This window comes from Amblyomma maculatum, chromosome 3 (genome assembly GCF_055883805.1).
Source record: "Amblyomma maculatum isolate TAMU_Amacu chromosome 3, ASM5588380v1, whole genome shotgun sequence".
In the NCBI taxonomy this organism is placed as follows: domain Eukaryota; kingdom Metazoa; phylum Arthropoda; class Arachnida; order Ixodida; family Ixodidae; genus Amblyomma; species Amblyomma maculatum.
Genome location: NC_139346.1, coordinates 100,126,671 through 100,198,759, shown reverse-complemented (window position 1 = coordinate 100,198,759; position 72,089 = coordinate 100,126,671). Strand labels below are relative to the sequence as shown.

Below are 72,089 nucleotides of genomic sequence, written 5' to 3'. Positions count from 1 at the left end.
GGAGACTTTCCTGGTTTAGGAATTGGGACTACGGCAGCTGATTGACAGCTTTCGTGTACGAAACCATGCAGGCATACTTTGTTTATGGTGTCTAGTAGTTGAGGGGGTGCAACGCTAGTCAGGTACTTGAAACCTTATACTGATTTTTTTCGGGTCAGACGCTGTTTGTCGTTTCGCAACCTCAATTGTAGCCCCTAGCTGGGACATAGAAAAAGGAAAAACAATTTCATCTGTGCCGATAGCAGATGGTAGCTGATATATACCCGCAGGGATATTTTCCAAATTAAAATTAGCAGCTGAAGGAGGCAACGCATCGTACTTTGGGAAACATTTGCGTGCTGCTGCTTTGGCTAAAACACTCGGCAACAAATTAACTGCCAAGCGTGCTGATGCTGCAGCGTCAGTAGAACTGCGACCACGTTTCATTGCACGGAACGTTTGCCAGTGTTAAGCATGAGAAGATTTAGCTGAAAATCTTTCACGCCATGCATTCCACTGGCGTCGCGAGAGATCTCGTTCGAAATGCAACCCTTAGCAGTAAACCAATGCAGTAGCTTACGTGACTGCGCCGAAGTAGAGTCTCGCGTAGCAGCCAGCTGGGCTTGATGGCGGCCAGCGCACAAGTTAAGCAGGCCTTAGATCTGTTGCCGCTCGATGAGCATCAACCCAGGTAGTAGTCGCAGCAGAATTTAGTGCTCTTTGCATGCGAAGTAAGGTCGGACGACGAATCTGAAGAGAGAGTGTCGAGGCTGCCCCGGTTGGTAGCAGAACATTTGCGGCGTAAAGGCCGGAGATGTGAGAGACACCCTTGAGAGTAGATACTCTTCAAGCAGACCATAAGGTTTCAAGACATTTTTATTCATCTCTGAGCAAGGCTCTGTAGCCGATAGCCTTGCACCTGCCTGCCATATGCAATCTTACCTCGATATCAATAAATAACACCCTACAAAACTAGCGCAACAGTCCACATTATTGTTGTTGCCGCGAAGCCATTGAAATAGCTAAGTACCGTTTCAAATAAGGTGGTCTCCGTCCCCGTGTAAATATATATTTGATATATATTTGACTTCTGTACAATGCCTGCAGTCCGGGATTATGCGCAATGACACTTATACGTAAACTGTCCAATTTTTGCTTTATATGCTTGTCTGTTTACACATTCACCCTGATTTCTACTCGGTACAGTAAGGCCCGTGTTTTGATATAGCTTATGTTTTTTTTTTTTTACAGGTGCCATGAGTGAAAGCAGAAATGGCAGCTTTTATTACCAAATTTCATGCGCAAAAGGTTGCCGGGATCGATACAGTGAGAGGGCGGTAGAAACAAGTGGTCTCCTCAATTTGGCTGCACTTTTGGTACGCAGTTTACAAAATTATCGTGGCAGGTGCCAGTAGTGCGAGTGCAGCTCGACACCAGCGCCTTGTGTGGCGCGACTAAAACGAATTCAGAAGTGCCCAAAGTGCAAACCTTTTCGTCTGCTATGGGTGCGCTGGACGCATGGAGGAATGAGTGTTTCCTTCCTCCATGGCCTGACTTGTGTCTTGGCTGCCTGCGCCACGATCGGCGTTTTTGACATTGTTTGCGACCCTTCTACTGTTCGAAGTGGGACTGCGATTACTGTTTTGTGTACGGTGAATCAGACGAACATGGCTGACATTCTGCAGATAGCTCCAAAGTGAGAGTTGATCAGTTCAGTCAACCTGATCCACAATGTTTTCTTCGTTGTGTACGAGTTAGAGCAACATATTGTTTATTTTTTTGTGGGCGCGCAAGGAAACTGCACATTCGGTGGTGATGATAGCAAGCGTGCTCAGCGGTCAGCGAGAACAGTATCCTCGCCGCTTTTCGCCGGGCTGAATTGTAACTCGACCTGGAAACTTCACGAAAGGGCTTAAAACAACTACAGCTACAACAACAGTGAAGCAGTTGTGAGTGGCATCGAAGACTTGAGATAAATCTGGGCGCGTCTCGCGTCGCAAAAACAGTGCATGCCGCTGGTTGTATGCATGAAGAAACAAGCAAAATAAAGTTTCGAAACACACTATTCAAAAAAATATCTCTGGGGGAGGCTACTTGATTCGCAGTCAAAAAGCCCTGCCCATAACTTAGCTCTTGTGCTTTGCCTAATCGCTGCGCACGACTCACCTGAAGCCGCTTCTTGAGTGTGCCAGCTCTTTATATTTTTCAATTGAAAACAGTAGGTTGTGTCTACGTCACGTCTCTCTCTCTCTCTCATTTTCGGGCAGCAGCTGCACTTCAGCGCTTGTGCCCGTCTCATCGGCGGCCGCACAAGCTCCCAGAGATGCCGGTGGGCGGGGTGCTGCATGAGCCGCCGCAGCTGCCGCAGCCGCATTTCGGCCCCCTTCGCGGCTGCCTGCACGATCCTCGAAAACAATGCTTACGCGGAGCCATTTGTAGTTTCAAAAAGGAATCCTCAGCTGGCTAACAAAGAAAGCATTGCAATGCAATACTCAATGGCGGTATCGTACAGTAGCCCTTCTCCGTCTCCCAGTGCGTGGCAGGCACTGCCATCCAACACGGGAAAATTTTCCCCCTCCACGACGTTCAAACAAATGCGCATGTCGTATCCTGCTGTCGCGCGTGCATCGCTTGCGCTAGCTTGGGTGAGAGTGCCAATGTGCAGAGAAAGTTTGCACTTTTAGACCTGCACGTTGCCAGATCGAGGACGCGAGTACAGGTGGCGTTCACTACACTTTTCAAATCTAGCGCCACAGTGCAGCACTTTTTAACTGGTGCAAAAAGTTCAGCCAAATTGAAGAGACCTAAGCTGGTCGTGGATCAAGTGCACCTTCTCCAACAAGCTGAACGCAGTTTCTCATATGGTGAGCTTTGCCATCTATCGACATGTATATTATACTATTGAACAATGCCTGAAGTACGGGATTATGCGCAATGACACTCATACGAATGCTGTCCACTTTTTGCTGTCTATGCCCGTCTTTTTAAAACAATCAACCTGATTTCTAATTAGTGTAGTAAGGCAGGTGTTTTGATTTCACTTTTATGTTTTTTTTTCTCTTTACAGGTGTCATTCGTGAAAGAAGAAATGTCAGTTTTTTTATTCCTATATTTCATACGCAAATGGTTGCCTGGAATGGTACAGTGAGAGAGCGGTAAAAAGAAGCCGTTTGCGGAGACAGTGCACCCTGTCAAGCCAAGCTGAACGCATATTCTCTTAAGGTAATCTTTGTCGTCCATGAAAATTTATATTTGACTACTGTATGATGTCTGCAGTACTGGATTATGCGCAATGACACGTATACACATGCTGTTCTTTTTTTCTTATTTCTATTCGTTTCTATTTAAACAAACTTCTTTATTTCTACTTAGTGCAGAAGGCCTGCGCTTTGATTTTGGTTTCGCGTTTTGTTTTTTACATTTTTACAGATGCGTACGTGAAAGCAGAAATGGCAGTTTGTGACACTCAGCATATCATCCGCAAATTGTTGACAGGTTCGTTACACTGAGAGGGCGGCAGGAACAAGCTGTTCGCTGAGCCAATGCACCGTCTCCAGCCAGGCACTGTTCACATCCCAGCGCTACTTCTGAACACCTCGATACCTCATAGCAGCATAAGCTCCAACTACCAACCTAAAGCCACTTCCCAAGAACCGTTCTTCTGTTTTTCTATACATATTCAAGCGTCTCATATCAGTATTACGCTATTTAAAAACACAGACAGCTGAATAAGGGGTACAAGATGAATATATGTGTTCAATGATTATACATGGAATATTGAGAAACTGCTTCCTTCGGATGGAATAAGCAGTCGTTGAATGCTCCGTTCCCCTGATTATGCAGAAATTAGGCACTGAAGGAATATATCCAAGAGTCAAATAAGTATTTATCTCTGAATTCTTTTGCGGTTTCATTTTATGAATTCTATTTCTTCACAATTAAAAAGGTTCCTTCAACCGTTTGGCACCGATATTTATTGTGCATGACTTCTTAAAGTTTAAAATAAGAAACATGAAATTGCATAACAATGCAGGATAATCTGCTGCAAGGCTCAGCAGTGCCTAACCAATGCGCAGGCTTATAATGAGACATTAATGAAAAAGCCTGTGATAGAACCATGTAAGAAAGCCACTGGTTCGGCAACCTTGGAAATGACATTGCACTAGGGGCGCTTTCCTACATGGGCTATTGATGGAGAAACCAATAATAAGGTAATACTGGTAGTGCTAAAATGGTTATACGATGTACCAATATTGGCCTAAACGTTGGTCCAACAGCGCGCAATGTAACAAACTTCACGAAGAGCCCATGTGGGTCTGATATTGATGCTACTATTTTCCAATATCAACCCATCGTCGGTCCAATGATAGTGTGCTGCTTGCATATGAGCACGCCCGGACCCAGACGGAATTCCCCGAGGCACAGGGCTTCATAGTGGCCGCAGCCCCGCCCGTGGGCCTGGCAGGGTGTGGGCATTCGGACCGGCCGAGCTCGTGCACTTCTTCAGATGTGACTCCTCCGCAGGTGTGTCAGTGGCGACTTTATACTTGCCGTAAACATTATAGTGAGCTATCGTTGCATGTCGCAGTAGATGTAAATAAAACATTTCTGTGTAAAGAGAAATTTGGGTACTTAATCAGACATTAAATGTAGTTCAGTGTATAATCGAAAGAAAGATGAAAAATTTTTTGGAGCAGACTACCATTTGCTTTGTATATCTCAGCGCCTTGAAACATGTGGGCTTTACTGAAGCGAAACCCCTTTCTTTTTTCCGTACTGAATGCTTCTGTGGACCGCTTCGTCCACTTTCTTTTTTTTTTCGCCAGTTTACCACAGTGCGATTGTATGAGTTTAAATGTTAGAGGGTGAAGAACCCAACTATTGTTTTCTTGTGAGCAAATGCCTTAGGCTTGCTTGTAATGTCGTATGTTTCCCAGCTGTTTACCTCCCGCCGTTTCGTCGCCTTTTTCTTTTTTTTTTACCAGGAGGCCATGGTGAATTGGCATTCTGAGGCTACTAATCCGAGACAAAATTTTGCTTTGCTGGCTGACCACGGTCGCGCGTGAGTCTTGTCATGCACTAGAAAAAATTTCATTGCAACGCTATAACCGTTACGCAAGCATAGCTATGACACTGGATCATTACAGGAGAACAATTACAAAGGTCAATGTTCGGAGAAGCTTTTATATAGGCGACGCTCTTAAAGCTCAACCCTCGCAGAGTGAAATCAAGTCTGGTTCTAGTGTCCACATTGAAGCAACAGCAATCCACGAAGCATTAGGCTGCGTTTGCACAGCCATTCAACAAAAGCCTGGATTTAATTGTTGACAAATAGTTGTCTGCGGGAAATCAATTCTAACCTATCAGCAGGCATTTTTACATTACGAAACACCTATTTGATAAACGACCTTTGAAGCTCGCACAAATATTTCCCCATCTGATTGAGTGGGTATGAAATTGAAGCCTCGACTCTTGGAATATCAGCTTTAAAGGAGATTGGGTATTCCTATATAAAATTGTATATTGCTAATGCTACATAGCGAATACACTAAACAGCGTTTGGTCTCAACAGGAAGCCCGCGTAAGAAATTCTGCACCGTCTACATATGGCACTGTTTTCTACCAGCATTATTATTGTTTTCCCCTGTCTTCTAGTGTCAGACACACATTTTAAAGAAAGATAGGTTGCATGAAGCCTTGCAAGTTGGAGTAGTTAGTGTCAAATATACCTTACTTTCACACTTTTAGCCGTAAGCAAACAAATATACGGCACGCTGGTTGTTAAATAGGTAAAAGGACGCCAATAGCGAACCACTGAAACCTAAGAGAGCGCAGGGGACACTTTTTTGTTGTTAATTGATACGAAAAATATTTAATATGGAAACAATTGAAGAAAAAGTTAAAACAAATGACAGTTTCGTAGCTCTACTATGCCTGGATATAAGTAGTATAGGGGTACGGTTATGCATGGTGCTGAGTTTGCACGTTCACTGAGTTTTATCGTGTGTTCAGTGCACCGACGAGTTTTGCAATAACTTTCTTCTTCTTCCTCGTCATTTTCCTCACTTTGCTCCGGCTGCTGTTGCTGTTCAGCGGCGGCCATAGTACGGCGCTGAGCTTCTGGCAACGTCTCTTCGCAAGGCATTCTTCTCGTTCTGGGAAGATTCAGTTTTCCGGGCCTCTTTCGCGGCCGCTATGGGAAAGCGTATTTCTTGACGGTACACCGCGCCCCTTTTCGAACACAACGAGCATTTGTTTGAATACTATAAAGGTCATCGATGTTCTATAATTCATCTACAGGAGAGGAAAGGCGCAATATTTGTCCCTCGCGGAATCCCGCTATCATTCTCACTGTAGACAAGGGGAATCATGAACAGTGGCGCAGTGGCAAAGCGCTGGGCAGATGATCCAAGGGATGGAGGTTCGATCCCTCGGTGGATGACACGATTTATTATTTATATTTTAAGTATCGATGCAATGATGATTAGATATCCCACTTCTGGTTGATCTCTCCTAATTTGCCGTCTCTCGCGCAGGCGCCTAAAGGGCGGCCAAGACTCCCGCGAAACTCGGCTGTGACCCGCGTAATGTAGCTTTACGCTACAAATACAGCCACAAGCTCCTTGTGACCTCACAACACGCGACAATCTCATTTCGCGTCAGTTGCTCTGCCAAATGAGCTGCGGCAAGGGCTGTTCAGTATTATCCTTTTTTGGGTATTTAGAAACTGCGTAACTATTTCTTAACAGTGCTCTTCAAAATCACCTCCGCTTATAGCAGCAGTGTTCTCTCCGTGTTGCCTTGAATGTCACGTGCAACGTTATCAAGCGGGGAATATGAAAGCTGTCGGACAATCCTCTTCCGCTACATGTGACATCAGGCCCTTTTTAAGCTAATGATAAAAAAATGAGAATAGAGTATTTGTTATCAAAAACATACAGATGGACCCAATAGCCGCTGACGCCAAAGAATATCTTGAGATTTTTTATATTGACAAATGGGAATTAATACTGCAGATAACGCTGTAATTGACAACATAGTACAAAGAAGTAGAAGAACGAGTTCAAGAATAAGATGAGTGAAGGTTTAACTGTGGTATCGGAAGCGAATCAATAAAAGCTTAAATTAATAGTTGACAAATATTTGTCTAAAGGGCGTCGTTTCAAATCTCCCAGGAGGCGTTTTTAGTTTATCAAAACCTGCATATATGGATGACTTGTAAAGACCACAGAAATATTATTGATCTTATTGTGCGTCTATCAAATTTCTGCCTCGGGTCTACATATTGAGTTTTCAACTTTTGTTTTTGTACAACAGTTTTTGTAGTAATCACACACCTTCTAATACAACTTTGTTATGCCCCTCTTTTTCTAGCGTCAACTGAGACAATTCACTATATTGCATATATTGAGTTTGGTATTTGTTGTGACCTTGATAACACGTAAAACACATTTCTAAACAGGGATCCGTCAAAGAAATTTACGTTGTGTTTGGTCTGTCTGGCGGAGTAAGCAAAGAATAATATTGTTGCATATATAGCAAGTTAGAATTAAATTTATCAATAAAGAAATTTGGAGATCTCTAGATCACATAATATGGGAATGTGCAGTCACCAGGCAGGGCTAAAAACATAACTAAAGACGCCTGGCAGACCCTTCTGCAAAGCTCAGACCCAAGAGCCCAAAGAGAAATTGTTCGACTGGCCGAAGATGCCGCCGGAGTGTAAGAACTACCGGCCTGCACTTAAGGCGACTGTCCCACCTTCCGCTAACCCCCGAAGAGCGGGATAGTCACTCTGTTGGACGAATAAAAGTTCTCTCTCTCTCTCTCTCTTGCAGAAGATGACAAGGATGACACACGTATGACGTGCATTAACCCAAGCATAAAGAAGATGAAGAAGGACTCTTGATAAGAAACGAGATATGATTCGTGGAGTAGAAAAGCCGATCACGACGACGACAAGGATGACGTGTACCAACGCCGAGATTAAAAAAGCGCGAGGGAGAGGGCGGCATGGGGAAGAAGAACAGAGAAGCATAGGTTCCGGCGTGTCAGGGACACTTCGCCTGGAAGAGTGCAATGCCAGCTACAACTCCGGTGATATCGATTTCTACGGCACCACACCGCAGACTTCTGCCGTTCCTGAGCCCATTCCGGGGAGTCAACGGCGGCTGCAACCCACTGCTTCGGCGAAGGATGCCTCCAGCGCTGTTACTACCATACGGGTGGTGCCCACAATGGTCGCATAACCAGTATTGCCTCCACGGACTCTTGCACCGTGAACTCGGACGACGTCGCCAGCGACTCCCGCCTGCTCACTTCGAACGCCACCTCTAAGCCTGCCACCTGGATGCCACTGGCTAGACGCATGCAACACTTCATCGGCACCGAACTGTGAGAGCGAACACTGAACGCTAGTTGACTGTGTTCCCGGGTCGTGTGTGTTGGTAGTCGTTCTGCCTTGTGTTAGTTTTGTTTGTTTAGTGTGCTACTGTTTGTGTCGTGTAGGAAGTATAAATGTGTGTCTGTATGGGTACACCTGTAGCTGTACCTGTAACCTAGCCCATTCTTCTGGCTGAGCGTTCGGTGGGAATCCGTGCGAAAGTTACGTGGCTAGCCTGTCATGATTATTTTCCTTGTTTCTTTTGTTTTGTCTCGGATCTTTCCTATCCCTCGAGGTCAAAAGGTTCGAATTGCTCGAAGGCAAAAATTATGAATTTGGAAAAACTTGCAACTGTCTCTCAATCTAGATCTAAGCAAGGAAGATGCGATACGTCTCTATGATGAGGAGCCAAAGAGGCAAAGAGAAGAAGCAAATATGCAGGAAGGAAAAGGCGCTAGCGTGCGCAGACGCGCACCAGGAAGAAGAAGGAGAGGGCAAAAGAGCTCGCGAGGCAGGAGAGCTGGAAGGTAAAAGTTCTCACGACGCCGAAGAATGGAAGAAAAGATGGATAGAACGAGAGAATGAGTTTTTTTTTTTTTGTGGAAACACGCGCATGTCGTGGGAGGATATGAGGGAATCACGGATGATGATAATCGTTCCTCAGCCGGTACAGAATTTCTCAATGAAATCTCATATGGTTCCCTTCAATGACAAAAGAGATTATTTGGACGCATATGTGCAACATTTCAAGCGGATAGCATTGGGACAAGGCTGGGAGCGCAGTGAATGGGCCACGTTGTTAAGCATGTGTTTAGTCGCGGAGGCGTTTAATGTTTTTGGGAGGATAGCTGCTGCGGACTCCATGGACTACGTGAAAGTCTAGAATGCAGGCATTATGGACTCAGGCTCACGGCAGTGGGTTCGGTTAGAGATTTCGAACCGCGAAACCTGATTATTCTGAATCCCCTAAGCAGTTTGCCTGTAGGCTGAGCAATTATTTCTATAGCTAGCTTGATATGTCGAACACGGGAAAGTGTTTCGTAGGGGTACGTGACAAGCTGGTGATAGAGCTGTTTTTAGCATGTTGAAGTCCAAAGATAGCGCAATTACTGAAAAAGAAAGAAAGTTGTGTTCAACGGAAGAGTTCTCCGTCACTGAAGACCAATTCCTCGATGTTCAATGGCTGAAAAATATGAGTAGGGCAAATGACGAAACTCAAAATGTCCTAGAGACAGATGCGACCAAATCAAGAGATAAGGCGGTGCCTCCAAGGCGCCAGTAAGGTGTTTCCTCTGTGGCAAGGTGTGACACCTTGCAATTGACGGTCGGACAGGTAGCGGTGTCCAAAAACACAGGTTGTGTGTCAAGGTTGTAAGAGGAGAGGACATAGTGTGAATGAATGTCGATATAGAACACAGGACAGAGCTGCATGCGTGATCGACTCTCAGTTAGAGCTTGTCACACCTCATGATGTCGCCCAGTTAAAAGGAGAGTAGGGAATAGGTGAAAATATTGTCACATTAGGCGGTGCATGCGCATAAGGAAAGAAGAAGAAGACTCTCGTAAGTTTTTAGAGAAGACGACGTTGAACAGAGTCGACTGGTGCCTGCAGAAAACGTCTGTTTGAAAGCCTTGTCTTCCGTGTCCTCCCTCTGCTCCAAGCTGAACTACCCCGTAACACCTTGGTGGCGGTACGGGGTAGTTCAGCCAAAAGCCCGTGGAGATCGCCGCCCAGCTCTGCCCCAACCCTTTTTGCTCAGACCCGACCAGCCGCTCTTCCCAGCCTCGCCTCCGCTCCAATACATTTACTCACCTACCTCGCGAGGTGGCAGTATACGTGCCCATGTCACCTTTTCCCTCCCTCCCTGACGGCGACTACGTTGTCAATCCCATTACCGACGTCACTCTGCAGCGCAACATCGTCCTACCTCATAACATTGTACACGTCGAGAATAACCTCACCTATATTCCCGTACTCAACTTCAGCATGTCTTCGCAAGTTCTCCCGGAGGGCATTTTCCTTGCCGAGCTGTCGCCTTTGTCCAGCTTTACTATTTCTGCAGTGCTGTCCGACAGTCACGCCGAGGTACCTACACAACCTGTCCCGTCACATAGTCCGGAGGACCGCACCTCAGCCATGGTTGCCTCTGACCTGCGTCCCGAATATGCCAGTGCCCTTGCTGGCCTTTTGCGGTCATACAGCGGCATTTTTGATTTCAGTCACGGATCCCTGGGCCAAACTTTTGTCGTCACACATCGCATTGATACTGGAGATGCCCGACCTATTCATCGACGGCTAATACAGAGTTGCTCTTTCCGAACGCAGTATCATTCACGAAGTAGAGAAAATGTTCGCAAGCAACATTATTGAGCCATCGAGCAGCCCCTGGGCATCTCCGGTAGTACTCGTCAAAAAGAAAGACAACACCTGGAGGTTTTGCGTAGATTATCGACATCTAAACAAGATAACAAAGAAAGACGTGTACCCTCTTCCAAGGATCGATGATGCTCTCGACTGCCTGCATGGTGACAACTACTTTTCCTCCATCGATCTCCGTTCAGGATATTGGCATATCTCTGTTGACGAAAGAGATCGTGAAAAGACGGCTTTTGTTACCCGGGATGGCCTCTACCAATTCGAGGTGATGCCTTTCGGCTTATGTAATGCCCCTGCGACATTCGAGCGTATGATGGACTCCCTATTACGCGGGCTCAAATGGACCACATGTCTTTGCTACCTCGATGACGTCATCGATTTTCATCAACCTTTGAGGACCACCTTCATCGTGTTTCGGCTATTCTTGGCGTCTTCCGACGAGCTGGCCTTCAGTTGAACTCCAAGAAGTCTACCTTTGGCCGCTGGGAACTCAAGGTCCTAGGACATTTAGTCAACACCCATGGCATACAGACGGACCCCGACAAAATTCGAGCTGTAAGGTATTTCCCTATACCGAAATCCAGCAGCGAAGTGCGTAGCTTCCTCGGACTTTGCTCATATTTCCGGCGATTTGTACCAAACTTCGCAGAAATAGCCCGTCCGCTCCCGCAGCGACCACGAACAATCGGCCGCCTTCGTCGTTCTTAATGCCCACCTCGCCGGTCCGCCAGTGGTGGCTCACTTCAATCCGTCAGCGCCCACAGAAGTACGCACCGACGCAAGTGGTCATGGAATTGGTGCCGTTCTCGCACAACGTCGGCTCGGTTTACTTCGCGTCATCGCCTATGCCAGCCGACTCCTCTCTGCGGCCGTACAGAATTCTTATTCCATCACTGAACGTGAGTGCTTAGGCCTAATTTGGGCCATTACAAAGTTCTGCACTTACTTGTATGGGCGGCCATTCACAGAAGTCACTGACCACCACGCGCTGTGCTGGCTTTCGACACTCAAAGACCCTACTGGCCGCCTTGGACGTTGGGCCTTGCACCTTCAGGAGTACAATTTTTCAGTAGTTTATAAGTCTGGCCAGTTGATCGAGACGCCGGTTGCCTATCCCGTCATCCAGTCGACCCGCCAAGTCAACCTGAATGTGACAATGTCGCTCGCGTGCTCTCTAGTTCTGATTTTTCTAACATTCGCCGTGAGCAACGCCAGGACCCTCAGCTTCGGGAAATTATCAATCGCCTCAGCACCGATCGCCACGACCCTTCCCTTCGTTTGTTTGTGCTCCATGATGGCACCTTATACCGACACAATATGCGACCTGATGGCCCCGACCTTCTACTAGTAGTCCCTCAGCATCTACGCTCAGCCGTCCTTCAACAGCTTGACGACGTTCCTATAACGGGTCATCTAGGCGTCTCTCGCACATACGACAGTGTGCGCCGTCGGTTCTTTTGGTCAGGCCTATATCGCGCAGTCCGCCGCTACGTAGCTGCTTGTGACCGCTGTCAACGCCGGAAAAAGCCATCAGTTTTACCAGCTGGACTTCTGCAGCCAATCGACATCCCCATAGACCCGTTTTCTCGAGTGGGTCTGGATCGTCTAGGGCCTTTTCTACTGTCCGCATCAAGGAACAAATGGATTGCGGTGGCCACTGATTACACCACACGCTACGCGGTCACACGAGCAATACCAACCAGTTGTGCAACTGATGTCGCTGCTTTCCTCCTCAACGACGTTATACTCGTCCATGGAGCTCCCCGCCAATTGCTCACTGACCGTGGCCGTTGCTTTCTGGCTCGTATAGTCGACGAGATCCTACGGTTGTGCAATGTTCGTCATTCTTTCACGACTGCTTACCATCTACAGCCAAACGGGGTTACCGAACGCCTTAACCGGACACTAACTGACATGTTGTCTATGTACGTTTCTGAGACCACCGCGACTGGGACATAACACTGCCATTTGTGACATTCGCATACAATTCTTCGCGTGACGACACTACCTGCTACTCCCCCTTCTATCTTCTATACGGCCGTGAACCTCTGATTCCTTTTGACAGCCTGCTCCCGTCTGTCACCACTGCCAGCTCATATGCTCGTGACGCCATAGCCCGAGGTGATGCTGCCCGCGTTGTTGCTCGCAACCGACTCGCAGCCTCCCAGCACTCCCAGAAACGTCGCTATGATTCCTGTCATCGCAACACCCAGTATTCTTGCGGCTCTCTCGTGCTGCTTTGGACCCCAGCTCGCCGCGTTGGCCTCTCGGAAAACCTTTTGCCCCGTTATACAGGACCTTACCGTATTTTGTGACAAGTGACGCCAGTGACATACGAAACTGCGCCCTTGCATCCCGCACGCCATACCTCTACACCACGCACCGAGACGGTCCATGTTGCACGCCTGAAGCCGTACTACACGGACCTCTGGTTTGGACGCTAGTACGCACCGGGACGATGCTTTTCAGCAGGCGGGGTAGTATCACATTAGGCGGTGCATGTGCAAAAGGAAAGAAGAAGAAGACTCTCGTGAGTTTTTAGAGAAGACGACGTTCAACAGAGTCGACTGGTGCCTGCAGAAAACGTCTGTTTGAAAGCCTTGTCTTCCGTGTCCGCCCTCTGCTCCAAGCTGAACTACCCCGTAATCATATTTTAAATTTTTCTCCAGCACTTGTAGTGCCAGATAAACTTTAAAAAGCGCGACTAGTTGCATAATATCGTTGACATGTGAACCAAATTAGAAAAATATGCTCGCTTAAGTTCTTTTCATTTCAGTTTCTTCTGTGTTATGATTACCAAATGGCTTCTGTCCAATATTAAAGAAGAAATGTACAGGCGTTTTTAAATATACTGTAATTTTGACAAAGATAACTGGAATTATCCCCTGATGCCAAGCATCAAATGCCTTTAACTATATACAGGCAAATAAAAATCTCCAGGTTTGGTTAAAAAGGCGTTTTTTGATGTAATGTTTGGACCAAAAATGTAGAGTCACAATTTATAGAGAATTTCTCGTCTTTATTGTCGAGGTATTCAGTTTTTTAACATACACAAGAATATTTGTGCCATAAATAAGGGGTTTAGTTTATTTATTCTGTTATTTACTCATCTATAGAATCCGTCGATTGCTATGTAAAGTACATCGCTTCACAACGCCTTTACGTCACCGCTATATGACACATATCTTCGCATTTGAGCACATGAAACCTTATCGTTTGCCCTTAAGAATACTTCAGTTTTGAATGCAAAAACAGTCGCCTCATTGTGAGTGTTGCGGCGATGTTCATAAAATGAATGGCACCCTTAAAACCTAGCTTGTTCCACATTGGTAAAAGCCTGGGTTTCTTGGTTTTGACTGCAGCATGTAATAATAGTAACATGAATGGTTTGGGTTTCAATCCTTCCTATAACAAAAAATATTAAGTAAGGTATTTTTTATGTATTGCCTTCAGAGAAAAAGTGTCTTTCAAACGCTGTAGATCTCATCGAAAAACGGGTAGCTACGTTGTTTCCATCACTGCACGACTTCGCAGACCTATTTATAGCCCGCCAAAAAACGCTGTCATGTGACCAGATGGTATTTTAAAACATTCGCCAAAAGTACAACGACCTTCATCCTAGAGAGCAGGGCCCAGAAAAGCGGAGTTGGTTATTTCGGATACGTTCGGGGCTTTAAAGAGACACCGCATATACGAGAAATGTCTTTTGCGAATCATGTCATTTTTAGCTGATAAAAACATCAGTTTACGTAAACATTAGTTTGGTGGCGACTGCGTACCCGGCACAATATTGCGATATACAACTTTTGCTTTCACGCGTTCTCTGTCAAGCGAATAATTACAAAATAGCTAATTAGTTTTTACTAAATAGCTACCTGTAGTGAATATAACTAAACTGTAGATTATTATAGATAAACATGATCAGCTCAGCTGATTAGACTCCGCTAAGGGTCACCGAATGTTTTAAATTACATGCCACTGTATATATATAGGTATGTATTGTTACGGGAAATATTCACAGTACGACAGTTGTCCACACCACTGAGGATGATCACAGCACAGCACTCGCACAGCAAAGCACTCGTCTGCGTCTTCTTCTTCTGGGAGTCTGTCGCACTTCGTTTTCGTGAGCACGGCCAGCCAATACCGCTCAGTAACACTACCCCCCCCCCCCTCGGGAAAAGCACAGTCCCGGTACGTTCTACATTTGTGAAACAGAACGTGCATAATAGGGCTTCATGCGGGACACATGCACTATTTCAGATGATGGCGCTCTGGACGAGGATTTAGGAGGCACAGATTCAACTTAGTATGTGACGTCAGTCACGGGGCGCAAAACTCGGTAAGGGCCTGTGTAGCGGGGAAAAGTTTTTCACACAAGCCCACGCGACGGCACAGGAGCCACAGCAAGACGAGTGACCCAGGAGTGTAGTGGACATCACAGTGGCGACTGTCGTACCGGAACTTTTGAGAGTATTGGGATGCAGAGAGCCTGGCATGAGCTATCCGGCGGTCATCATGGGCGCGGGCTACGGCATCACTGGCGTACGTACTGGTGGCGTCTGCTACGGGTAGTGAGGTGTCGAAGGGCAGTAACGGGTGTCGGCCAAATAACAGATAAAATTGGGAGTATCCAGTGGTAGAATGGACTGATGAATTGTAGGCGAATGTCACAAAGGGTAGATGAAAGTCCCAATCCCGGTGGTCGTCAGACACATATATGGACAGCATGTCTGTGAGGGTAGGGTTTAGGCGTTCCGTGAGGCCGTTGGTCAGGGGGTGATAGGCTGTGGTGACTTTGTGCCGGACGCAGCACGAACGGAGAATTTCGTCAACCACTCGCGACAGAAAGCAGCGGCCACGGTCAGTTAGTAGTTCACGAGGGGCACCATGATTAGAATCACGTTTTCTAGGAGGAAGTCAGCGACGTCTGTGGCGCAGCTGGTCGGGATGGCTCTGGTAATAGCATACCGCGTAGCATAATCGATGGCGACGGCGATCCATTTGTTCCCTGAGGCGGAAACTGGAAAGGGCCCAAGAAGGTCAACACCTACTCGAGAGAACGGGTTAGTGGGTATGGGGATCGGCTGCAAATGGCCTGAAGGCAAAATTGTGGGCTTCTTTCTACGCTGACACAATTCACATGCGGCAATGTAATGCTGGACGGAGCGGTAGAGCCCCGGCCCCTAGAAGCGTCGGCGCAGGCTGTTGTATGTGCGAGAGACACCCTGGTGGCCAGCCGTTGGAGCATCATGAAACTGGTGAAGGATGGCGGAACGCAGATGTTGAGGAACGACGAGCATAAGGTCTGCGCCGTCTGGTAGCATATTGCGTCGGTATAGGGTGTTCTCGTGGAGTACATATAAGGCAATAGATGGATCAGGTCGGTCGCAGGTCAGACGGAGGATAATGGAATGGAGCAAAGGGTCTAAGTGTTGTTCGTCGGCAATGTTAGAAAAGGCCGATACAGGCAAGACACATGCGTCATCGTCAGAGTCGGTAGGACTAGGGGAGTCGATGGGATGACGGGACAAGCAGTCTGCATCTTGGTGAAGCCGGCCACACTTGCACACGACGGAAAATGTATAGTCTTGTAATCGAAGCGCCCAGCGCCCCAAACGGCCTGTAGGATCTTTGAGGGAGGAAAGCAAACACAAGGCATGATGGTTTGTTATAACAATAGAATGCCGGCCATAAAAATAAGGGCGGAATTTTGTAATAGCCCAAACGACTGCCAGGCGCTCTCGCTCTGTGATAGAGTAATTTTGTTCGGACGTAGATAAGAGGCGGCTGGCATACGCAATCACTCTTGTGTGGCTGTGTTGTCGCTGGGCAAGTATAGCTCCAATGCCATGACCACTTGCGTCTGTGCGGAGTTCAGTATTGGCAGATGGGTTGAAATGGGCCAAGACGGGTGGAGTTGTGAGAGCAGCAATAAGTTCCGAGAAAGCTGTAACTTGTTCAGGCCCCCCGGAGAATGAAACGTCTTTCTTTAGGAGTTTGGTGAGAGGACGAGCTAGCTCTGCGAAAGTCGGGACGAATTGTCGTAAATAAGAACATAGGCCAATAAAGCTTCGAACATCGCTGGATGAACGTGGGGTGGGAAAATCTCTGACGGCATGAATCTTGTCGGGGTCAGGCGTAACGCCGACAGCATTAACCAAGTGACCAAGGGCTTTGATTTGTCGGTGACCAAAGCTGCACTTTTTGGAGTTGAGTTGCAGTCCAGCGCGGCGAAAAAGCGCTAGGATTGTAGAAAGGCGACGGAGATGGCTTTCAAATGTAGACGAGAAAACTATTACATCGTCAAGATAACACAAGCAAGTGGTCCACTTGAAGCCTCGGAGCAAAGAGTCCATCACACGTTCGAAGGTTGCTTGGGCATTGCAAAGGCCAAAGGGCATGACTTTGAATTGATAAAGGCCGTCAGGGGTGATTAACGCTGTTTTTTCACGGTCTCTCTCATCGACAGAGATCTGCCAGTAGCCGGAACGAAGGTCGATGGACGAAAAGTAGCTGGCTCCGAGCAAAGTATCAAGCGCGTCGTCTATACGCGGAAGAGGATACACATCTTTTCTGGTTATCTTATCTAAATGACGATAGTCGACGCAGAATCTCCAACTGTTATCTTTCTTTTTGATCAACACAACAGGGGATGCCCAGGGGCTACTGGAAGGCTCAATTATGTCATTCGCCAACATTTTGTCGACCTCTGTTTGGATGACGCGTCGCTCGGCAAGCGAAAGACGATAGGGCCGCCTGTGAATAGCACTGGCGTCACCGGTGTTAATGCGGTGACTGACAACTGTGGTTTGAGCCAATGGGCGGGTACCTAAGTCAAAAAGGTCACTGTAGATGAGCAAAAGCTGTTTAAACTCTGCGGCGAATTCAGGCTGGAGATCAGCTGCAATCATGCTTTTAACAGGATCAGGGCGCGATGTAGAGGACGAAGGAGGTATTGTAGGGACGGCATTTGGATTATCGGTAGTCAGAGCTGAAATGGCACAATCGGTCATCGGCGACAGCTCTGCTAGTGAAATTCCCTCGGGCAGAACTTGAGTTGATAAGCTGAAGTTAAGGACCGGGAGAGTGGCACGGTTCTGTGAGATATGCACAATCAGATCAGGAAGGGTGACGCGCCGCTGCAAGATGACATCAGTAATAGGACACGCGAGATAGTCGCCGTCTGGGACGGGTGGGAATGGTGACATAGGGATGTAGACGGCAGCTTCAGGAGGAAGGCGGCAGAACTGTGCTGATCGAAGGCGGGGTGAGCAGGAGGGGTCTTCAGAGCAGAGCGGAAGGTGCAAGCGAAGTAGGCCGGCAGAGCAGCCAATGAGGGCAGAGTGGGCTGTTAAAAAGTCACTGCCAAGGATAACGTCGTGGGGGCATTCTTGGAGGACGGTGAACAACACTGGAGCATGACGACCACCAATGATAACTTGCTCTGTGCACATGCCAACCACGGCAGCAGGGCTTCCATTGGCGACGCGAACTGTGGGCGAGACGGCTGGAGTAAGGACTTTTTTGAGGCGACGGCGAAATGAGGAGCTCAGAACGGACAGTTGTGCGCCGGTATCAATGAGAGCAGAAACGGGAACACCATCCACAAGGACGTCGATGCGTATATTTTGTAGGGCAGGGGTCAGCAGAGGTTTTTCAGTCCGGGTCACAAATGCAGCGTCACCTCCCGGAGCTGCATTGGGTAGTTTTCCGGTATGTGGCTGGAATAGGACGGGGACAAACGGCGGCGAGGAAGAGGAGAACGCGAGCGTCGGGTCTGCGGGGATGGTGAACGGTTGGCAGCATGAGCAGGGACATCGGGATCAACAGTGGTCTGGTCGGGGCGAGGTGGGGTATAGTGAGGGGCATAGTCTCCGCGGCGGTCGACGTAGGTGAATTGACGAGATGGCGTGTACCAACGGCTACGGCAGTGACGGGAAATGTGGCCAACGAGGAAACAAGTAAAGCAGATGGACGATTGTCATGGGTATGCCACTCATTCGGATTGTGGTACCGATATCGGGACGAGAAACCGGCGGTGGTTGGGGCAGCTGCAATTACCGGAGGGGCAGGTCCTGAATCCACGGTGTCGGTGCGGCAGGTAGAAAGAGGAATCATATTGGCAACCTCTTGGCGAACAACAGCCTGAATGAGTGATATTGTAGCCAAGGTATTTTCGGTGTATGCGAGAGTGAAGCTGCAGGAGTCATTGCCTCGAGCTCTTGGCGGACGATGCGGGTCAAAGTAGTGTCATTAGTTGGCGGTAGAGGAGGCGGAAGATCGACACAGGAAGAGCTTGCAGCCGTGTTCGGTAGACGGTCGAAACGATGAGATATGCGCCTCTGTTTCGCTTGTTCGAAACGTCGGCACACTTGTAGTACAGAGTCCACGGTGGAACAATTCCTGCATAAAAGGAGGTTTAAAGCATTGTCGGCAATGCCTTTTACTATGTGGCCGACTTTATCCTCCTCAGGCATGGCGTGGTCGACTTTGCGGCACAGGGATAGGACGTCCTGTATATAAGTGATGTAAGACTCTGTAGACGCTTGCGCGCGAGAAGCGAGCGCCTTTTTGGCGGCAAGGTGACGGCCAATGGGCTTTCCGAAGAGGTCGTGGAGCTTTTGCTTACAGATATCCGAAGATGTGAGGTCCTCTTCATGGGTCTCAAACCACACCCGCACTGTCCCAGTCAAGTAAAAGATGATATTACCAAGCATATCTGTGGGATCCCACCTGTTGTGCTTGCTGACTCGTTCGTATAGGGCCAGCCAGTCGTCGACATCAACGTCGTCGGTCCCACAGAAGGTTCCGGGGTCACGGGGATGGGCCATGACGACAGCAGGTGCGGTGGCAGTAGATGTAGCGGCGTCAGTAGTCATAGTGGTGGTAATGATGCGTCGGCCACAGCGGAGATCCAGCTTGGGACGGGGATCGAAAGATTCACCTCCACCAAGAGATGTTACGGGAAATATTCACAGTACGGCAGTTGTCCACACCACTGAGGATGCTCACAGCACAGCACTCGCACAGCAAAGCACTCGTCTGCGTCTTCTTCTTCTGGGAGTCTGTCGCACTTCTTTTTCATCAGCACGGCCAGCGAATACCGCTCATAAACAATATATATATATAGTTAACAAGGTTTATTAGACACCTGAAGCGAGGCTCCACACCGAATCGAAGCGCACTGAGCGATGACGAAGATATCTCCAAGAGAGACGGATGAAGATAAAGTTGCGCGTGCATCCGTAGGAAATACGATGCGTCATACAGCGCTCTTACTATTTCCCTCGCGGTAGTTGAAGATGAAATCATCATAATCAGCCTGACTATACCCACTTCAGGGCGAAGGCCTTTCTTATATTTCTCCAATTAACCAGGTTCAGTGCTAGCTCCATCCACATGACCCCTGCGAACTTCTTCCCCTAACTTTCCACCCCCCACTACGCTTTCCTTCTCTTGGAATCCATTTTGTTACCCTAAGCTACCATCTGTTACCCACTTACGTGCCCCGTCCATGTCCATTTCTTCTTGATTTCCACTAGAATTTCAGATTTCTCTGACTCACTCTGCACGCTTTCTAACTCTTAATGTTATCCCCACCACGTTTCGTTCAATAGCCCTCTGCGTCGTCCTCAACTTACGTAGAACCCTCTTGTTAGTTCCACGTTTCAGCCCCATGGGTGAGTACAGGTAAGATATGCAACTGTTGTATACTTTCCTCTTGAGCGATACCAGTAAGCTGCTAGTTATAATCGGCGAGTGCTTGCCAAATGCGCTCCATCTCAATCTTATTCTTCTCGTTGTTTCCTGTTCATGGTCCGGATCTGCTGTTACCACCTATCCTAAGTAGACATATTCGCTGACTACTTCCAGTGCTTCACAACTTAACGTGAACTGCTGTTTCTTCCCGAGGCTGCTGAACATTACCTTAGTTTTCTACATATTGATTTTGAATCCTATATTTCTACTGTTCCTGTCTAGGTCAGCAATTATTCTTTGCAGTTCATCTCCTGAGTTACTTAGCAAGGCAATGTCATCAGCAGATCACCGATTACTGAGGTATTCTCCATCTACCCTTATCCCTAACTGCTCCCATTCTAAGTCTCTGGATACTTCCTCAAAGCAAAGTGTGAATAGTACTGGGGAGATCGTGTCTCCTTGCCTAACACCTTCTGTTATAGGGAATTTTGTTACTTTCTCTATGCAGAACTGTAATTGCTGTGCACCCACTTTATATATCTTCCAGCACTTTTACGTACGGCTCGTCTACCCCTGATTTCGCAATGCCTGCATCACGGCCGAGGTTCCTACTAGTCAAATGCTTTTTCGTAATCAATGAATGGTATGCATAAGGGCTGGTTATATTCCGAGCATTTTTCTATCACCTGGTTGATGGTATGAATATGATCGATAGTAGAGTACTGTTTCCGAAAACCTGCTTGATCCTTTGCTTGGTTGCAGTCTAAGGTGAAGATGGCAGCCTGGCCACACTTAGTCCACAGCATTGCGCCGAATAAAAGGTTCCAGCCTCAAACGTGTACAAGTTCAGTTCCACGGTAACGGCTGTCCAGAGGATGATAAACCGGGGAGATGCGATAGTTGGGGGGAAGGTTGGTCCAGGAACTGAGTACAGACCAATGAAACGGCACTGGAACTTATCACAAAGGCCAGGAGTGTGTCGCCGTGGCAGAACAAAACTTGGCAGCGAGTCACATCGTAGGGACGCTTGCAGTTTTCCTGATTGCCTTCAGTGCTGAGGGAAGCAGGCCGGCGACATCGAACAATCGGGGACTCAACTGATCAGGAAGAGACGATGTGGAGCTGGCAGGTACAAAAAGCAAATAGACATCAATAACGGTAGCGGGAGAACGGCCTTAAACGAGGAAAAACGTGGCGTAACCTGTGGTCCACTGTACTGCCGTGTTGTAGGCGAACGTAATAAAAGGAAGTACGTCCCAATTTCGGTGATCCTGGTCGACGTACATGGACAGCATGTCAGAAAACGTGCAGTTGAATCGCAAAATCAACACATTAGTTTGCGGTTGATAGCTGGAGGTCATACTGTGAATTGTGCTAGTGGCTTCAAGAACTTCAGTTATAATTGCCGAAAGAAACATCCAACCGCGGTCACTAAGGATGAATTGAAGAAGGACGTCGAAAGGGCTGAATTTCATCCAGTCAGTGACGGCGTCGATGATGTTAGGATTCTGCACGACCAGGGCGTTGAAGACGAGTGATCCAATTCCCTTAAGGACGTGCGGGACCCGCTTCGGCCTCTGGCATGGTCTCATCTAAACTAAAAGTGCGAGGACGGCTTCTATATAAGATGTGCATGTCGAACGGATCGCTGAACTCGAGTATCCAGCTTCTTCTTGGCGGATTCCGTTCAAGGAGGAGAGTTCAGCTTATCTCTCGTAACCCATTCCAAAATTGTCGACTCGTAGATAAAACATTTATGGCCGATTTGCATAGTAATGAAATGGGAAGTAGGTGCGTAGCACTGCTTAACATTTGTACTTCAGCACGTCAAGCACAGCGAACATGCGCCACAGTGCATGACGACCCCGCTTCATTCATTGCGACGCGTAGCAAACGCGAGTCGCCGCCGCGTCCTCAGCTTTTCATAGACCATCTTCAGAAATGAACGAAAACAGGCACAATGTACCACTTTACAATGCACTGCTCGGCGGCCGAAAAGCTTGGGGTGGGGAGAGAAAGAGAGGGAAACGCGCTTGAAGGCGAACGCCAGTTAAGGCGCGGAGTTAAGCACAAGTAGCTTCACGAAGCGGCGAGCGGCTCGGAGCCGAGGTCCAGGAAGCACCATGTGTGCACATCTACTATCCGGAAAGGCTGAGGAGTGACTGATACGAGAAGAGAGATGCCGAAGTTGAGGACACGCGAGCGGCACACGACTGCTCAGTCCGGAGTAACGCACGCTTCTGAAACGCTCAGTGACGGCCGCCACGTCTGCAACTGACAAGCCTCTCTGGTACTGTCTACTATCTCATTAGGTGCATCTATGCGGCCACTCCGCCTTAAGTATTAAGTCGCGTGATGCGCGCGTCGCCACCTTCCCTTCCTCCTCTTCAAGTTCACAGCGAGACGGATGGACAGAGAGAGAGAGAGGCTACTGCTGCAGCTTTACGGCCGCTCCGACTCCTCAACGCTGAGCCGAGCGACACGCGCGTCGCCACCTTCGCTTTCTCCGCTTCAAGTTCATGAAAAGAAAGAGCTTCGGACAGATATCGGCAAAATCCATGATTGGGGCTAGTAGTGCTACACTCTAAAAGCAGGTTTTGGCCACATCGGACAAGTAAATTGACACGTTTATAAGCTTAAGGGAGTCGTCCCACCTTTTGAGGGCACTGACGCGGTTGCAGTGCTCAAGCCAGTCATCGGCATCGTCATCTCGGAAACCATCAAAAATTTAGTGGTTGCGCTAGTGGCTGCTCACAGTCCAAGTAGTAAGGGGAAATAGGGTGGAGTGAAAAGAACCTAAAACAGCGGCGGTCCCCTCTTGGGTCATAAAGATGGTATTGGTCAGGCAGCGACCGAGGCGATGGTGGTAGCGGTCAAGCCGCGACCGGTATGGAGCTTTAGGTAACGGAATGTGACGAGGCAGCCGGGAAATCAAGACGCACCTGCATCATGTGTAAGATCGGGCTTAAGGAACCAGTTGGAGGCCTGAATCCCGGGCCGCGCACCGAAGCGAATCACACTGAGTAATGACGATAGATTTCCAAAAGAGGAGGATGAAGCTACAGCGGCACGTGCCCCATGTGCAAGTTGAAGCACAATACAGTGCTCACAATATATATTGTGACCTCGACCAGCTACAGTCTTCCCGATTGCAGCCCGGCTTCACTACTGCCCCGACCTCTACTGACCTCGATCTACGAGCCATGATTCGAGCGATAATCCGCGAGGAGCTCCAAACCCTCAACCCTTTCTGCCGGCACGGGTGCGATCATTCGTCTCCTCCTTCTAACGACGCCGGCCTCCGCCACATCCTTAAAGAAGAGTTGGCCACTATCAACCACCCTGTCACACCTGATCCTCCTGCACCTCGCCCAGCACCGACTTACGCTCACGTCGCTGCATCCCCTCCTCCTTTTGTTCCCCCACCCCAAGCACAACCCTACAACCACATCAACGCCATGACGACGGCTCAACCGACGCCACCCTATTACGCACCTTGGCGCCCCTCTCGTCCAGTGTGCTATTATTGTGGGATTCGAGGACATATATCTCGCTTTTGTCGCTGACGCATTCAGAACGAGCGACGTGGTTATGACGCCTTCGAAAGTGACATACCTGCATATTATCAGCGACGACCAATTCCCAACCAACCTCGTCGATTCTCTCCACCGCCGGTATCCTCGTCTGAACCAAGTGGGGCTCATGTATCCCGACGGCGGTCCCCTTCCCCATACCGCCGCTCTATTTCGCCACTTCGACCAGCAAAAACTGTTCCTGTCCGTAATTCGGAAAACTAAGCAATGCAGTTTCCGGAGGAGAAAGTGCACTTTGCGAACTTACAAAGAGTCCTCCTCATCGCCCGTACAATATGATTTCCGTTTTAGCTGAAGGATTCCCGGTCGAAGCTTTGATTGACACAGGTGCTGCACTTTCTGTTATTCATGCTGATTTGTGCTACCGTTTGCGGAAAGTAACGACACCATATGATGGACCTGAACTTCATGGAGCAAATGGCGTCCCTCTGCACCCTTCAGCAAAATGTACAGTTCGAGTTGTTATAGACGGCGTCCGCCACCATGTGCAGTTTGCTGTGCTTTCACCGTGTGCGCATTTGATGATTTTAGGATGGGATTTTTTGTCAACCACTTCAGCGTTAATTTCTTGTGGCGACCGTGTCATCCATATGACAGACAGTGATCTTTCATCTGACATATCTGCACGACATCATTTCCTCATTGCCGCAGGTGATACTGTATTGCCTCCACAGTGCGAAACACTTATTACCGTTGTTTCCGAACACATCAGTGACGGGGATGTACTCATCGCACCATCTCATCGTCATCTTGCACGTAGAATCGCCTTCCCATCAATCCTTGTACGATTCCGCAGCAGCTCTGCAATAGTAGCTGCCACGAACACTTCCCGTGAATCCCTCGTGCTGACTAAAGGAACTTCCCTGCCATGCATAGTGGATGCTCACCCTATATCCATGATGATGCTCACTGCCCCGCTACCTCCGCAACGCGATTCATTGCAAGTCTCTCTTTCCATGCTGTCGAAGACAATCAATCCGAACCTCAAGCCAAACCAACATCAAGAATTGCTGCAATTGCTTCAAGCCCACCAAGCCATTTTTGATGCCACTTCCCCACCACTGGGACGGACTAGTGTTGCACATCACCGAATCCTTACCGAAGGTAACTCAATTTCACGCCGACGACCTTATCGAGTTTCTCTCTCGGAAAGAAAAGTAATTGAAGAAAATGTCAATGACATGCTCCGTCGCAATATTATTCGTCCATCAACAGGCCCATGGTCCTCCCCAGTAGTATTAGTTAAAAAAAAGGACGGATCGGTGCGATTTTGTGTTGATTATCGCGCACTCAACAAAATTACCCGCAAAGACGTCTACCCGATGCCGCGTATTGATGAAGCCCTTGACTCTCTCCAAGGTGCCGAATATTTCTCGACATTGGACATCCGCTCAGGTTATTGGCAAATACCTATGCATGAGGACGACAAAGAAAAAACCGCTTTCGCAACTACCGACGAACTTTACGAGTTTAATGTTATGCCCTTCTGTCTTTGTAACGCACCCGCAACATTTGAAAGAATGATCGATACTGTACTTCGTGGTCTCAAATGGAGAACCTGTTTATGTTACTTGGATGACACTGTTATCTTTTCGTCAACTTTTACTGACCATCTCACGCGCCTGAATGAAGTCCTCACGTGTCTTGCTTCAGCGGGCCTTCAGCTCAACACCAAGAAGTGCCACTTTGCAGAGAAGGAAATTAAAATATTAGGACATCTGGTTAGCCACGACGGCATTCGCCCAGACCCTGAAAAAATAACCGCGGTCTTGAACTTTCATCGTCCGCAACGGACTACAGATTTGCGCAGTTTCCTCGGCCGGGCGTCCTATTTCCGGCGATTTATAAGACATTTTGCAACTATTGCTGCGCCACTTCATGAACTACTTAAAGCGCGCAGCCCTTTCGTGTGGACTTAACAGTGCAACAGTGCTTTTAACGACCTAAAGCACGCCCTCACATCAGATCCAGTTCTTGGCCACTTCAGCGACAGCGCTCCTACCATCCTGCACACTGATGCCAGTGGTCACGGTCTTGGCGCTGTACTTCTGAAGCGCGATGCAACTTCACGTGAGAAAGTGATTGCATTCGCCATTCGGACCATGACTGCAGCTGAGAAAAAGTACACCATTACCGAGCAGGAATGTCTCGCCGTCGTCTCGACTGTTCAAAAGTTTCGCCCTTACCTATATGGTCGGCATTTCACAGTTGTGACCGATCACCATGCCCTTTGCTGGTTATCTTCGCTGAAAAATTTGACAGGCAGACTTGGCCGCTGGATTCTACGCCTGCAAGAATACCATTTCGACGTCGTTTATAAATCGGGCCGCCAACACCAAGACGCCGACGCTCTTTCTCGCTGCCCGGTTTCGGAATCAGCCTGCTGTTTTTCTTCACAATGCATTTCCACCTCTGACCACAGCCGATCATCGCTTCCACCGACGCATATTACGGCAGTTTCTTTTGACGACTCTGAGAACAAGCACGCTCTCCGCTCACAGCAATTAGCTGATGCCTACTGTTGGCCCATCATCGACCGCCTTATCGGCGCTTCGAGCCCACCCAACGCTAGGCTTCGCCGACAGCTTCGCAATTTCAAGCTTGAAGATGGCATACTACGCCGCTACGTGTATTATCCTGATGGAACTCGCTGGCTCCCAGTCGTACCGCGTGTGCTTCGCCCACGTATACTAGCGGCTTTCACGATGACGCTACTGCAGGTCACCTTGGTTTTAACAAAACATACAACCGCGTAAAAAGACGATTCTATTGGCCTGGCCTGTCTACCACCGTAGCTAAATACGTTGCTTCCTGCCACCTGTGCCAACGTCGCAAGCGGCCGACTTCTTCCCCCGCTGGTCTTCTACAGCCCCTTCCCTGTCCCGCCACACCATTCGACATAGTCGGCATCGACTTATATGGTCCCCTACCTCTCTCCAAAGGTGGTAACCATTGGATTATAACAGCTGTCGACCACCTTACACGCTATGCTGAGACGGCCCCTGTACCGACTGGTTCCGCTGAAGAGGTAGCTAATTTCTTTTTGCGGTCAATTGTATTGCGTCATGGCGCTCCTCGGGTGCTTCTAAGTGACCGCGGGACGGCCTTCTTATCGACAGTCGTATCCGAAGTTCTTCGTGCGTCATCGACCCTCCATAAGACAACCTCAAGCTACCATCCCCAGACTAATGGTCTGACTGAGCGATTTCACCGCACCCTATCAGATATGCTATCCATGTACATCACACCGGATCATCGAAACTGGGATACTGTTCTACCATTCGTCACATTTGCCTATAATACTGCAGTACAGCGGACTACCGGTTACTCCCCATTTTTTTCTCGTTTTCGGCCGTCCCCCCACTACAATCCTCGACACTTCCTTCTTCTCTACGCCCGACTACTCCTCATCATTATCAGCCCAGTTCTTATCCCGTGTGGCCAGATGCCGTCATCTGGCCCGCCTCAACACAGAAGCGTGCCAGCAAGACCGCAAGAGTCGCTACGATTCGAAGCATCGCGTCGTCTCTTTTCGTTCTGGTGACGAAGTACTGCTCTATACACCACTGCGCACCCCTGGCCTTAGTGATAAATTTCAGCACCGCTATCTTGGTCCCTACAAGGTAATCAACCAAACTTCCCCAGTAAACTACCAAGTCACACCTGTTGATCCATCAGCTGACCGACGCCACCGTGGAACTGAAGTTGTTCATATATCTCGCTTGAAGCCGTTTTTGCGCCGCGGTACATCGGTTGGTTAAGAGCAGCCAGGCTGGCCGCTTCCGACCCCCCGGGCAGATTGTGTGAGCTCTCCACGGATCTTCTTTCATTTGTACATACCATGATCTTCTCCTTCCTCTTGTACATACCATCATCATCGTCCCGCGGCGCCGGCTCTGGCGCGCGCTTGGGTTTTCTCCATCAGATTAAACGCTGACACGGCATACCTTGCCTTGCCTTCACGACCTTGCCGTTTGGACCTGGCCTTCTTTCACAATATATATATATATATATATAGACCGTGCGCAGTTCTGACTGTGGCCTGTCGCCCTTCATACAGGTTCCTGAGGAGACAGATGAGGTTAATTGGAACTCCCATTTCTTGAAGAGCTTGCCACAATCTGCTATGATTCATGTAATCATTTATTCATCCTTCATCTCATACCCTACTGATGCCCTGAGGAAATAAATAATGACTTAAACAAATCTACGCAGTCAAACGCTTTCGCATAATCAATAAAGTAGAAGTAGATTTGATTCTGGAACTCTCGCTTTTCCATGATCCAGCGAAGGTTGACAATCTGGTCTCTAGTTCCACTGCCCTTGCGAAACCCAGCTTGCACGTCTGGAAGCTCCCGATCCACATACTGCTGCAGCCTACCTTGGAGGATTTTCAACATCACCTCGCTAACATGCGAAATAAGCGCGATCGTGCGGTTAGTTGGAACAATCTTTGCCACTGCCTTTCTTTGGTCATCTGATGAGGAGAGAGGAGTCGCCGGTTAAAGATTTGATGTTGGGAAAGGTTGAGGGTCACCGGAGAAGGGGTAGACAGCAAACGCGGTGGTTAGATTGCGTCTTAGAGGCGCTGCAGATGAAGTTATGTGATGTTAGGAAGATAGTGAGAGACCGGAAAGCGCAGCGAGATATGGTCCATAGGGTCACGAAGAGTCGGAAATGATTGAACAACTGAACGGAGCTGAACTAAACTATGTATATATATATATATATATATATATATATATATATATATATATATATTGGAAGAGCGCCGGACGCGTTATTCGGAGGTCGTGGATTCGGTTCCCACCATCGGCAAGTTGTTTTTTCTTTTACTTTGCGTTTAAATATCTTTAATCTGACCAGATTACATTAGAAAGTTATGTGATTGCAGAAAAACAGAATTAAAAAAGAAGACATAAATTACAATCCCCAATGCTTTCCTTGGTCTCGGCGACTGTTGGCTTATTTCCTTCATGTGTTATAAAGAGCACCCTCATTTCCCATTCATTTATCTGCTTGTAGCTTACGGGGGTCTCGGTTCTGGTAGTCTTGAAGCCATAGGTAGCGTAAGAGGGTTCTAGCACAGCTTTCGCGCTCGCTGTTGATCACGTTCTATGTGACGCTGGCGGTAACACACGACGTTCCGCGTCCGCCGTTATGGTTCAGGGTGGGGCTGGTGAACACTCTCAAGTTTCGTATACAGACAACATTAATACCCAAGAAAGTAGCAGGGGGGACAGCGGCCGATGTAACTCAGTTGGAAGAGCACCGGACGCGATATTCGAAGGTCTTGGGTTCGGCTCCCACCATCGGCACGTTGTTTTTTTCTTCAACTTTGCGTTTAAACATCTTTAATCTGACCAGATTACATTAGAAATTTATGTGATTGCGGAAAGAAAAATTAAAAAAAAGACATAAATTATAATCCTCAATGCTTTCCTTGGCCTCGCCGACTGTTGGCTTCTTTCGTTCACACACACACACACATATATATATATATATATATATATGTATATATATATATATATATATATATATATATATATATATATATATATATATATATATATATATATATATATATATATATATATATATATATACTTAAGCGGGTAAATCGAATAGCATATCGTTACGGACGAGGAAGAAGTGGTCAGTGCCGCGGGCAGAGTCGCTTGCGCCCGTCGCGAGTAATTAAGTTCATCTCGCAGCCATCGGACGTCATCTCTCTGTTTTCTGTTCTTTCTGCTCACTGGCGTGCCGCACTGCAACATTTAGTTGGAAGAGCTGGTATGTCATAATCCCTCTTCATCCTAGCCCGGAGATTCGGAGCCTTGCGTCTTTTTGCGCCGTCTCAGAAGGTCTATGCTGCTGATAACAATGCTGCAGATAACCAGCGCATGCGTAGATAGTCCCTCTTTCCTTCTTTCCCTGGTTTCTTTCCTTCTCTATATATTTCTGAGCCGGAAATATAGCGTCGTCTTTTCGCTCTGCAAATCTGCCTGGTTTTCATCGCGTAGCTGCCGGCCTTTGGCCGGTAGATCGCAACAGTGGCGACGACGATGGGTCGCCACTGATGGGAGAGATGGTAAGCATGGTCATAATACAAAGGCTTGTCGACTAATCAAGCGCAAATGTTTTAAGTGTGCACGGCCAGGGCATTTAGCGCGAATGTGTGCGGCAAATGAGACAAGCAGGACGCTAACACTAACAGCACAGACGCCAGAAACCGAAGAGAGTGATAGTAGCGCGTCCCAAATCTGGTCCTTGACCACCACGCGCTCTCTTATACCCCCCATCAGAAAATCGTTTGCATGGAATGGCATCGAAATAATGATGGATATTGATACCGGCTCCCCTGTTTGCGTCATTACCAAAAGCATTTACCAAGTGCACTCCCATCAATGGCCACGGCTGCAAAAGTCGGAAGTACAGCTTTCATGCTATCTCAGAAAGTTGCCACTCCTCGGTACACTGTCCATGCCAGTTTCCTATGAAGGTACCACAGTACAATGTAGTCTGACGGTTTTAGACTGCAATGGCCCCAGTCTTTGCGGTCGGGACCTGCTAAATTGACAGACGAACGCATTCAGGTGCTGACCATGTATTCGAAGCCTTCCGTATCAAAGCAAGCCAGGGAGGACGTGCCAATGCTGCTCCAGCAAAACTGCGACCTGTTCACTGAAGGCGCTGGTCTCATGAAAGGTCTGCCAGCCCGACTGCACATCAAGGCCGGAGCAAACCCCAAGTTCTTTAAGGCAAGGAAAATTCCTTTTGCACTTCGTGATAAAGTGTCTAAAGAGGTTGACAGGTTAGTCTCCACTGGCATAATATCACCAGTTCCTCATTCTGAATGGGCAACGCCCATCGTTGCCAGTCTTGAAGAAGTACGGAACAGTGCGCATTTGCGGGGACTTTAAGATTACACTAAACCCTGTGTGCGAGGATGAGCAGTACCCCTTGCCTGTCATAGACGACATTTTTGCAAATCTATGTGGAGGAACAAAATTCAGTACTTTAGACCTTCGCAATGTTTACAATCAGGTTGAGCTAGAGGAAGACTCGCGGAAATTAGCAGTGATAAACACACATAAGGGGCTCTTTTGCTACAACAGGTTACCGTTTGGCATCGCATCAGCGCCAGCGATATTCCAGCGAAAGATTGAATCGGTGCTGCAAGGACTAAAAGGGACTCAGGCTTATCTAGACGATGTCCTGGTAGCCGAGAGCAGCGATGCTGATAACGCAAATCTGCAAGCGGTGCTACAGCGTTTCCGCGAGAACGGTATCAAACTTCGTTATGACAAGTGCAAGTTTGGCGAACAATCGGTTGGTCATCGTATTGATGTTGAAGGGCTACACCCCCTCGAGAAGCACGTGGATGCAATCAGGCTAGCCCCTTTACCGCGAAATGTTGCCGAGTTGCGATCCTTTGTTGGAATGGTTACATTTTACAAAACGTTTTTGCCAAACCTTTCCACTATGCTTGCACCCCTGTACAGCCTTCTTGAAAAAGGTGCAAAATGGGTTTGGCACGAAAAAGAAGACGCGGCATTTAAGAAGGCCAAGGATGCTTTGTGCTCAGCCCCAGTGCTAACGCACTTTAATCCGCAGCTGGAGTTGATGTTGGAATGCGATGCTTCACCTTACGGTGTCGGTGCTGTCCTTTTCCACCGAATAATTGGTGAAGACAGGCCAATTGACTTCCGATCACGGACGCTCACCTCAGCTGAGAGAAACTACTCCCAAATTGAGCGAGAGGCTTTAGCCCTGGTGTTTGGCGTGACACGGTTTCGCGATTACCTGTTGGGCCGGGAGTTCACACTTGTAGCGGACCACCGCCCCTTATTAGACCTACTCCGACAGGATCGTCAAGCTTCTGTCATGGCTGCCGCCCGAATTCAGCGCTGGGCGCTTTTGCTAGGGGCATACAAGTACAAGCTCATTTGTAAACCTGGAAAACAGATGCTAATTTCTGACGCTCTAGGCCGTTTGCCTCAATCGCTGCAGTCTATGAGGTACTCCAGCCTACCAGATCAGACGCTACCTCTCTGTTCCACTGCCGCGTCGCCTCGCCCTAAGGACAAGACCCGACGAAGGAGACTAATCCGAGAAGCCGCCCACAGGACCACGAGAAGAAACAAGAGAGCACAATAAACACGTGACCCCACTGACCTGATGTGCCGAGCAAGAGAGTGAGCCAGTGAAACATATATTGGGTAGGTTTAAGGGCAAGGGATATGTAGGTGGGGTCCGAGTAGATTTAAGGGAGGGGGATGCGTAGGTGGGGCCCTAGTCTGGGATTCCAGCGACTGCCTCTGCTATCCGCGCGCGTGCCCGAGCTCTCATCCCCTGGGACCGGACTCCTCCATCCTCCACACCCCCCTATCCCGGCCCTCTGGTGACGTATGCGGAGAGGTTACAGCACTTCAGACTCTCTCGATGAAAATATCCACCCCTAGCCAAGGGGCTCTCCAAAGCGGCGGAAGTTAGATGGCGATGCCTACAGACAGGTACATACAACACACAAGCCCGTTTAGACACAATACATCCCTGGTTCTGCGACCCCAAACGCAAATATTGTGGAGATAGGGGCAGGCCTTCGCCACATGGTGTGGACCTCTCCACACAATCCTCCAGTTGTGGCTACCAAAGACCCCACCGACCAAAGACGCCGCGACACATGAAACGGTCATCCAGCTCATGCCACGCCGTACGTGCCTGGATTTCCGTCATTCGATCTTGGCGGCCTTTGGCCCGAAGGCGTCCTGGGCCAGGCTTTATGCGAGAATAATCGTCGCGGCAAGCCATTGTGTTCTTGCTATTCTTCATCCATCTAGTAACGCCCATCACCATGTCATGAATTTCATCGACATGGACAAACCTCCTCGTCTACGTTAACCACGATCGCTCCGTGGTGCCGGGTCATGTTACGGCAGAAGAAGAAGCGGGCAGTGCAGTGAACAGGAGAGCTTGCGGTAGGACCGCTACGATTCATTCAATTTATTTCACATTAATCAGGCGTCTTCTCTCTGTTCTCCGTTATATGTGTTCATTGGCTTGCAACCCGTTAACAATATTATGGTTCCTTAAATTTGAATGCAGATGCAGCGGTGCTTATACCATGAGCTCTATGGTGTGTGAAATTCTCAATCAGAGAGATGTGGCTGTGACTCGTTGAGAGATTTGCTGAGTTTCCTGAACGCTGACGTTAGTGGACGATGGGGCAACTTGCTTTTAGAAAAGGACGTATTAAGGCGAGAGCAACATATAACAAACGCAGCTACCAATGCCCGTTTATTCCGCCTCGTGCATGGCGCCCTTAGGTATTGACGCAGCTACGTTAGACCACAATCCTGCCTCGGAAGGTCGTATAGTCTGAATGATTTGGTGCCTATTTTTTGTTCTCTGTTTATCGAGAGTTACACTGAGAAAATAGTGTTCAACAAAACTTCTACTACAAGATTGAAGGTGAATGACACTAACAATCCCTATGGTCATGCCTGGTAATGTAAGAAATACGTCTCGAGGATATCTTTCAGGTGGAACAAATTTCTGCATTAAAAAAACTTGCAGAATGAATCTCTAGATAACGGCTTCCTTTAGATATTTGCGGCAAGTTGGTCTTTCGCGGCGATAGCGATTGTACGCCAAACTATGATGTTGATTATTAAGCCTTATAACTTCCCCTTGATAAAACGTCCGAATTCCTTCTCAGTCTGCGTTAACCTTTATTACTGTGCACATGCCGCAACCATATATATCAGTTATCCAAAGATTATGTATGGCTATTTGTGGAGCGAAAAGAATACGGCGTCGTGTAAAAAAACTTAGATGCTTGTTATGTTTTGAAGCATTAAAAATCTATACCGAACTCCACATCGCTTCTAAAACTACGAAATATCTAATTCATAGTTTTAGGCTGGAAATCGCATAGTGCACAGAAATTGGCTATACGCACACAACGTATATTGCTTTGCGCGCAAGCAAACATTGCGCATACTGGCTGATGGGCTAAAACCAATACATGTGACTGTGTATAAGATATAACATCGTACTAACGTAATTTTATCACTAGGCGTGGGAAGACAGCATAAGCCATGAAGACAGCCATGCGAATCCATCAGGTTTGATGTTGCTTTTGGCTCTAAGGGTGATTAACGTGACTATTCGGTTTTACCATATGCGCAAGACAGTACTCAAGACAATGCTGATGGCTATCAGCATATTAATGGACATGATATAGACGCAGTCAGTAAGGATGTATAGTAGCTGATATATATCTGATCTATATGGTCCTCGAAATCTTTATTGTTACTAGCTTAAGTAGCTGAAGCTTTCAAGCGTACATGGCACGATACCGTTATTGGAGTTGTAACCCGGAATTTACCATTGGCGGCAAATTGCAGTGGCGGTTCGTCGATCTGCATGGTGAGTGCGGAAGGCTAAGCCGATGTTGGGAGCCGCCACTATGTAGCTTCCTTTGGTGAACCCCGCCTTGCTTTCGTACGATGCTTCTGCTACGCAGAGGTCACTTCAAATAAAATTGATATATATAGTTGTTTAATATTTTCAATACAGCAATACGACCTCTTAATGAAATTAAAAATAACACGTAACCGCTTAATCCAGGAAACTCTCATGCAAAGAGTTCATCTTGAGTAAAAACAACCAACCTTGTACTGAGTAGCCACGAGGCTGAAAAAATTATTGTGGATATTGAAATTTCATTTTTAATGACATGACACTTTATCGGTAATACTCCCATCTGCAGCCACTCTCGATGTTCCTCGTTCTCTAGCCTGATGTCATCATCGTCATCAGCTTGACTATACCCACTGCAGTGTGAAAACCTATCTCATATTTCTCCAATTAACCCGGTTCTGTGCTAGGTGCACCCACTTGACCCCTGCGAACTTCTGAACCTCACCCGCCCACCTAACTTTCTGCCGCCCCCTGCTACACTTCCCTTCCCTTGGAATCCAGTTTCCTACCCTAAGCGACCAGCGGTTATCCTCTCTTCGCACTACATGTCCTGCCCCATGCCCATTTCTTCTTCTTAATTTCCGCTAGAATTTTCCGCTTAATTCCGCTATTTCTCTGGCCCAGTCTGCACGGTTCCTATCTCTTAATGTTACCTCTACCATGTTTCGTTTCATAGCCCTCTGCGTTGTCCTGAACTTAAGTAGCACTCTCTTGTTTAGCCTCCACGTTTCAGCCCCATCATGACATTTATGCGTTAATAGCTCCCATCTGCGTCCACTCTTGCGCTTCCATGTTCACTTGCAAACAGTATCTGTTAGCCTAGTTAGCAATCACTCAACTTTTACCACTCTCTCAAATATATTTTAAAGTCAATGACTTAAGCAACCACAATATTAAGCTACCTGTCGGAAGCGACCTTCCGACAGATTCGCCTCCATGGCCTCAGAGTAGCGTGCATAATCGACTTCCAAGGGCCCCAAAGTGTGATTCCTAACAAACCTCCACCCTAGAGAAGAAATACAGAGATTGCAGCTGTTTCCAACTTTCTGCCACGATATAGTATTTTTACATCACACTCCGCATCTGCGAGTCCATGCTCGGCCACGTCACGTGCTGTCTACCACCCGCTGAACAATTCTCGCGATTTTTAGCTCACAACACCGATGCCGTCAATGTTGACGATTTTCCTGTAGACCGAGCCCTTTAACGTTAACGTAAAAAAAAAGATTGCAATAGAATATATATCTAAGCAAAGGGATCAGATTTTTTCAAAGGCGCTTCAAGCTGTGATTCCCATCTGTCAAACGTACAAAATGTCTACACGTCGCTTTTGTGTTAACATTTTTTCTTTTCGGCTGATCGTGTTGCCAGTCCAATATAAAAATCTCATTTAAAGACGCTTACTCGAGACAGCTTGCATCCAAAGAAGAGGTCGCATTGCCCAGAGCCAGATCATTTACGTACAGGCATCAGACACGCAAGTATTTATTTCAAGGTAAATTGGAACGGCTTGCTATTGCTTGGAATGTTAGAACAGATAGAACTAAAGATCCCTATGCATCATTTCGTATATAAAAGATGATAACGTGCATTTTTCATTCAGACGTGTTAATCGAATTCTTTGATTTATCGTTCTGATCATGATAGTTCTGTCTGAATACGTTTTGTCGCCATCGTTAGTACACCACTTCGCAGCGTATGGTGCGTGTTCTAAAGTTTGGCTGGTTTATGAGGGCTTACGTCACAAGACGTCTTAGGTTATGGGAGACGATGTAGGGAAGAGGTCCGAAAATTTCGACCACTTCGGGTTCATTAACGTGCACTGACATCGCACACCACACGGGCGCCTTGCTTTTTGCCTCGATAGAAAAGCTGGCCCCTCAGCCAGGGATCATTACCGCATCCTCGGGTTCAGTTGTTGAGTGCCCTAGCGACTGACGATTTTATTGGTATCATATATTAGCTTCTTTGAAATCTGGATACAGTATTGCCAGTATGTTTATCGCTTTTTACTATTAGTTTTACTCGTAACCTGCTACAATATTAAAAAAACCTAGCAACATCACGTTCTTAACTTTTGCAAGCATCACCCTGTCACGTTCATTACAACTCTGTGCACTGCCGATAAAACAGAAAATACAACAGACATATTAGAAACAGATACACTGAAAACCGATTTAGCAATTATTGCCAGAAATAGGATTAGTGTGACACTGCTAAACAGCCGTTCCAAGATTGTCATTACTAGCTGTAAGGTAGGGCATGCAGCAAATTGAAAATTTAGTTTGCTCCTCATAATGGTTAAAACAGCAGTGAATTCGAGTCTCTAAATACTTGATAAATAAGGTGCCATACATCGAACGATGCATTTAATGTTCTTGCAGTTGCAGCTCTTACTCAAATGTGGCTTATCTGCCACTGTTTATTTGTTTCAAGCGAACTGCATATGCAGTTCATATTAATTGCCGCCGTTCAATTTGTAATACAGAGTACACACACATTGTGTATCATCACGATATCAGCAGATATACTTATATTGTGAAAATTATGCCACTGGTTGCGGTGCTAATGATTAAAATGTGAAATACCTGAAGGCTTTCGTCTAAACGTTTTCAAACCATTATTTTGATGAATAGTTTTAAATCGATTTGCTCGCATAATCCTTGCAAAACTGTGTCGTTTTCGACGTTGCCGGTCTTTGAGCTTACATGTTATTTATTTTACCTAGCACTATAAAATGTGACATCTTTTGCGCGACTAACTTTCAACACAGAATGCCACTGACATAAAACGAGGTTAACGATACGGGTTCTACTTACGTTGAGGACAACGCAGCGCAGAGTGCTATGGAACAAAAACATGGTACGTGCAACTTTAACAGATACGAAGCGCGCAGTGTGTATCAGGGAAATAACGCGAGTTAATGACCTACTAGTGAAAATATAGAAGCAGAAATTGACATGGGGAGGGCATGTAGTGCGTAGAGAGGACAGCCGAGTTTCGCGTAGGGTAACAAATTAGGTTCTAAGTGAAGGAAAGCGTAGCAGGGGGCGGAAGAAAGTCGGGTGGGCGGATAATGTTAAGAAGTTCGCAGTGGTCGTGTGGACGCAGCCAGCACAGGACGGGGTTAATAGGAGGAATATGGAAAAGGCCTTCGCACTACAGTTAGTATAGTCTGGCTAATGATGATGATGAACATATGAAAGACCAGCACATGGCTAGATATGTTACATAATACGAACACATTCCTAGGTAATGTCCGTTCAGACACCTTCGTTCGTATTAATATTGTTTAAATCTGGGATGTTGAAAATCGAGTTTACCTGACAAGATGTTAATTAAATGCAGTATCTGAAAATTTAAAGTCTGTCAGCCGTAATTGATTCTAGTTACTGGAATTCGTTTTTGCTCTTTCCGTGTCGCCAAAGCTGAATATACACTTTGTATTGTGCGTTCACCTTTGCGTTATGTGGTATGTGCGGAGCACTCATTTATTCTTGGGTAATGGGGTCATCATCATCATCATCATCAACCTGATTATACCCACTGCAGGGCGAAGGCCTCTCCCATATTTCTCCACTTAACCCGTTTCTGTGCTAGCTGTAGTGGTAATGGGGTAGAACACGTTGACTGCCAGCGCGGTGTTCGAAAAAATGCAGGTTAGTGTATATAGTGAACCTCGTGTTTAGAATGACTTTGTTTACAGTTCTGCGCATCAGTGCAAGGACCGTCATCATTCACCTCGGGATGGCACTCAACTGGAGCTTCCGGGTGAGATGTTTAGCTAAATATTTTCTGGCTTGCTCTAAAGAAGTCTAAATCATATCATGCAGTTAGTCCTCCTAATTCATGTCAGCAGCTTACAAACAATAAATGAATGTATATGAAAGTAAAGATTGTTTGACATTGGCAATATCAGCTCGCAGTTTTGTTGAATAATATGTTTACCAACCTCGGCGCGTTTTAGTTGAGGGGCTAGAAGAGAAAAGCCATGCCACGTGTATTATAATTCTTCTTTTTTGGTTCCACGAGCTGCACTAGAGAATATCCGGTTCTGTGTACAAAAATAAACATGAGCCCAGGATGTGAGACCAACTTTCGCTTAAAATAGCTGCGGAAGCGGGTTTTTGCCCTTATTTTCTCTGCAGGTACAAGCTAAAATATGGGAAATGGTCTTTATTAAGCAGGTTTGAGAAAATATTCTAGTCGGCATTCTAAGTGGATACAATAATGATATCTAGTTTAGTTCCCATATACACTTTGTTGCATTGGTCACTACGATTCGACGAAAGTGAAACGACTTTCAAGCATTATTGGACAGCTATGTGCCATCGGTTCGGTCATGATTGAATCTCCCCATCGGCTGTTCTCCCAGCCAGTATTAAACAGGTGTTTACGGCGAGTTCCGAAATTTATCTACGACGTTGGGACCCACTGCTACTGCCATGACATTGCAGTGACTAGCCTATTGCCGCAGTCGAAGATGACTGTAATCCAGAAGAGAAAATTACAAATAAAAAGATATATGGAACCCACAAACTTTTGCCACTTATTTAGATACCTGGGGAAAAAACTGCGAACTTTGTGATTTTCCTTACACAAGCATGAAGACACGTACATCAAAGAAGGAGAGTTATATGCAATGTGCAGAGCAACATTGATAAACCTTGTTTCAAGCTCACATGGTGGTGTGTGCGAAGGGAAAAGTATTTATTCTATATTGCAATTTTAATGTCTTAAGTCTCAGAAAAATAAATAAATCATTTGAATAGCCTATTGAATAGAGATCATCAAAACCTCAAAATAGCTGGCACAGAACAGCGCGAATTTCGAAGAGTGCTTGAGGAATGTAGCTTTTGCTGAAAAATAATTTGAAATGTTTTCTTGATGTATTTCCAGAAATCAGTTCACCACTCGGCTTTTCAACATAAAGCCATTTATGTTAGCATTGCATGCGTTGGTCACTTCAGTAACAAATTCAATAAAACATGACATTTAGGTTAACTGTTTCATGACCTTCAAAAATTTGCGTAATGCATTGCTTATGGATATTAATTGCACTCTGCTGCATAGTTTGCTTACAGTGAGTTCCGTTATCTATGTGTGGTTGCTTTCGTGTAATGCTAGTGTTGGTAAAATAGCAGCACGGGCATATTCTATCTTAATTTTCCACCGTCAACTGAGGGCAGGCAAACCCAGATATCATGGGGCTACTTACATGTAAGCGACATCGCCGCACTTTTTTTCATAACTTGACCTGATGCAGATAATAAACAAATTAAAGCAGAACCAAACGCAACCGCAGTGATAATATCTATGCAACTTTGACGATGGTGAGTGTGTTCAACATTTCTCTGGAGGAATTTTCTGACCGAAAACAGCTCTTGAAAAAAGCGGATCAAATAAGAATACACAGCCCACTACGCATTCATTACGATTATTAGGAATTGTAGCTTCCTCTTTCGGAAGACTGAATGATGAAGGCGCTATGTATCCAAAATAGTGTACAATCATCCGACAGCGGTTGCTTAAGCTTTAGTACACCCTGATTTATTATTTTATGATGGGCGAATTTAACATTCTGTGCATTTCGAATAGAGTTTTTTGCTTAAGCGATAAAAAAGTGCTGTTTATGAGTTTCCCCAAAGGGATGAGCAACATAGCATGTGTCATAGTTCTTTTTGAGACCGTTTTCTGTAAGAATATTTTTGGTACTTTACCACTAGACCTTTTCTGGAGTTTTGATTTTAGTCGGGTGATCTTTAACCTACGTGCTATCTCGAAAACTTTATTATACTTAATTCGAGAAATTTGAGGTAGCATTTTGCATCGATGGTTGTGTTTTACTATTTCGTATATACCAATTCTTTACTGCCCAAGTAGCATAAAGTGGCCTATGAAGTGGGAGGCCCGTGCTGGTTCCATGGGGCAGCCAATATGGGCCCCATACGGGATTTGCAACTAGCGCCCAGAGGGGCCCCGCGTAGGCTGCCCAACTTCACCTAAATTCGTTTCAATTCGTACTCGAGTGGGCAGACAGATTTGGGCTGCTCGAATTCAGCTCAGAGAGAGATAGTAAACTTTATTTGTTAAACGGAATAGCGTGCGTGGGTTCCTCAGTCCAGGATACCATTGGCCTCGGCTGTCTCCCGGGCCCTGGTGAACTGGCTGCGATAGTCGAATGTGGGCCGCATACCAAAATCAATAATGGGCCCTATTTTTTATACAGGTGTGTGGCGCCGATTGATCGACGTTTTAATGATCATGTCGGTGAATCCCTACAATACACGAAACATGAGGTTAAGGAATGAAGGGCTGTACGGAGGCCAACTCGTTTTGGGCTGGCCCACGTGTTGCCCTCATGGGTTTGATGTTGGCATTTTAGGGGTTGCCCAAGACCCATTATTTATCAAGCGTAAAATATGAGCACAATTGCCTTACCTGGTATGCTATACTCAAGTACATAAGAGAAATTTATTCCCAATACTACAATAATATGCGCTGACCCACATTGCCCTCTAAATTTTGGTCTGATAGTTTATCTTGGTGCTCTGTGTCAAATAGGAATGTTGTTGTCGTTGCGACTGTATAAAGAAGGGAAAGGAAATGCATAGGCCTTGTAATGGCTCAGTCGCTGAGCCACCGAGGGGAAATAGAGAAGAAAGAAAGAAAGAAAGAAAAAAGAGAGAGAGAAAGACGCGGGTCGCAACAGCCATCATACGCCACCGAAGCGGTAGAGGGTGCAATGACGGCCTACAACAGACACAAATCCTGTTGCAGTCTAGCCCCCGACGCAATCAGGTGGTGGTGACCGACTAGTCTCAGCCCGTAGGGCCAGGATTAGCCACCCCCCATCTCCACCTCCGAAAAAATAATGGCACAGGAAAGATACGGAGCTAGTTCAGCACATACTCGCAAAGCGGAAAAGATACTGCAGCACATTTCCTGTCATAATGCCCCAATCACATAGTTACTAAAGTAAAACAGATATATATTTACGGCATAAATATGCTTGGAACAGGTATGTGGAACCTTGAGAAGAGGCAATGAATGATGCGTTTAACATAAATTATATAAAAAATGCCACCCTTAGAGATAAAATGTAGACGTTTTGAAGAGCAGAGCACGGTTACGATCAATTGGGGAACAATGCGGGGTTCCATAGGCAGCGCAAATTAGGTAAATCTTATTTTTACCGCATAGAATCCGAACGTGTGTCGCGTTTGCCCGGAAGCACCCAAAAATGCCTGTGTTGGCAGCGTGGTACAAGCCCGCACTCCGCCCAGCCGCGACCTATGGGGGACTTACTTGGCTTTTGAGCGAGAAAGCCTAATTGAGCTAGCCCATCTTCTATCTGCTTGAGGCCTACAATCGCGTCGCATCTGCTCTAAAGTGCCCCGCAACAGACAGATATGGGAGACACGGGTATGACGAATTTCAAGTCCCACCGCTGCCTACGAAAAGCGTATGGAGTTTTCGCTGGGCAGCCCTATTTGGGGTATCCCGGGTGTTTACTGCATGAAGCCCACGTTTCTGTGACACCTTCCCTCGAGTATCACTCAAGGACCCACATAGCCATCGTGCGGGCATGCCTGTTTTTATTCCCGCCGCGGCCCATACGGGATGTATTGAGCTCTTGAGTGGGCAGCCCCATTTATGTTAGCCTTGGGGTTTTCTACATGAAGCCTATTTTTGATTCCTAAAATTCCCCACGAGGGACTCTTGTAGGCCAATTATGGGAATCTGTGTTCAGAAGACCCTTGCAAATCCTCTATGATACCCAAATGCAAAACACAGGAGCAAGCCCAATTTGTGCATGCCCGCGTGAGCCCTAAAGGGGGCCCTAATTGGTATTATTTTGGTTTCTTCAACCCAACTAGCCCATTAGGGCACCATGGGGCTCTGTATTGCGGGCTAATCGGGTAAAACCAGAGTTGGCCGTCTGATTCATCCCACGCCTCGTAAGTTCCACTGCAGGAATGTCTCCGTGCTGACCCATTGCCATAAAGAACATGTTTTTGATTAAACTACTTTCAGTAAAGCGTATGCGCTCTTCTATTACGCAGCAAAGCGAGCGACGCACGTGGTACCTCAAGGCACAACTATCATTTCAGTAAAGCGTATGCGCTCTTCTATTACGCAGCAAAGCGAGCGACGCACGTGGTACCTCAAGGCACAACTATCATGGTGGTTACATCGCGATGTCGTGCAAAGGTATGATCTGGCAGTGGCTTGAAGTGGGTCGGTAGTTCGACCCCGAGTATTTCTCACACGAACATTCATTATTTGATTTTAAATCATTACTACATGAAGCACCTTACTACGTATTTAATGGCCGTGTTTTATCTCCCCCTTTAATTCTAATATTTCCCTCACTATTCTTTTTTCAATCGGTCCCTCTGAACGGCCGTTTTTATGTTCGATAGTAGGTGTCTGGTAAGTGCAGTAACCAGGAATTTTACAAGGACGCGCGTTTCTTGGAGTATGAAAAGGGGACGGCGCTGAAGCACAAATGCACGAAGGGTAGGACCGTTCAGATTGAAGCTTCTACAGTTCCATTGAATCCCATGAGCCTTAGTACTCATGAAAGGGGCCCAGATTTGCGGCGCTTACTATCGTCTGTGGGCGTGGTACGTTGGAACTCCTCAAACATAGTCTGCAGATGGCTCTGCATGGAAGTGAGGGCAGCAGTAAGAGTTGCATTAACTTCCTTTCGCAGAGTACAAAAGCTCTCGAATATATCCCCTGCGACGATTCCACAGTTGGCATGGATGCTCACCTGGCTAACATTTGGGGCCGCGCAGATCACCTCACGCAACATTTTCGGACACGCGGAAAACGTCACAAAGATCTCGAGCTTCTTCGACGAGAATTCAAGCTTATCTGGGCATAGCAGCTTCACCTGCAAAGTGAGGCTTGGCAGTCTACATCACAACTATGGCGCATCTTTCGTGGCCTAAATGGCAAGACACGCGGGGCCCCACCTCTCGCCGTTCTCCTTCTCAATGGCAACCCGGCGGATGTTGAAGATGAAATTATACCCACCTTTTTCCCATACGCCAGCCTAACGCCTCCATCAGCAGTTTCCATTTTTCCAGTCAGAAACCCTGATCCTGACCTGGATCGCCCATTATCAAAGGGAGAACTGCAAGCAGCCCTCGGAAGAGGCCGAGCTCGCGCCACACCCGGGCATGACCGAGTCAGTTGGCAGGAGCTTCGCAATCTCGACTCGGCAGCACAGGATGCCCTTCTCGACATCATTAATTCTTACTGGCAGACCGGAACGGTACCGGATAATCGCAAGCTTTCTCTTATTCTTCCTATCCCTAAACCTAGCAAAAACCCTCGACATCCTAGTAATTTGCGTCCAATACCCCTGAATTCACATCTCTGTAAACACATTGAGCGCCTGTTGCATACCCGAATTAGTCACTACATTGAATACGTCAGTCCAGGATTTCATTCAGCTCAAGCCGGCTTCTGCCCTATCCTCAGAACGCATGACTGCCTTTGGCTTTTGCGAAGGGTTCCGAATTGAACTCATCGTAAAGCGCTACCTGACTATCTTCTGGCTGTCGATATACACAAAGCCGTTGACAATGTTCGCCATGAAGTTATCCTGGAGGAACTCGCCAAACGCTTTCCTAGTACTCGTGCCCAAAATCTGGATCCGCAGTTTTTTGACATCTAGACCCATTCAGTTACATGGCAAAGCTTCGGGATGGGTGCCCAAGACCTATTACATGGATAGGGGTGTAGCTTAGGGCTCCACTCTCGGACACATATCGTTCAACTTGGCCATGACACGCGTCTCCGAGAAGATGGAAATCAGCACAAGCGCAAGATTCGCTATATATGCCGATGATACGATAGGCGGAAATGCGTTATGCGGATGACGGATTTTGGTTAAAACGATGGGGGCAGCTGGAGTTTCCGTAGCGGGTGATGCGTCCTGGGATGCCATGCTTACTGTGGTAATCGGTGGGGTGAGCTCGGGGAGATGGCGTCCACTGTGCAAATCCAGCTTTTTCTGTGCTATTTCGCTCTTATATTCTGTTCTGAGTGCACGGGGATCTTTAGTCACCTCCACCAAGATGATACGTGGCAAGGTAATGCCAAGATGACACCGCACACGGCAAGAAGCAGCATCTGTCATCGAAGAATATCTAAAGCAGAGGGGCTTGGAGTGCTCATCACGGAAATCAGAACTGATCAGATTCTGGCGAGGGAAGGGCAACCGCTCTGCTCCCACAGATCAAGGCCACAAGCTTGAAATCCGGCTACAAGGGGAGACAGTGCCCGAAAAGACAACCGTGAGGATCCTGGGGATGTGGCTCCAATCGAATCAAAGGTGTCAACACACGCTTAATCTGCTCAAGACCTCGACCCAGCAGGTCGCCCGAATGATAGCACGGGTGACCAGCAAAAAGATGGGGATGAAGGAGCCCGACACACTCAAACTTGTCCGGAGCCTCGTTATTAGCAGAGTAGCGTATGCTCTACCTTACTTCAATATGACCAAAGGAGAGGAAGACAGAGCGGACGCCATCATCAAAATGGCTATCAAGACCGCACTCAGGCTCCCCAAGAACACACCGAACCACAAACTAGCAGCTCTGGGTCTGCACAATACAATACAAGAATTAGCAGAAGCCCAAATCAAGTCACAGCTAAACAGACTTCTACAAACGAGGACGGGAAGACGGGTGTTGGAAAGACTGGGATATAGCACACACCTACAGGTTTATAACAAGACAAGAGAGGTATCGCGGGAAGTCAGAAATTGGTACCGAGTTCGGCCCATACCTAGAAACATGGACCCCCGCCTACACCCGGGAAGAAGGCAGGCAAGGGCAGAGTATTATGAAAAAACATTTGGCCAACAAGACACGTCAAGGTTCACCGACGCAGCCTTATACGAAACCAACGCAAAGAGGGCGATAGCCACGGTCACAGACTGCGAAGGCCGGGAGGTAGTTAGCGCCTCGATCCAAAACTGTACAGTCACGGAGGCAGAAGAAGTGGCTATCGCACTGGCCATTAGGCAAGGAAGAGAAACGGGAGAGAGTCTGACGATACTGTCTGACTCTCAATCCGCATGCAGAAATTTTCAACGGGGTAAATTATCTAAGGTAGCGCACCAAATCCTTTCTTCCACAAGCGAGCCAACAAAACAATGCACTCAAACACTAGTGTGGATTCCGGGGCATGCAGGGGTCACGGGGAATTTGTACGCAGACAGGGTAGCACGAGGACATGCAACCTACCGTGCGCCCAACAGTCTCGGGACAGAGGACCTGATTCCGCTTGACCCTGACTACACCACAATACTACAACACTATAGAGGCTTGCGGAAAGTATATCCGGAGCCGCATAAAAAGCTCAGCAACGAGGAGGCCATAGATCTGAGGCGGCTACAGACGGGCACCTTCATTAATTTACACATATTACACATGATGCATCCCACGACATTCAGAGACGAGTGCCCGTGGTGCGGGAAGACCCCTACCCTGTACCACATAACATGGGAATGCAGCTCACATCAACTACAAAAAATTGAAAACCCAAATGAAAGACAGTGGGAGGCTTTGCTGGCCAGCTCTGACCCGGAGGCTCAGCTCTACCTGGTCACAAGAGCTCGCAAACTGGCGAAAGCCAGTGGTGCCCTGGACTGGGGGCGCCAACCGCTCGTCAGCCTCGGTTGAAGGCGAAGAAAAAGATCCCCGAGCAGTTAATAAAGTTCACTCACTCACTCACAGCGTCCACCGGGCACCAACTGACGCTGTTGAACGTCGTCCTCCCTAAACCTCACAAAAGTCTTCTTCTTTTCTTATGCGCATGCACCGCCTAATGTGAGAATATTACCGTCTGGACTGAGGGAGCAGATTACGTAGACAAATATTCTATGAAGACTTAACTTCAGGCGACCCTTCTTTTATCTTTAAGAAGCACTAACCAAAATTGGTCTCGAACTCACACCACATAAAACAGAATTGGTTAGTGTCGACGGAAAACATAAAACCAAACCCCAGTATGCAGACCCATCTTCACATCAGAGGCAACACGATCATCTCCTCAGATGGGCAAATCCGCATGCTTGGCCTGCCCATCTCAAGCTGCAACAGTCCCCAGAAATGGGTTCATCAGCTACAACGCCTTTGGCCAGCACTGCTACACACTATTCGTCGCCTGTCCAACCGGCACGACGGTGCGCGGCAACATGCCTGCCGTGCAATGGCCCGAGCCGTGGCGGTCGGAAAAATCTTCTATGGCACACTCGTCCTCCAACTGTCGAAGACTGACTTCGCTAAGGTCGAACTCCTTCATCGCGCAACACTACGCACTATTACCGGTCTACCTAAGCACACTCCTATAGCCGAACTTGTGCGTTTGGCCGCTCTTCCACCGCTCACTACCACCATTACCGAGTCACAGACGCGTCATCGAATACGTCTAGAGAACACTGTCCAAGGGCGTCGCCTGCTGGCCTGGGATGAACAGCGTAACGACAAAACACATGTCCTATATGCCTCTCTTCCCCCTTGGGAGATGCTAGTAGTCACACGCCTCCATCGCCGACCTATAAACCGCGAGTTTGTCATTCCCCGAGAGCTCCTGCTGCCCCTCACCGACAAGAGCGAATCCCTGATACGACCGACATATACACCGACGCATCGATTACAAGCGAATTTGCATCTGTTGGCTGGGTATGCGATGACAACCCTTCCCGTTCAGGCGCTTGTGCCTGCCACCTACCTCAAGGTACCTCTTCATGCTGAACTCCTCGCTATTTGGGGAGCCTTGTCAGGAGTGCCTTGCACCGAAACTAGTTCAATACGTATTCTTACTGATTCCTGTGAAGCTTACAAGGAAATCGCTACTCTGGGTTCACAAGATGCAACAGCTACGGCAATACATCTCCTTAAAACGTCACCAACTCGCGACTAGAGCTGTCGCTATTCACTGGACCCCAGGTCACTCGGACGAATCAGAGGGCGATGCGGCGGCACACGCCGCGGCTGCCTTGGCAGGTGGGATGTCCACATTTACATCCCCACCCCCCTTGATTAATCCTTCTCGACCTTGGGCGGTACTCACCCCTTGTCTTTCACTTATGCACTATACTCGGACCAGTCTTCGTAGCCTCAGTCAGCATCGCATGCAGGCGGCCACACCAGACCCGCCTTTAACGAGAAAAACTCACCTCACCCGAAGTCGAGAAGCTTTTTTGAATAAGCTCATTGCCCGTGCGGTTTACACGCAACGTATTATGGCCCGCTGGCGCCAGTATAGAGAGAAAATGATTACGTGCCCCCCCCCCCCCCCCCCGGTACGACTCTAACTCGCGGAGGCATATCTCATCTACTCTGGGATTGCCCTTTTTCTACTGGACACTCCGAGATCAAACCCAAATGTCAGAACTACCGTTCACTTTTAGAAACTGATGCTAACGCACAGATGATATTTGTCAAGTATGGCTCGCTTAGTGGCCTGGTTAGAGCAATGTGATTTGAGTGACGACCTAAACAATTAAGATTCTGTCTACTCCCCTTTATCCCCGTCCATGGCCATGAGCCTTCCCATTCAATAAAGGACATTCAATCAATCAATCAATCTTTTTTCAATATTTCCATCCCGAATTCCTCTACCCACACAGAGTAGCATGCCAGCGAAATCTAAACGCCGGCAAAATTTTTTGTTTTCCCATTTGAGTCTCTCTCTCTCTCTCTAACAACAATCGTGTTTACCGTTGACGATAAAATCACCGCAGATATGAGTGGAGTGCCCAGTACCAGCGCAATGCAGCGGGAGCGTTTCTGTCGAAGGAAAAACAGATGTGTTAGTCTGCTGCGCTATATCTGTGCAGGATAAACATCCCTAGAGAGTCCTCCACTACATCACTATTTTGTTATTTCAATGCCACCTCACCGTTTTGCTTGTAGTGCGTTTTAGGTGTCCATGGGTATGTGTCAAACACTGCGCTTTTCCTTTTCTTTCAACCGATTTATATTTAGTGTTTCAGAGCATAGGCGCTAGAAACACTACCAGACTATCTTCTGCCTTCGAATCGAAATTAAAAAAACCCGCTTGCAGTTTGCGCTTCTTCACTTGAAAATACTTTTTAATGTACACTTTTAACAACACAAGAGAATGCTTTATACTGTTCTGAGCCCAACTATGACACCTACGGTTGTCCTGTAGCATTGTGTGGACGGAACCATGACAAGTGTCGTTCATTCTCCCACTTCCTTTTCATCGTTCTCTATTTTCTGTTCCGCCGTACAAAGCAGCGGAGGTGGCTCAGCTTTAGAGCCAATAGCAGGCTGTGCATTTTCTGTTCCTTCTTCCTACAGTCGCAACAAGAACAACGCACAATGCATCTGCCACCACCTCGGTGGTGCACGATGGCTGTTGCCGCTCGCATACTACTCTCTCCCTCTTTTTGTTTTACTTTTTTTGCATATCCTCCTCTGTCCGCACGAGGCCGCGGAGGTGGCTCAACTGCACAGCCAGTGGCAGACCCGAGCATTTTACACTGACGCTGCAATTAGAAATGAAAGGGTGAGTGTGGCATGGGTGTGTGTGCCAGCGCCTCAGCACAACGGACAGCACACGTGCCACCTACCTGGAGGAACAATTTTACACTCCGAGTTGCTTGCCACATGGGGAGCCATAAATACCATTACGACCGCTGCAGCCAGAAAAGATAACTTCAATGGATATCGAATTTTAACCAAATCATATGCAGCGATTGCAGAGCTGACGGCACCAACTACAGACGACGCAGTGGCCAAGGACATCAGAAAGAGGCTGAAGGGAATGCGGGAAGTTGGAATAGAAATTCAAATTATATGGACACCGGGACATACTGGCACGGACGGGGGAAACGCAGCCGCGCAAGCGGCCGCCGCGCAAGCGGGTGGGCTTGCTGAAACGTACAATGCCCCACACCCCAACTCCATGCCTACACCGACAGACTTAAATCCTTACCAAACAATGCTCACTAAAGGCTCCTCTGGCAGATCGATGATGCACTATGTACGCACAAAAATAAAACACGACAGTAAGCTTAGATTACATGAAGCGACACCAACGCCGGTGTTTGAGGACACGAAAGGGCTCACTCGACCACAAGAAATATTTCTCAACAAAGTAATAACAAACGCTGCTTACACACCGCACATACTTGACAAGTGGTTTCTCCGAAGACACGAAACACTCAAACACAACATATGCACGCACTGTCAGGAACAGTGTACAGCAGACCTAGAACATCTTATATGGCAATGTCCATCGTTTTCACAAGGAAGAAACAAAATTACGCATATTCCACACGACGACATGCCCATATTAGCAGGTCAGGTTATATCAAGCACCGAAATACAACACTCCATTGCTACATACGGCAGTGAGAGCGGCCTGCTTCGAGTAGTGTGAGAGAGGTCGACTCACAGCGCGAAGATCGGCCGCATGGCAAGCAACAAGCAACAGCTTGAAGAACCGTTAAGACGAAGAAGTTACACTCCCATCCCTCCCAACTCCCCAAGAACCCAAACAGCGGCCGAGAGCCATCCCTTCCTTTCAATAAAGGCTTCATTCATTCATTTTCTTTCTTCCTAGAGTCGCAACAACAACAACGGACGATGTGGGGACGGGGATTGGGGTGAAGAGGGTGGCTCCTCCTGGCCCTACGGGGCTGGGAATAGTACGCCTGCCACTGGCGGTTCTACCTGTTGTAGGCCGTTATTGCACCCACCCCCGCTCTGGTGGACAACGACGGCCGGTGCGACGCGCGTCTTTCTTTCTCTCCTTCTATTCTTTTTCTTTCTTCGTCATTCTCTCCTCTGTCCGTTCGAGGCAGCAGAGGTAGTTAAGCTAGAGCCAGTAGCAGGCCCGTGAATTTTATTTTCCCTTTTCCTACACTGCAAACAACAACGTAGAATTCGAGTTGAAAATGTAGAAGTTAAATGCATTCCTGCATTATTACTGTTACGGCATGCAGTATCAAGATGAAGAAGACGCGCTGGTGTGTTACGGCGAGAAAATGACGCCGAATCCAGGCTGGGTTAGTTCTTGTGATCTGTACTGTTTCAGTTACACTGCTGAGAGGAACCTCCCATTGAAAGAACAGAATCACGCGCCAGAGCGCCGTCTGCTCGAGTACTCCTACGGGGACTGGTTTGGTATTAGGCCACCCTGGCATTTGCGGGTGCCTCCGTGCACTTCCCCTAACATTTGTTAGAGGATTCCTGGGAATACTTGAACAGCCAAACCTGAATATCCGCAGCCATCGCATTACTGATAGCATTATGCCGTCGGACACGACCCCTAGTGACTCGCTGTGTACGAGCGTGCCAGCAAGCACACCCATTGGGACGTGACCCCTATGCTTACGAACGCCATTTTCTATCTGGTGGGTGCGCCACGCGTCTGGTTTGAGACGTACGAAGACGAACTCATATTCTGGGATAGGTGCAGAAAAGCTCCTAGATCTATTTGCAAGCCGATCGGACGCAAACTCGGCGCTAAAAATGATGCCCCGCCGGGGTGGTGCAGTGGTAAGACGCCCGACTACTGTGCCGGAGTTCCCGGGTTCGAACCCGACCGCGGCGGCTGCGTTTCGATGGAGGCGAAACGAAGAGGCGTCGTGTGCTGTGCGATGTCAGCGCACGTTAAAGATCCCCAGGTGGTCGAAATTACTCCGTAGCCCTCCACTACGGCTCCTCTTTCTCTCTTTCCACTTTCATTCCCACCCTCCTCCCTTCCCTTACGGCTCGGTTCGGGTGTCCACAGAGCAAGTGTGACAGTTACTGCGCCTTTCCCTTCCTGTGAACCAATTTAACTTAACTTAACTTAACTTAAAAATGACCTAGCATTCAGAGCCCACTGTTCGACTAAATTATATTTGTCTTATATTCAGGACGTCCTGGCCTATCGAACAAAGTAAAAAGCACCATTTCCTCCTTAGCGTCCTCCTTGGCACTGGTGCTCAGATTCCTGAAATTAGCTCTTCGTTTCACCGTCGTCTCAAGAAATACCCGATGCTTCGTCAGCCGTTGTTGTCGCCGATGGAAGTGTCGCTGTTATCTGCTGAGTGTGCACTCTGCTCGTTAATATATGCGGTCGCTGTGCCCCTGTGCTATTCACTATTCCTGACTACTGCCCTGAAGGTGGGATCCCAGCCATCGACCTTTTACCGGCCCACTCTGCCCTGATTGATTGCTCAAATGGCCTTCTTCGCTTAGACTTGCCTTTCTGTTCTGAAATCACTAGTATTTAGCCCCGCCTTCGATCCATCGAATTTGTCTATCGGCCGAATCACTATTGATGTTCTGTTGGTACCGTTTCCCACACTTCTTAACAGCACATACGCCACTTGCCCAATCACCGATGTTGTTATCACCACACCAGCATACTCCCTTATTCCGTAGTGACTGTCACCGCTAACCGCAACTGTCTTGTTGACTTTAACCTTAGCAGTTCGACAAATGTTTTAACCCATGGCATACCACTCGCTGATCTGTTTTCATTGGCTGACTGCGAAGGTGCTGTCCTTACGCCTGTGTGTCTTTGGGGCAGCACAAATCGGCTTATTTTCATTCGAATATCTTTTCTGGTATGATAGCAGCGTATTTGCCACATGACCAAGCCAGAGCTCTCTCTAATTTTTCGCTTTTCTGCAGTGATATATTTATTGCTTTGGGGGTCGATCAATGGGGAAAATATCTGTTGTAACCCACCGCATCAATATAAGTGAAGCCCGCCTCATGCCTCCATTGCTAAGCGGCACGTCATACGAAGGAGGTTAACACGACCATGGCAAGCAACATTATGGAGCCTTCCTGCAGTCCCTGTGCGTCTCCTGTTTTTTTTTAATCAAAACGAAGGATCAAGGTTGGAGATTTTGTGTCGACTGTCGCTACCTTATTCAGATAGCAAAGAGTTGTTTATTCTCTTCCTAGAATTGACGATGCATTTAACTTCTTGCATGGTGACAGCTATTTTTCTCTGTGTTTAGAGATGATAGACTGCGCCGCATGAAGTTATTAAACTGAGGAGTGCATACAGATGTGTGTGCAATGAAAAATCAAAAAGCAATGCTAAGGTCAAAATAATGTAGACGACATACGAAATAATCTGCTTAAAATATCACACGATACAGCGTAAAAAAGTTACTCGTGGACGGCAAGCGCAATGCACAGACCAGCGATCGGCACTAAGTTAGTGACATAAATACGTCCACAAATAGCGAAGGAGTCATCTTTATGAAAAGACTCAAAAAGAACAAACGCAGTGGCAACCAGTCAGGCGAGAAGAAATACGGAAGGAAGGGAGATCAAAACTCTTTGAAAGCCAAGTGGGATACCATCAATTACACTTGTTTTGCTGATGATTTAACTATTTTTATTGATGTTGTTTTCTCTGTGTGTCTCGAAGTTTAAGTATCGTGCGTTCCCTTTCTGCAATAGTTCCTGTTTGGCGGCGCAAGTATTGCGAAATTTTTCTTTAAGATATATGAAGTAACACTGACTAGAGAAGCATAGTAGCCCTTAAAGAAGCTTGTAATTTTCCGGCTGACAGATCTTAATTCTTGTGAATAACTTTTTTATTCCTCTCAATTTATTGCAGGTAATATTCGTGTCAACAATGTGGTGTGCGTTGCTGAAGTTCGCTACGCTTGGAGAGCCTAAAGGTATGCTCTCCGTACATCATTCTAGCAGTTTTCCTTTCAATTATCTATTTGCGAAGCTCTTCGATTTCTGGTGCTTGAAATGAATGTCCGTGCTGTTAAAAGCGCAGTCTCAACAAAAACACCTCCCAATACAAATGGGAGGAACGGCACAACCGTGATGACAGGGTAAATGGTATTACCGTTTCCCAGCACTAATTAATACACACTACTTCACAGCGCTGGTGCAGTGCCCTATATATCTTCCTTTTCATTTGTGTTCGATGTAATTATAATGATTTGATTCGTGGTAGGAGGTCCGTAGAAGATCGGAGGGGAAGTCAGTGGCTTGAGGCACTCATTAAAACAAGCCTACAGGTGGCTAAGCCAAAGAAGACATGGGAAATCTTATTTTTTTCTTGCCGCTGATCTGATTCTGGTCACTTTAGGCTGAACGGTAACTGAAGGCAAATTACAAGGGTGCGCAACGCGCCGCTGGTGGGGAAAACAATTATGACCTCCGAAATGCGTCTGGTGTATTAAGCCATCGTGTCTCTGGGAACTAGTAAAATCGATCGTGGTTTCGGATGAGATAGCTTTCTTGGAATACGTAGCATTTCCTCCTAGCATATCTGAACTTCTAATCGCTTGGAAATGTTGGAGAAAAAGCTCCCATTACGTCATGTTTCTCTAAGGCCAACGACGGAAATATGTTTGTCTTCAAGCCAGAGGAGTGCTAGGGGTGTCTCGAGGCGTTATACTCCGTGTCTTGCCACTAGCTTAAAAGTAGAGGGAGCATTGGCTGAAGCGGTTTGTTGCCGACAACTTCTGCAACCGCTTCGACGGACACCAGCCAGTTTCGTTTGCTATAAAAAGAATCGTTCCAAGAATACTTATTAGTCGTCCCCCATTTCCTCTTTCTAGCCACAGAACTGCCTGAACATGAACGTGATTCCGCATTATGTTTGGGAGGTTAGTTCGCAGAGAGGGTACGCATGGAATTGAATGCTGATACTATTACCGTTCAGGAAGAAGGTATGCTCTCTAGTAGCCCCTGGTTGCTGGCATTTATGCAGAGACAAAGTGACCTAGCTGGAAAACTTGCGTACTTTGAAAGGATACAAAATTTCAGTGTTAAGTTGAGCACGTCCCAACGCAAGCAGGAGCATTACGGTTGCTCCTGACTAGGGGTAGACATTGGTTGTCACCCATACCCACCGCAACTAAAGAAGCTGACTCGCAATTAGCCACGGAATGGAAACATTTGTTGTAAAAATGCGGTCCTTGTCATTTTTCCCTTCACTTGCACACAAAGCACTGTTTAACTTTTTCGCATTTCACCTTACGCATGCAATCTGCCAGACAGAGAGTGTTTATGTCTTTTTGACGCGCGTCCCTAGTGAAAAAAGCCTGAGTGACAATAACCTCATACAAATTTTTATACTAAACTGGTACAAATCTCATATCATCTCGTACAAATCTAATTTAGCGTATGAGAAATATATGAGATTATATGACACTTCTGTGAGTTCAGTACGAGAAATCTGTATAAGGATATTGTGGCTCATACGGTTGTTTTCACAAGGAATGGCGGCAATGCCCCGTTTTCGCTTTCTCTGGCAAGAATATGGTGTTTTAAAAAGTCTGAAACGTTCTCCAGTGTTTTTAAGTGTAGTAAAACATTACACCATCAAATGAGCACGCTTGAAGGGAAATTACCAACTCCAACTTAAGGTTGACTATGCCGTCAGCTGGTTCTAGCGAAGCCTGCGTTGTGCTGGCAAAGTGTCTCTGACGTCCTTTTCTAGAATCGTACCTCATATAAATGTGAAGATGCTAGACAGAAGCACATATAGTTTGATTTATCTTCCACTTTGTTATGCCATTAACGAGTATTTCTTATAAATATACGTAATGTGGTGTTGCAGGAAAAAAATCAATGGAATTAAATAAAATACACCAAGTGCATATCACTACAGCAAAGTTAAAAAAATATACAAGGAGCGTATTTCCCCGAATTTCCCTGTAAACGCATAAAACCATATATATTGTACCTCTTGCTATCAGAACAATTAATCGACGTATCACAGATATGTTTAAGAATCATGCCAATGTTTTTAAGAACAATTTTGCTGCTAATAGGTTAACGTTTCTTCCACCTATTCTTTCACCGAGACCGATAATGCCGGATGCTTTCAAGAGGATGTTTCGCGTGCTGTTTACGGTACGCTTTTTTCGATCTTGGGCTGCACTAATGACTTGAGAAATGCGTTTGCTTAGGAGGAAGGAATTGTTTTATTTTTGCGTAAATAATATTTTTTTACTACTGCTTCTCTTCGACGTTCTCGGTACAGGAATCTCGGCTTACGAGTCCTGAATTCGTCGCATAAAAATATCGTCCTAATTACTGCACTGAATTGAAAAACTAGTCAGATTCATCATCATAACCGAGTTTCTGTCGTTTTTTCCTCCATAGTCTGTGGTTCGCAGTCCAAAAAAAAAAAAATAACCCCATCGCTGAACCCGACTCGGGAGCAAGTATAGTCCATTTTTCTACAGGCATCGAAGGATTCTTTTTCATCGGGATGCGCAGGAACTGCAATTAATTATGAATAGGAGTAGCCTGACATTTAGTTTTTGCGAACTGATTACTCTACAACTGGACGTGAAACAGTCCACAGGACAGTTGTTGCTCACACAGCAAATGTATCTACGCAGTGGCAGGTGATCACTGCAGGAGGTTTTTTGTTTCCTCAAGCAATCAATTTATTTCTGCATTATATGATACAGCGGGTAGAATACGTTGTCTAAAAGCAGCGCGCATAAATCAATATCTTTGCTGAAGCGTGCTACCCTGTCGTAGACGATGCGTTCGAATATATAAAGTTCCGCGATAATCCGAAAATTTTGTTCAGAGATATCATATACCTGGGACACACTTGCAAGGACTTGCTAATCTTCCTTGTGGGGAGCGTCACTGATGAGACAGTAATGCGTGCCTTCGTAGAAATATACCATATAGAAACAGAGACAAAAACTTCGCTAAATTTTTTCTACACCGCCTGTGTAAATTGGCGGCCCCACTAGCGTTGGCACTTAAGACGCTAAATGTTCACCGATATAAAATGCAGCTGGTGAGAGTGCATTCAAATCTCCTAAGACGAATGCAGCATTTGACGACAAGGGCATGAATAGTCTAGATGAGCCTGCAAACTCGGTAATACATTTCTAGAAGAACGCAGCAAAGCTGAAAACATGTGGCACGTCAATTGACACTTATCACTCATACTATCAATGAATCTATGAATATAATGTGAAAGTTTTCATACATTATTAGCGAGGAAAAAGACAAGCACACAGGTAACTACCACGGAATGAGCAAAACTGTGATGAGCAGCGTGGCGTGTCACTTCACTGGAACGCGTCCTGTGCAATGAGAGGGACCAAACATCTATTGGCAGCCGCTGTAGTAAGTCGACTACTAGACTATCGGGGATAAAATATGCTTACCGATATCTTCGGAGTCTACCTGTATCTCTTTGAGGCTCGAGAACAGTAAAAATCAGCAGTGCCTACGCAACAATTTACTAAATGCTCGTGGGAGATAAATTAAAATCGACCGAAGTTTACTGCTAGCGGGTTACACTTGATATCAATATATTTAAACTTTCCTCGAAAGGCTTTGTGCCATGTAGTCTGCAAGCGAAGAACGCCCTTTCAAAAAATAACAGAATTCTGTTTAAATACGATAAATATTCTCAATGGTAACATCTAAAGGCCGTCCCGTAATACTTTTTTAAAGTCTTTAGTTTGCTTGTTATGTATTATTTTCTGAACAATAAAGTTATAGAGTGTTATTCGGTGTTAACTTCTTAAAATTCTGTCCTATAGAGATTTCTTTCCTCAGAACAGTCTGAACGTCAAAAACAGCAAAACAATATTGTTTATACAACGAAAATTGTTTTTTACTTGTTCCGAATACACTTTCCTAAGCAGCTCTTTTAATCTGGCAGCCTGAAATTTCCTTTTCTCAAATAACGAACCACATCTGCGGCTCTGGTATAAAATGCCCGTGATGGTACTTGTATGCAGCTTTTACAAACTTTCTCTTCTGACTTGAACTGAAAGGGCAGTCTCACACTTTTTGATCTACAAATACCTGTATTAAGTAGTTAGAATTGTTCGAAGTCTGCGGAAGCCTTCTTATAAAGATAGAATTGATGTGTGTGTTCAAAAGAACAGTAGAGAATACCCCTTACAAAAAGCTACGTGAACACTTATTGCAGCACGACTTTGAGATCTGTTAAAATAATTGCACCTCTTTGAACCATGAAAGCGTACTCATGAATATTTAAAAAGTGAATTTCAAATTCTAACCCGATTTTAGTTTCAGTCAATGAACTATGTTCAGATGTTGAAACTTGTATCAGTATTTCATTTAACGGACGTCGCTTGTTTCTTGACGAATTTCACAGACGACAACGATTACGGTGGCGGCTGCCCGTTTGTTGTCCTTGGTAATGGAACCCACGCGGTAGGTATAACCTTACTTTTCTAATATTGTGCTTGCTTCTATGTCTATTTCTACAAATGACACAATAATGCGAAATACTTTAAGTCGACCGTGAGGCTGTACGACTCACGGGGCGTGAAAGCAGTACAGTAGGATTGGTATCCTTAATGCAAAGCGAAAAAGTTGTCCCCATTTCAGTGTGCGCCATTTGTCAACGCGCAATAGTAGCACCACTAATTCGAGTGGTTAGTTGTTTGAGTCTTAAGCATTTTCAATTTTCAAAAGTTACATTTAGGTTACAATGGGATTGGGCTGTGGGTTCTTTTTGCGATAGTGGCGCAGTGTTGGGAAAACGCTTTTTATGCTGCCCTATATACAGTTCAAACACATTTGAAAAATTATAAAAGCAAGAATAAAAATAATTGTTTTATAACTGTCCGCTTAGTGTCCTGGTCGAAAGTTTGAAAGCAGGAGTAATTACTTTCCCTATTTTTCATCAAAACCTTTTATTAGCCCCAAATTTCTTAGGGCTCAGGTAGCTCGTCTCCAGTATGTGGATCACAAACTCGTTTTGAGGTCGCCAATTCGCTCACTACCTTTATGCGGCGCTAAACCTAAGGCCACGAAGCATCCGCATGTCTGATCAGTCTAATAGTTCAAGGTGTGTTTATTATGAGTCACGACAGCGGACGCCCCGAAAACAATTAGTATGGAAGCAAGCCCATCGCACATTATACCACTGAACTCGTGTCATTCCAAGCTACATGCACCGGACGACTATTTGTTCATAAAGCAGGTGACGAGGTTCCGAGTTTTGCCTAATGAAATATTATACTGAAATTATTTTCAGGTTTGTTAGTATTTGGTGGCAAGGCGACTTTTTTTTTTTGCTAGATTCCACTCAAACAGCGCTGCTTTACGACGAATGTGTTAGTATCATTAGGTTTAAAACAAAATTATTTGGCATCGCTTTTGGCTTCGATCGACTGAACTGCGCAGCCTTCAAACATCCTTCTAATACTTATGTGCGGCGTTTAACGCAGTTGCCTTATTAACCTTTGAGAAGGAAAAAGGTTTAGGGAGAAGAAGGTGCACTGAAGAAAAACATGGATATACGGATGGAACATGACGAGCATTAAATTAGAAAACCCGCAAATATTCACAGGATTTCAGAGTTATAAATCAAAAATTTGAGATGTGGCTACAGATATATATACAAAAAAATAATAATTTCAATTTAGTGAAATAAGATGGTGTGTCAGTAATGCACTCTTCTCTATACATAATGTGAAAGCCTTAAGGGAGTTCGTGCTTTGTTGTTCCGAGGCTGTTTGGTAGCAGAAAAGCCACGGTAGTGTAGTGGCTAAGGCACTTGAATACTGTTTTGAAGCATGCGGGATAGAATCTCGGCCGCAGCGGCCATTTTCAATGGAAGCTAAAAGGAAGGTACCCGCGTTCTAGGCAGTGTCAGTGCACGTTAGCGAACTGCAGGCTTCAGAAATTTCCGGAGCCAATTACTACTACGGCATCCCGAATAGCCTGAGGCCCTTTGGGACGTTAAGCAAATGAATCGAAATCAAACCAAACCGTATTTAGTAGCATTTCACTCTGCAATATCTGGGGGCAACAGGCAAAACGATTCTGCCTCGAGCATGCTTTTCATGATCTGGAAATTGGTAGCACTGGTGCATGCAGAAATATATATATTGAAGAGGGGTTTATTTGGGGTTATTCGAAGGGCTGGAGCTGGCGACCGGTGACACAAGATGATCGCAGAGCGAAGCAGAGTCTTGTCAGAACAAGACAGTCCGAGCTCTCCGTGCGCGCGCCAGCTGATCGGCTTCTTCATCGTAGTTTGCGTCGGCGCTTTATCATCTTCTTCCTTACCTTAATATATATATATATATATATATATATATATTTTTTTTAACGGGGGGGGGGGGGAGTTTGCGCAGGCAACAAATAAGAATATTGTAGGAAAAAATCTCCATTAGCGAAAAATTCTTATTTTTCCAACGTATGACTTTCCGAATGCTACCTGCAGCTAGTATAAAGTTCATTTCTTGCACGCAAAGTAGATCATCGCTGTCCTATACAGCGCGACATAGGCCGACTAGCGTTCGGTGAACCTACCCAGTACTAATTGGCACCATGTTAAGATTGTTGGAGTTTCGCTGTAAGGTATGACGTCCGCTCCAGAACGCTTCGTAGTATTTTTTTTTTGTAACAATATTTATTGCCTCAGGGCATCAGTAAGGTATGAGATGAATATTAATGATTAAATGAATGGAAAAAGATTGGCTGATTTTATGAAGTTCAAGAGTGAGCGATGATGTGTTCCTGAGTCCAAGCGAGATACGAGGCAGGATTGTTGGCTGAAAGGCCAATTATCCTCAATTGCCGGATACGTGTTGGTTTTAAAGCTGGGCAGACCCACAACAAATGGTGAATGTCGGCTTCAACATTTCCGTCTTTATATATCGGACACCCTGGGCGGAGATACGAGTATCGAAAATGAGACCACGTCCGAGTGACAGCTGGTGTGAGGGCAACCCCTACCCGGATTCTCCTAAGCGCAACCTCCTCTGCACGGGTAAGACCTTGGGGAAGGGATACCGCACACGGAGGGATAAGAGCGCGTGTGCGGAGCCGGTGGTGTTTCATTCTTGATAAAAGGAGGGTAGCGTCGTCCACATCAAGGAGCCGTGATAATGATGAACGTTGGGTCACGAGGCGCGTCGCTAAATCAGCTTGACTTTGTGAAGGCAGAAGGTCCCGTGGGACCCACTCAATCCGTATTGACTGCGGGATGCACGCCGCAAGCTGGTGAATGTCTTGACATATTTTTGGGCTACGGCTGACCCGTCGAAGTAAACGCACCGCTTGAAGGGCGTCAGTTCGGATGACAACTTGGGCCGTAGGTAGCATGGTAATGGTGGCCACGGAGCAGAGCGCCTCAACTGCCACGAGGTCAGCGCAGAAAGATGTAGGCTGTTCCGAAAGTTTAAACGTAGGTGTCTGGTTCAGGGTAGGTCTCAACGCAGAGTAGATTGCTGTTTTTGCTTCACTGCCTTGTATGCTTGCATCCACGTAGATTATAATGGATCCTTGAGGCAGGTGAAAACCTTGCTCTTGAAATCTCTGGCGAAGGGACGATGCCGAGTTACCAGACGTTGGTTTGCTTTTATCTGTTGGCTTATTGTCGCCTAACTGTAGACACTTTCAGGGAGGGAGAACAAGCGCAGGTGCCTGCTGAATAATATGTGAAGTTTCATACGCCCTCAGTGCTTGCATGGAATGTGATAAGGAGGCTTTAAGTATGCGCGCATCACGGCGCTGCTGCACCAGCTCATCGATGGTGTTGAGCTGCGCATTCTCCTGTAATGCGACGACCGGAGTGGTTCGTGGGAGGCATGCAATGGTTCTCATTGCTTCTAGGTTCATGGCTTCAAGGCGATCCCATTGTGTTCTTGAAAGATGCTGGAACTGGGCTTGATAAACAATGCGTGGCTGCAGCACCACCCTCACCAACTGGCGTGCAACAGGCGAGCCAGCGCCACCCGTTTTAGGAGAAATTCTTCTAATCAAACCCATAGTCTGAATATCTGCCTTTATTGCCTAAGAAAGCCAAGCAGTCGCTGATCCTGATTGTTGAATCGTTAAGCCCAGAATTTTTACACTCGGACTTTCCTATAGGTTTGGTTTGTAGGGTTTAAAGTCCCAAAGCGACTCAGGCTATGAGAGACGCCGTAGTGGAGGACTCCGGAAATTTCGACCACCTGGGGTTCTTTAACGTGCACTGACATCACACAGCACACGGGCGCATTGCTTTTCGCCTCCATCGAAAAGCGGCCGCCGAGGCCGGGATTCGATCCCGCCTCCTTGGGAACAGTAGCCGAGCGCCGTAACCACTGCGCCACCTCGGCGGGGCCGGACTTTCCTATAGTGGGGTGCCTGATAGACAGAGACGAATTGGATTTGCAGTAAGTTTACGGCGTCCCCAGCGATTAGCGACACACGTGTGTGTAGTTTTACAAACGGAAAGCTGAAGGCCAGTGGAAGAACCGTAATCACAGGTAATATATAAAGCTGATTCAAGAGCAGCCTCCTGAGTGAGCAGATCTTGGTGTGTGCTCCATACCGTGATGTCATCAGCGTATTACAAAAACTTGATTTCAGGGATGTCATGCAAGCGCCATGACAGAGGGATGAAAGCAATATTGAACAATGTCGGTGACAATACTGATCCCTGGGGCACGCCACGTAGCGAAACGAATGAACCAACTGCGTCACCACTGAGGCGTATTGGAAATGTTCTCCCGTCTCAAAATGATGCTACAAAATTGCGTACTCTCAAAGGGAGGTGGAGCAAGGCAATGGCGTTCAGGATTTCGTGGATGGTTCGGATTGCTGCCCTGTAAGCTTTACACCGAGGATGGCGTCATGTAGAGGTTAATAACGATGAGGAAACATGCCTTCTGTAAATTGGAGATCAGTGACGTAAACATTTCGTGGTATGAACTGGTTTGTGCCGATAAATTACCCTGTAACAGGGTGACCTTTCTAAATTTAAAACAATAAATAATGCAACAAGAAACGTTCATTTCTCACGGGCACTATTACGAGAAAGCATACGACGAGGAAGTTCCAAGGCAATGTCTGAACATTTCATGTCATTAATGCTGGGTGGCTCATGACCAAAGGCGAGTCGCATTAAATTTCGATCAAGAGTATTCAAAACAGCAGCTAAGGCTTCGTCACAACCAAACTTCCTCCATCTAAAAGAACCGGGTATTTGCATACCTACCTGAAGATGTCCACTACATGTTAGTCATCAAATGCTATGCTCAAAGGCCACATTACAGCAGACAAATAGACACTGCAAAAGCTATACGGCTTCGCAGTAATAGATGTAAATTCCTCGCCTTCGTAGGTATGTTTGTTGTCAAAATTGATTTAAGCTTCCTTATTCAAGTCAGGAGTTCTTTACAGGCCTGTGACACCCTTTTATATATGCGATGATGCACAAGGGTAAAGCGTTGCTGACAAGCAACATAGTTGAAAAGACAGAATAATAAGCAAAATTCTAGACCTGATTTTTATGTCACGAAGATATATCTTATAGTGGGGCTAAGCAAAAGTAATAGAAAATATCATGCCTCTGCCCGTGCCAACTCCCGGAAGACAATCACCTAACCTGATCACAATTTTGCTCGTATTAAGGACCTTCAATTAGTGATGGCGTCAAAAGCGTGAATGGGAACTCTCATTTTCTGTGCCAAGTGTCCAATTTTGCCTAGTATGATACGCTCTCGTGCATTTTACAGGGGAATAAACGAAAAATGTGGTTTATCTCATAATTTCTAATTGCCCCTTTTAGTCAATGCCGATATGGATCCTCACAAAGCGACAATGCTGTGTTCTTCATTCGCATTTCACTTTCACCGAATTCAAATTCTTCAGCAGGGCGTCTACTGAGCGTCAGGTAGATAAGAATACGGCAAAACAGTCTTTGTATGACAAATCGCTTTATTAAAAAGCGCAATACCTCTCTCAGACGTCATATCAATACTTCACCTTTATCTCTGTATCATCTTTATTATCGAATTTAACAACAAAACGAGTCCACAGAAATGAGAAATTTTAATGGATTTATGTGAAGCTGTAGCCTATTCCATTTTCTTTTTAACTCAAGTTGAGTGCTCCTTCAGCGAAGAATTTCACACCTAATATGTTGTCCACTTCTTGCGATACGTAGGTAAACAGCAGCTTCTTCTTCATGAAGGCGATTTTTGTAACGACGAAGCCGTAGATGTTCTTCATATATTTCTTGAAATTCCGTGTGACACTGCTTTCATCATAAAACATTTAATATTGCAAACAAACTTACAATTCTTCCCTGCCCCTGTGGTGCAGTGGTTATGGCGGTCGCATACTGCGGCCAAGCAGACATGATGGAATCCCGGCCGTGGAGGCCGTTATTCGATTAAGGCAAAAATCAAGGGCCCCAGTGCTGTGAGATGTTAGTGCACTTTAAAGAGCCTCGGTTGTTTGATATCTCGAGAGCCTTTCACTACAGCGTTTCTCGCAGCCTGAGTAAAACGAATCCGCAGAGTTTATCGATTTTAGACAATTTGCTCGTTCACGCGTTTTACTGCATATACTGCCGGCGAGCTAGAAAAGATTTGAAGCCGTATCTTTCCAATCATTCTTCAACGGTTGAGACGGCACTGAATCACTGTATTTTTATCAGCGCTAACGTAATCATGTCACTATTAAATACAAGCAAGCTTTATGCTAAAAGTATGCAAGTTGAAAGGGCTCGATTCACGCCCCACTCGCCCTCGCCGTAAAGCAATCCGTGCAAACAATTTTAGGGATAGGCACCATAACAACACCTCAGCACATTTATAAAACCATTCAAGGCTCGAAATCGTTTCTTACGTACAACAAACGTACCGCATTCTCAAGAAGGTGGCAAAAAGTAAGAGATAGATGTTGTCTTTGCACCAAGACAGCTCGCGGACCTGTTCTCCCACGCTGGCAAAAAAAAAAGAGGGCCAAAGGGCGGAGTGAAACACAGTGTGCCCTGCAGCCTCCAAGGATGGAGTTGTATACTAATTCTTCGCGACGTGCGAAAATGCATGCGTTGGGGGAAAAGGACGTTGTCTTAATGAGCGCCTTCACAAGCCTAATACTTTGAATGAAAAGCAATTCACGTCTTCCATATCATAGCCCATTTCCTGGAAGAAGAATCTTGCCACCTGCGGCATTCGCCTCGGTAAATTTTTGCATTTCAACCTCTCCCGCACATGTGAAGCGATGCTAAGTAAACGCTCTTAGTCACACAAAGACTGTTGCATGTTAGCATTCGTCCTATTTACTTTCTACATCCTTGATGCCAGCTTGCGCTCCTGAGTCTTGAACCTTTCTCAGGTAGAGGTAATCAAATATTCGCTTTAAATTGTTTACATTGGCATGCTCGTTATTTAAGGGTAATGTGGGCATCAAGATTCGACTTCATCAATGCAGCGAACAAATAAGAATATTTTTTTCCATTGGGGTTAGAAGTTTTCTTACGAAGATAGCTTGAAGTTATCTTAAGCAATAACTTTATTTTTCGTCTTACGCTTCCAGTACTAGCAACTCCGAAAATCATTTTAATGATATATAGGTTACTAAAGCTTGGAAGGACTTTCGCCTTCAAAATCAGAAATGCGTATGTAGATCGGATTGATACAAGTAACAAGCTTTTTTGTCTCTATAAGATTGTATAGGTGATGAAATAATTATTTAATCAGCATCTCAGCCATAGATGTCGGGCACCCGTTTGGGCTAAGCGGTAAGGGACCCTTTATACCTGTTTGGTAAGGCGGGGGGCTGGGTGTGTGGTTGAGGCGGGGTGACCTTGACGGCGATCTTGTGCAGACTGCTGCCAAAGTCCGAAATTCCGGGAGCAGGCCGTGGAATTAGGATAGAGGCGAAGCTAAACTGCCCGCTAAAACGACGCGTCGGCATCGTTAGGCTTTGCGCTAGAGGTGATTCGACTCCTCGACGCTTTGTGCTCGTGCCTCGTCCAGCAGTGCAGCCAGAGCTCGAATTTCAGTAACGCCAACACAAACAACCTACGTAGATGCTCTTTCACCCTCTCTTTTTCTCTTTCGCGAGCGCTCTCCGTTGCCGCATTTCTCTCGCGTTTCTTTTCATTTGGGAAACTAAAGTTGTCTTTGCACCTCCATAATTTTAACCGCACAGTATAGTCTGTTCAAGATAGAACTATCTGGAGACCTTTTTTTTTATGCGAGCGTGGGTTTCGCTGACACTGAAATCGCTACGCCCCCATTGGAGAAACGCTGCTCGAACACTCACTAGAAATCTTGATTCCGTATGTATGTCACATGACACGGATTCATCATTTTTTTATGTTTCTCTGTAGAAACCCGCTGGATGCAGCCATCTTTGCAACGGAGCTCCAGAGACCTTGGATAACATAGAATGTTACGTATGTACTATAGCACTTCTCACCCTGCACTAAGATCTTGAATTTTGTAATGAAATTGGGAAGAGGCTCAGATTTAAGGAATATTCTTGAATTACCAGCCTGCGCCAGTGTTTACATAAATATTGAGTTCATTACCCCCCAACCTAGCGATTGCACACGTTAAGTTCACTAGGATTACCATCACTAAACAAAAAAGGATTAGCTTCCCTCTATTTCGCTTCACTGCGAGCTAGCAAGCTCACATGTTATAGTAGTATAGAGAGCAGGACGAAATGATGTATACAAGCCGCCTCAAGGACACAGACCGAGAGGCATGGTAACCGCCGACCGGCGTTCCTCTGTGTCTATGCACCCCTTTATAGGCTTACTTGTAATTTTGTCCCAAACTCATTGCGCTTAAAGGCGAGCGATATGACGCAGAAGCAGAATTTGGGTAATATTCGGCAAGAAGTAAACTAACGCTCCGATTTTGCCGCCTTATGCGTTCGAAGTTTTTAAAAACTGATGTTGGGCCCGTAATGCCTGTGATGTACTGACAAAAAGAATTTTGAAACCGAAGCATATAAAGCACGTCATGAAGTCAGACGCCATGATTACGCGTGCCTGCGTTTCTCCTTATTCCTGCAAACTATATAGAGCTACTTCAATAGTACCACTAACTCCAGCTCATATTTAGGAAGTAGTTAAAATTGAAATGATTGCAGTGATTTCTCCGACCATTCTACCTCGATGTTTTACAGCAGTGGCTATCTGCTGCTGAGCTTAAATACCTCAGCCAGCTGCGGATGTGGAGATCTTATTATGACCGAATCAAAAGGCTGTTTCTCAACTAATTCTGGAATAGCGGCGCTCTTAAACCAAATTTTACAAAGACCGAGAACTTTCACGTGCGGAAGAACTCCAATCTGAGCATGACAAAGCAGTCCTACTAAAGTAAAATTCATACATGGAGAGGATATGCCATAGCAACTTTGAGCTCTTCATTGCGTCTGAGAGAGCCGCACTACTTGCAACTGATACAACGACTGTACTGCAAACCTCTAGACAAGGCCTATAATATAACACGTACCAAAATTACATATATTTCATAAATCCATTCTGTAATTATTCTCGCGACTAAAGTTTACAGATGTACTTGTAGCGATATTACCTAGCTTTATGAGGCAAATTTCAGCAGCTGCTGCAAATGCTACTGCCTCAGCGCTTCAGAACGGAAATCAGGAGAGTTGAGCGGCTTATAAAACCGTTTTGAAACCTTTACCGCTGCTTTAATAACGTCAGAAACGCAGTGTACGTTTAAAATCATTGAAGGACGGTACGTGGAGACTATTTTACTTTTTTAAGCAATATGCGCATGTTATAGAAAAAGTAAAATGAATATTCATGCCCTGCAATCACTATCTGAAGTTTTCGTCTTTGTTGTCAGGCGTAATTAAATTGTTATCTAAAGGACACTCTTGTAAAGGGTAAATTTTAGTGACACCCTTCGGTCACAAAAATAATAATTTATTACCTGAACTGTGTTTCATAGAATACACGTTTAAAATTTGCGAATGTCAAAAGTTTTTAGATGGAGACAATTCCTTCAGTTGTGAATTGTTCAGGTAGTTTGCAGTGTAAATAACGTCTGTAAGAACGCAACAATTTTAGAACTTGTGTAGTTCGCCGAAGATATGAAAGAGTACATTAAAATTTCAATAATGGCGGAACTCGACAGATACCAATATGTTGAACAATTAATGCCATATTATTAATCAAGCCTAAAAGTAATACATGGGGAAAGGCGTCAAATGTTTCCTGGATCACAGACCTTACTTTCAACTCCGCTGCTACAGCAATCTCAGAGATATTTGTAAGCGATGTGACCAACGTTAATCTGCTCTGCCGAGACTAATATAATTTCCTACTGTCCCAAATGGCTATAAACGGCATTCAAAGGCAGGTCATGTCGGTCTCACAACGTCTGATGCCTGTATTGCTCAGTGATAAATGTGGATCATGTATTTTTCAGAATGTGACTGAAGAAGTAGCGAAACGTATGACACCGGGCATCCCGTACGCCTGCTGGCTAGGATGGTGCAATAAAGGAGAATGCAAGCGAGGCAACAGGACGGAATTATGCTACAGAGGGTCTGAGGAAGAATAGAGACAATTTTAATAAACTTTCGATGCTGGAAATTACTTCTTCAGCAACTTAAGCTTAAGTCCTCGCTTGTTGAAACAGATGTATTTTTTAGTATTATTCGAAAATACAAATACTGAAAAGTTTAGTTTTGTGTGAGCTTTTACTCGTTACAGGCCCAGAAAAGGGTTACATAAATCACACAAAATTCCTTTAGAATAGTAGTAAGCATCAAACATTAACTACCAATCCATTAAATTTTTCCTGCCACATAACATTTGCTAAGCGTTGCCGTTTTTGTGTCAGTGTTCACTCGCCAGAACATTTCATATGAGTTCATAAAAATATTTCCTTGCAGAATTGTTTTCACTACTCTGCACAAAACTACCGAAGGCTACTCAGAACCTGGACGCATGACCACTGTTTCTAAATTTGGAGCTGCAGGCAGCCTCCGTTAGCCACGCGCATCCGCTGCGTCTAATAACCGCAGTTGCATACGAAAATGGTTGCGAATAGCGGCACTTGCATTTCATATTTTAGCATCTATGCTTAAAAGCTCTATGCATTCAATTCATCGCCTTTTGCTGTGAGCCTCCGATTTTCATTATGACAAGAAGACATGACTGCAAGAAATTACTACTTCACTACATTTTTTCGCAGCGCTTAAAATACATAGAGTAATAGAGGATATGCGAAATACGGAGCGCCATGTTCAGCACTCTGAGAACTACGCCCGCCATGTTCACTTGGTCAGCAAAACAAAACCGCTGCCGTGCGCTGGGTAAACATAGTGACACTTCTTTTCAAAACTTAAAACCGGATGCAGCGTTACGTTTCGCTAAGCCCTCTGTGACAATGTTACGATGCATTTGGGGAACAGGCTCGTATCAACCTTAAGTTACTTTCTTTTTTGCTGAGCGCGGACTTTAACCAAACGTAGTGCGAGCTAACCCGCGTAAACATTCAGTTCAATAAACAGCGTTTACTTCTGTGCTTATTTTTCACAAAACTTTGCAGGCTTTTCCCATTACAAATACAAAGCACCATACGATATTCGTTATCTCTGAACAAAAAAGGAGACAACGTGCATGTTAATTTTTTGGCAGAGCATATTTGCCCAATCCGACAATACACACTGAAACGTTTTTTCTTCTTTTTTGTTTTCCCATGCGGCGTACGCCGACGCCGGTGCTGCTCCAGCTTGCAGTCCAGCCGTACAATATGCAGGCAAATCGGGCCATTAGCTCTCAGTGCATTCGAGCCACAAACCTCGATTGCTAATGTAACGCGCGTACTTGCTTAGTTCGCTAAGTCTTCAGTAAAAAAACAAAAAACAAAAAAAACAACAACTGATGAGTGGAATTGTTTTTTCAGCGTTTCTGCAATTGCTATTCACTCCCTCAAGTTCGTTCAAAAATGTTAATTATATGTTTGATTTTGCCAGACTAGAGAAACGCATATGAGAGTAAGTTAATACATCTGCAGCAGTAGAATTTTATTATTTTTGCGACAAGCAGCGACGGCGTTCTCTGCACCAAAGGCATTCCCGTTTTGTGAAGCCTTTGTAGTCCACAAACTAAACATAGGAAGCCATCAACTCATCACACCTAGCAGTAGATTTTTATTTAGCCCAAACAGCAACTGCCATGTGCTAGTTTGTTCAGCGTGCTTTTCACGCTAGTAGGACAGATCACTGCAATATCAAACTATAAATTAAATCAAACAAAAACCTGTGGGGCTGTTTGAAATATAATATCCACTTTTCCCTTATCCGCACAACCCAACAAAACAATCTCATTGGTTTTTGTAACTTTGACGCTGAAAAAGCCCGCATGCATCTCTCATTGCAGTTAAAGGGATGCAAGCACCATGCAGCTGACCGCGGCTCGCGAATGCTCGTACTGCAATGCACCCAGTCCCGCACGCTAAAGTATACAAAGGCGCAAAGGTTTTTCCGGACGACACATGTGCACGAGGTATGTTCCGGAGCCCTGAAAATCTGCAATAGAGAAATGCGAAAGCGTGAGCGTTGCAGCTGCAGATGGTACACAGCGCGCCTCCTGTCGAACACAACCAGCGTTCAGTTGAGCGCGTCAAAGTTCACCGGCGTTCTGTAATTGGTTTACAGGAAAGCAAAGGTGCAGTATCTGTCACTAGCAGAATCTCGACGACAAACCTCACCGGTGTTGATTTTCATCATTAGCCTAGAAAGGCTTTCGCCTTCATAATTGCTTCATCATCATCGTCATCATCAGCCTAACTATACCCACTGCAGGGCGAAGGCCTCTCCCATATTTCTCCACTTAACCCGGTCCTGTGCTAGCTGCATCCACTTGACCCCTGCGAACGTCTTAATCTCATCCGCCCACCTAACTTTCTGGCGCCCCCTGCTACGCTTTCCTTCCCTTGGAATCCAATTTGTAACCCTCAGCGACCATCGGTTATCCTCTCTTCGCACTACATGTCCTGCCCATGTCCATTTCTTCTTAATTTCTACTAGAATGTCGGTAACTTGAGTTATTTCTCTGACCCACTCTGCACGCTTTATATCTCTTAATGTTACCCCTACCATTTTTCGTTCCATAGCCCTCTGGGTTGTCCTCAACTTAAGTAGAACTCTCTTGGTTAGCCTCCACGTTTCAGCCCCATAGGTGAGTACAGGCAAGATGCAACTGTTGTATACTTTCCTCTTGAGCGATACCGGTAAGCTGCTAGTCATAAACTGCGAGTGCTTGCCAAATGCGCTCCATCCCAATCTTATTCTTCTTGTTATTTCCTTTTCATGGTCCGGATCTGCGGTTACTACCTGTCCTAAGTAGACATATTCACCAACTACTTCCAGTACTTCGCTACCTAATGTAAACTGCTGTTCCTTCCCGAGGCTGTTGAACACCACCTTAGTCTTCTGCATACTGATTTTCAAGCCTACCTTTCTACTTTTCCTATCTAGGTCATCAATCATTATTTGCAGTTCATCCCCCGAGTTGCTTAGCAAGGCAATGTCATCAGCAAATCGCAGATTACTGAGGTATTCTCCATCTACCCTTATCCCTAACTGCTCCCATTCCAAGTCTCTGAATACTTCCTCTAAACAAGCTGTCAATAGTACTGGGGAGATTGTGTCGCCTTGCCTAACACCTTTCTTTATGGGAGTTTTGTTACTTGCTTTATGCAGAACTATGGTTGCTGTGCAGCCACTATATATATCTTCCAGCGCTTTCACGTACGGCTCGTCTACCCCCTGATTTCGCAATGCCTGCATCACCGCCGAGATTTCAACTGAGTCAAATGCTTTTTCGAGTCAATGAATGCTATGTATAAGGGCTGGTTATATTCCGAGCATTTTTCTATCACCTGATTGATGGTATAGATATGATCGATAGTAGAGTACTGTTACCGAAACCCTGCTTGATCCTTTGCTTGATTGCAGTCTAAGGTTGTCCTGATTCTATTAGTGATTACCTTAGTAAATACCTTATACGTAACAGACAGTAAGCTGATTGGTCTGTAATTTTTAAGGTCCTTGGAGTCCCCTTTCTTGTGAATGAGGATAATGTTTGCATTCTTCCATGGTTCCGGTACCGTCGATGACACCAGGCACTGCGTATACAGGGTGGCCAGTTTTTCTAGCACGATATCACCCCCGTCCTTCAGCAAATCTGTAGTTATCTGATCCGCTCCAGCTGATTTCCCCCTTTTCATAGTTTCTAGTGCTTCCTTGACCTCGTCCTTCGTCACTGGTGGAACGTCTGACTGGTTTTCCCTGCCGCCAATCTCATTACGGTCCTGACTACTTTGGCTACTGTAGAGATCTGTATAGAACTCCTCGGCTACTTTGACTATATTTTCCATATTAGTGATGACGTTGCCCGCCTTGTCCCTTATCGCATACATCTGGTTTTTGCCTCTGCCTAATTTCTTCTTTACCGCTTTAAGGATTCCGCCGTTCTTTACAGCATGCTCAGTTGTCTTCATGTATACTTCCTTATATCGGCCACCTTGCGCTTATTGATTAGCTTTGATATCTCGGCCAATTCGATCTGGTCTGTTGGATTGGAAGCTTTCATACTCTGGCGTTTCTTAATCAAATATTTTGTCTCCTTAGACAGCTTACCGGTATCCTCACTAACTATCCTACCGCCTACTTCTACCGCACACTCAGTGATGATATCTCTGAAATTATTGTTCCTTGCCTCTAGGGTAACGTCGCCATCCTCAGTTAGAGCTGAATACCTATTCTGTAGCGAGATCCTGAACTCT

The 72,089-nt window shown here is 46.2% G+C and overlaps 1 protein-coding gene across 2 annotated transcripts; it reads left to right on the top strand.

The window, feature by feature from the left end:
* The first annotated feature begins 35,864 nt into the window (after window positions 1-35,864).
* On the top strand, window positions 35,865-67,885 carry LOC146195424 (evasin P1182). Of its 2 annotated transcripts, XM_084597820.1 has the most exons (7): window positions 35,911-36,017; window positions 37,296-37,384; window positions 38,229-38,293; window positions 53,153-53,216; window positions 57,668-57,726; window positions 65,642-65,707; window positions 67,719-67,885. In XM_084597820.1, the coding sequence occupies exons 2-7, from the start codon at window positions 37,369-37,371 to the stop codon at window positions 67,851-67,853; spliced, it is 405 nt and encodes a 134-aa protein (XP_084453946.1). In that variant the 5' UTR covers window positions 35,911-36,017; window positions 37,296-37,368; the 3' UTR covers window positions 67,854-67,885. The 2 variants fall into 2 exon arrangements, with proteins under 2 accessions (XP_084453947.1, XP_084453946.1); XM_084597821.1 differs by lacking the exon at window positions 37,296-37,384 and having other exon boundaries at window positions 35,865-36,017.
* Window positions 67,886-72,089: the final 4,204 nt, after the last annotated feature.

Bases quoted from the DNA above. Each gene is read 5' to 3' on its own strand.
- LOC146195424 (XM_084597820.1), top strand. The intron at 38,294-53,152 runs GTGAGATGTTTA...AATTTATTGCAG, and splicing joins CACTCAACTGGAGCTTCCGG to GTAATATTCGTGTCAACAAT. The intron at 53,217-57,667 runs GTATGCTCTCCG...CGAATTTCACAG, and splicing joins TACGCTTGGAGAGCCTAAAG to ACGACAACGATTACGGTGGC.